General features: G+C 39.9%; 5 protein-coding genes and 1 long non-coding RNA gene across 7 annotated transcripts in view; 4 read left to right on the top strand and 2 right to left on the bottom strand.

The window, feature by feature from the left end:
- The window catches only part of LOC146373583 (extracellular calcium-sensing receptor-like), a 4,531-nt gene extending 2,260 nt beyond the window's left edge, over positions 1–2,271 (top strand). The window contains exons 6-9 of the mRNA XM_084950090.1: positions 451–726; positions 828–1,055; positions 1,151–1,274; positions 1,361–2,271. Of these exons, the coding sequence (XP_084806216.1) occupies positions 451–726; positions 828–1,055; positions 1,151–1,274; positions 1,361–2,271 (1,539 nt within the window). The remainder of the gene's footprint in view (positions 1–450; positions 727–827; positions 1,056–1,150; positions 1,275–1,360) is intronic.
- A 12,419-nt stretch (positions 2,272–14,690) lies between these two features.
- On the top strand, positions 14,691–21,891 carry LOC146373582 (extracellular calcium-sensing receptor-like). Its single transcript, XM_084950089.1, has 9 exons — positions 14,691–14,800; positions 15,084–15,378; positions 15,539–15,625; positions 15,902–16,171; positions 18,106–18,312; positions 18,398–18,673; positions 20,448–20,675; positions 20,771–20,894; positions 20,981–21,891. Exons 1-9 carry the CDS (start codon positions 14,691–14,693, stop codon positions 21,889–21,891), a joined length of 2,508 nt encoding a protein of 835 aa, XP_084806215.1.
- An 8,066-nt stretch (positions 21,892–29,957) lies between these two features.
- LOC146373581 (uncharacterized) lies at positions 29,958–31,002 on the bottom strand. Of its 2 annotated transcripts, XR_014802151.1 has the most exons (4): positions 30,911–31,002; positions 30,701–30,818; positions 30,456–30,583; positions 29,958–30,342 (listed from the first exon to the last, which is right to left on the bottom strand). It is a non-coding gene; the product is annotated as an uncharacterized LOC146373581 (long non-coding RNA). The 2 variants fall into 2 exon arrangements; XR_014802150.1 differs by having other exon boundaries at positions 30,456–30,818.
- Positions 31,003–37,788: 6,786 nt separating this feature from the next.
- LOC146373580 (extracellular calcium-sensing receptor-like) lies at positions 37,789–41,826 on the top strand. The gene is made up of 9 exons (XM_084950088.1): positions 37,789–37,898; positions 38,175–38,469; positions 38,639–38,725; positions 38,958–39,227; positions 39,436–39,642; positions 39,728–40,003; positions 40,383–40,610; positions 40,706–40,829; positions 40,916–41,826. Exons 1-9 carry the CDS (start codon positions 37,789–37,791, stop codon positions 41,824–41,826), a joined length of 2,508 nt encoding a protein of 835 aa, XP_084806214.1.
- Positions 41,827–47,321: 5,495 nt separating this feature from the next.
- LOC146373579 (G2/M phase-specific E3 ubiquitin-protein ligase-like) lies at positions 47,322–48,927 on the bottom strand. The gene is made up of 5 exons (XM_084949948.1): positions 48,768–48,927; positions 48,357–48,535; positions 48,030–48,202; positions 47,661–47,875; positions 47,322–47,557 (listed from the first exon to the last, which is right to left on the bottom strand). Exons 1-5 carry the CDS (start codon positions 48,925–48,927, stop codon positions 47,322–47,324), a joined length of 963 nt encoding a protein of 320 aa, XP_084806074.1.
- Positions 48,928–63,470: 14,543 nt separating this feature from the next.
- On the top strand, positions 63,471–67,485 carry LOC146373578 (extracellular calcium-sensing receptor-like). Its single transcript, XM_084950087.1, has 9 exons — positions 63,471–63,580; positions 63,857–64,151; positions 64,321–64,407; positions 64,640–64,909; positions 65,118–65,324; positions 65,412–65,687; positions 66,042–66,269; positions 66,365–66,488; positions 66,575–67,485. The coding sequence occupies exons 1-9, from the start codon at positions 63,471–63,473 to the stop codon at positions 67,483–67,485; spliced, it is 2,508 nt and encodes an 835-aa protein (XP_084806213.1).
- Positions 67,486–71,535: the final 4,050 nt, after the last annotated feature.

Raw genomic sequence — 71,535 nt, 5'->3', positions numbered from 1 at the left:
AGGAGTAATCCGAAGCAAACACAGCAGCCATCCTGCCCAGCGCTACCATTCCAGCGCGGGCTCAGACCCGCCGTGTTCCCAGGAGGCAACAAGCATCGAAGGCGTTTGGAAAGGGAGGGGGGATGAGTGTGTGCATATCAGTGTATATGTATGTGTGTGCGTGTCCAGAGTTCAGCTGAGACAGTGTCCTTCGCCCTGCTAGGCTAAGTAAACAGTCTTCCAGCCAACCCAGGTGGCCTTGCATGGAATGGGAAGGAACAGACTAAACACAGTCGTTATCAGGGTGTTTTTGTTCGGCTCCAGCCTTGCGACTGCAGCTGGCTCCGAAAGGGTATCCGCATGAAGTGATGGTGCTTTTTACTTAAGTGCGAACAGCTCATAGTGATAGTGATAGTCACAACAAATATATATTTTCATCACGTGTAGCAAATAATTTTCAATATATTTCAGGTGAATCAGTTTTGGGAATTTACATTTCAGTGCAGATTTGCACCAGCTCCAGCAGGCTGGCTGGAAGGTGGGGGTGCAATATGCACTGGACAGGAAGATCTAGGAAATGTTGACACTGAGTACTTGGACATTTCCAACTTGAGGCCTGAGTATAATGTGTACAAAGCCGTTTATGCTCTTGCACATTCCCTTGATGATATGCTGCGGTGCAAGCCAGGAAGAGGGCCTTTTAGTGGGGACAGCTGTGCCACTTTACAGTCACTGGAGCCTTGGCAGGTGTGATATAATTTTACACACCACCTTTGAATAAATAATTTGTTTTATGATTACTTTTGGTGCAAAAAGTAATTTAATTATTCTATATCCTTTTTAAACAGCTTGTTTATTACATGGAAAAGGTAAACTTCACCACTCCATCTGGGGATCAAGTGTCATTTGATGAGAATGGTGATGTGGTACCAATTTATGATGTTATTAACTGGTTGTGGCTCCCTGATGGAAGCACTAAAGTTCAAAATGTAGGTGAGGTCAAAAGGTCAGCTTTCAAAGGTGAAGAACTCATACTTGATGAAGACAAAATCTTCTGGAACTTTGAATCCAAAAAGGTTAGATATGTTTTTATTTGACAAGTACCTTTTATGACATTTACAGTATATAGAATTGTAGCAGGCAATAAATATTTATTTTTTATGTCCAATAGCCACCTCGATCAGTATGCAGTGAGAGTTGTCCTCCTGGTACCCACATGGTGAGAAGGAAGAGAGAGCCCGAATGCTGTTTTGACTGCATCCCTTGTTCTGAGGGAAAGATCACTAACAAGAGCAGTAGGTGTTTATCTTTCTGTATGACATATATGATTTAATTTCTGTGAAATATAGTATGCATTTCACCATCAACCCCTCTTTGTCAGGCTCCTTGGAGTGCACCAGTTGTCCAGAGGATTTTTGGTCAAACCCACAGCGTGATCTATGCATTCCTAAGAAGACAGAGTTTCTTTCCTATCATGACCCTTTGGGTATTTGTTTGACGGCAACCTCTTTACTGGGAACATTTATATGTGCTGTTGTTCTGGGGATCTTTATCTACCATCGCACAACACCTATAGTACGTGCCAACAATTCAGAACTTAGTTTCCAGCTATTGTTGTCACTTAAGTTGTGTTTCCTGTGTTCACTTTTGTTCATTGGACGACCCAGGATGTGGACATGCCAACTCAGGCATGCAGCATTTGGGATCAGCTTTGTGCTTTGTGTCTCATGTATCCTGGTAAAAACCATGGTTGTTCTGGCTGTGTTCAAAGCCTCCAAGCCAGGAGGGGGAGCCAGTCTGAAGTGGTTTGGTGCTATGCAGCAGAGAGGAACAGTTCTGTTTCTTACATCTATACAGGCAGCCATCTGCACTACCTGGCTTGTCTCTTCCTCTCCAACTCCACATAAAAACACCCAATACCACAATGACAAGATAGTCTATGAGTGTGCAGTTGGGTCCACTGTTGGTTTTGCAGTGTTATTGGGCTATATTGGTGTGCTGGCTTTCCTCAGTTGTCTAATTGCATTCCTGGTGAGGAATCTCCCTGATAGTTTTAATGAGGCCAAGCTCATCACATTCAGCATGCTGATCTTCTGTGCTGTGTGGGTGGCCTTTGTTCCTGCTTATGTCAGCTCACCAGGAAATCTTGCAGATGCAGTAGAGGTATTTGCCATTCTTGCTTCAAGTTTTGGACTCTTGATCACACTGTTTGGACCCAAATGTTACATAATCTTGTTGAGACCAGAGATGAACACAAAGAAAGCTGTTATGGGTCGTGGCATTGTGTCATAAAATTTTCAGTTTATGTCAATATATATGTGTGTGTGTGTGTGTATTGTATATATTGCACAGTATAGACCAAATATTAAATAAAGAAGTAATTGAAAAATGTTAAATATTAAAGACAGTTATTCAGTCTTTTTTGCTGTTGTTCTTTTACAATGCAGTTTACATACAAAACAACCAGACTTTTCAAAGATAGGCATTAACTTTGTTACCTCCACTCTAAAACTAACCTATTAAGGAAGTTAAATCTAATTGAAATTATTTTAATAAACTAAGCTTTCAAGTTGGATTCATTTAGCAGTTTTACTCTATATTATTGTATATTTGGTCTGTCTTGAACTGATGGAGATCAAAACCATGCTGATCATTTCACGAAAACAACTCAGGCAGGACTCAAATACAGGTCTCAACTTTCAAACTTCAGTGCAGTTTGTTCTCAGTTCAAAATGTGCGACAATCAGAACTTAAGAGTAGTGACAATGCCAGGCTCCCAGACACACATAGCTCTCCAACACTTTCCTAGAGTGTCTTCCCAAACTTAACGTGCTCCTGTGACCAGCCAATTAAGAAGAGGCACTAACAAAGTCATCAGTGACAGATGAGTGGACATTCAGTGTTATGTAGAAACCAAAAGGCAGGAACCTATGAAAAGTCCAGACAATGCACAAAACTCAAAGTACACGGAATACACACTCGCACGCACACACACACACACACACACACACACACACACACGCACAGACAAAGAGATAAGGAGAGAGATGAGGCAGAGAGAGCTAGAAACAACTTCAAGAGGTTTGGTGAAATTGGGTTTCTTTGATTGCATGTGGAGGGGAATGTTCTCTGTGGAAAAACAAACCTTTTGACCCGGTTGATAGGCTGGTGCAGGAGTTCGATTATGATCGACTACACATTTATTTTGACCTCTGGTTCTCAGGAGTTCAGATTAGGTTGCTTTCCATAGATAGCAACACCTGTGGAAATGATACTGTGCTGAGGGCACCATTAGTTCACCCTCAAGCAGAGGGGAAGAGAGTAGTTTGGTAGCCAAAGGATGCCTCAAACAGTGACAGACCCGTGGCTGAGGATGTCATCGTGTTATGGCCATATTCCACCTTATTCCCCTCCAGGTGGATTGTATTCTACAGGCAATGCAGCAGAGTACGAATTCTAGCTCCTGTTTTATACGCTGTGTTTCTCTGTGGATGGAAACCAGAGGATAAACTAACCTGAGCTCATGTCCTGAACAGAACTCCTTCCATACTGGAGATGTACCTTGAGGGTCGATATTAGACACGACATCAGTGGGAATGCTATGAAGTCAGAAGACATGTTCAATGAGGAGCTGGGCTGTTTTGATGATGGACGGAAGCTTCAGGAGAGCAACAAAATGGGCTGCTTTGGAAAACCGGTTAATGGTGGTAAGTATAACTCATGTTTCAGGCTACATGAGACCAAGGTTAGCTTGAAGTGGGAAGAGGCCTCAACAAACCTTCTTGCAGGGTGTTGGAAGGTTTATTCTGTGAACAGGCAAGGACATATTCTCAGATTTCTGTCATTAAAGCGGGTCACCAGAACAGATTGTGAAGAAAAGATTTGGTATGAAAGACACAAAAATCTTGCTGTAAGTACCCAATGAATATTTTTCAAGAGGATGCAGGGCACGTGGAGCTGGTTGGGGTGTCCACCGCTTGGATCCGGTTCCTTCCTCTAAGCATCCTCTAAAGACATGATTTCCAATGTTAGAGAGCCAGTGATACAAGATGGAGGTAGGATGGTTTCATCTTCGGGTTTGTTATCCATGGAGGAGAACGGTCTGGACAAAGCATCTGGTTTAATGATCCAAGTCTGTAGATAATGGAGAAGATAGAGCAAGGAAAGAAAAGGGCCCACAAGGCTTGTCATGCATTCATCCTCTCGGGAGTTTGGTCCGTCCAATCCGTGTCCTCAAGCCATTCTCCACTCAGCCAATTCTTCCAGCACCATCTTGATGGTAAGAAACTCCAATCTCCAGTATCACAATTCATTTTTCCCAATGAGAGAAAATAAAATGGTAAATGGCCTCTATTTGTATAGCGCTTTACGAGTCCCTAAGGAACCCAAAGCGCTTTACACATCCAGCCATCCACCCATTCACACACACATTCACACACTGCTGATGGCAAGCTACATTGTAGCCACAGCCACCCTGGGGCGCACTGACAGAGGCGAGGCTGCCGGACACTGGCGCCACCGGGCCCTCTGACCACCACCAGTAGGCAACGGGCGAAGTGTCTTGCCCAAGGACACAACGACCGAGACTGACCAAGCCGGAGCTCGAACCGGCAACCTTCCGATTACAAGGCAAACTCCCAACTCTTGAACCACGATCGGGATACACAGGGAGCTCCCACTCTAGAATCAGATGCATCCACCTCCATGATAAACTCTTTGGTGTAGTTGGGTGATATAAGGAGGTGGGCAGAAGAAAAATCCTGTTTGAGATCACTGAAGGTTTCTTGGGCTGCTGAATTCCACTGAAACGGGACATTAAGTGAGATGAGACCGGTTACAGAATGATCCTGAATGCAACTCCGGTAGAAATTTGTGACTCTTAAGAATTTCTGGAGTGTTTTCTATCTGAAGGGACTGGCAAATCCATGACTGCCTTGAGCTTTACTAGTTCAGTTGACCTTTTCCTACAATTAAGTCAAGAAAAGAAACTGTGTCTCCGTGGAACACTTCAGCATCACTAATGGCATTTTACTTATGGAGAGTCTCTACAAATGCCAGACAGACACCTGCTCCCTGAATCGCACCCTGAAATACCTGACATTTACAGGTAAAAGAAGCCTATTACATGGTTACTCTAAAAAATATTTTTGTATAATGTTGTGTATTGTATTTTATATAATGTTTTATATTGTAAGCTTGGCAACAGCACATACTTTGTAAATATCACTGGGGATTGTTCTGACGAAATTTGGATACTGGAGCCTGACGCTCAGACAACAACAGGTAGATAGATAGTTGGTCTGAAAACACACACACACACACACACACACACACTTGCATAACTAACACAGTACACACTGTGCAAGAAGGTGTAGAGGAGGCAACTGAAGAGGTCATTGTGAGGGACCAAGCAGCCAAAGCAAAGAGGACACAGGCAAAAAAATATCTTCAAAAAAGGTTTTCTTTATTTTAACCCTCAAAAAGTCCAAAATTAACAAAATTCAAAAACATACTTAGCAGGCCCATAAAAGAGGTCAACTAAATATAACTCTACAAAAAGGAATTTCCAGAAACTTAAACAAAACAAAGTGAGACACAACTCAACTCACAAACTGACCTAATTGCAAAGACACATGAGGGTAGCTTTTATAATGATTTGGCCAAACCATTTACACACAATAGGGGGGAAAACAAAAACACACACTAATATTAACTAAGCACAGAATAACCTAACTAAACCTAAAACACCCCTGCTCCTGGTAAGCCCATGGTTGGTCCTGCTGAGCAGGCATTTTGTTCCCAGAGTCCTCAGCCACGCCTTTTGCCCAGACAGGAAACAGCCACCGCCCAAACCCAGGTAACTCAAAGAAAGAGAAACATAATTAATATAACAAAACATTTTAGAAAAACCACACAATGTTACTATGTGCGCGCCTCATAATACCAGTGTTAGGTTTAACCAAATGATTAATGAAGAAAACTGCAAAGCAAACTAATAAAGTAAAAAATGGACTAATTTACCCCTGTGTGGCTGATACCATCACAGTCCTGCTCCTAGCAAGTCAGCCACAAGGTAAACTAAGCTAATGTAGTGAATCCCTAAAGACACAGTGAATGAATACTGTGAATATAATTAGCAGGTGATTCAACAAAGAGTGTGCTTTGGTTAAAGTATGTGAAGATTGCACTAAAAAATTGAAATTTTGAACTGAATATAAAATCAGCTCAAAATTTCTTTACTTTTTGCAGATGATGTGGCACTGTTTGCTTAATCGGGGGGTGACCTCCAGCTTGCACTGGAGTGGTGTGAGAATCAGCACCCCCAAGTCAGAGACCATAGTTCTCAGCCGGAAAGGGTGGAATGCCAACTCCATCTGGGACAAATTACTACCCCAAGTGAAAGAATTTAATTTAATTCTCGGGGTGTTGTTCACGAGTCTGGGGAAAGTGGAACATGAGATTGACTGATGGATTTGGGCAACATATGCAGTGATGCAGACGCTGTACCACAGACTGGTACATATAGTGGGGGTCCTGGCTAATTTTTAACACACACGCACACACACCAAAACACACACACACACACAGACACACAACATGGATTAAGGATTGTCCGTTAACATCTGTTATTGTGAAAACTGTTCTCGGAACCATACTGAATTTAACCAAATAAATATTTTATATAGGGAGAGAGAGAGAGAGAGAGTATGCAAATTGCTAATGTAACACTTCTGGAGTCGTTACAGTATACTAGGACCAGTTAGGTTCGACTACTAGAGTAGTAATGAGTGTAGCGTGTAATAAAGACCACAGACCAGAAAATAAGTTTAAATTGCCGGCTTGTTATTTTGTGAAGACAGAGAATAGACAGTTAACACATATTACATAAAACATTCAACATCACACATTAAAGGAAAACAAGATATTTTCTTTCCCTTCTTTTAGTTCAGTATGTTCTGTTAGTTCATCCTATTTATCTCAAAACCTTTTATTTGGCTTTAGAAGGATGTTATTTTCAACCTAGGTTATTGTCTTATTTATTTCAAGTTCTAAGTTCAAGTTTATCCTTCAATCTATTTGAGTTAACACTGTGTTATTTTAAATCAAGTTCAATTCTTTTAAGCCCAAGATTTAATTTTATCTTGGTCTAGGTTCACCTTTAAATTTCAACCAGTTCTTATTTTGTTTTAACCCAACAAAATTATTTACATTTCCATTAACACCATTACAGCATTAAGATGTAAGGTTGACCAAAATAAATTACAAAAATATGTAAAAACTGAAAACAATTCAGCAAAAGGCGGAATAAATCCCTTAAACAAACAAATAAACAAAAGAAAGTTGTCTCTGTGTCCTTTAACTATTAATCCTGGAATTACTCCGAATGATTATCCAGTGCTTTGAAAGTCCGCTGTTCTTTTGCAGAAGTGTATGGATTACTCCTACCAGTTTTTTCAGCGAAAGAGCTCAACGTCCAGCAGGGGGCGTTTTCCCTTTTCCTGCTCGGTACAGTTCAATGGGTCCGTGGGTGGCTCGCCATCTTGTTTCTCGCTCAGCGGATCAAACTCCGATTCTAGCTCGGCATTTCCCGATCCAAACCTTAATGGCCTACCATAACAACAAAATAAAGTGCATAAACATTCAAAACTAACACACGGGTAGCCCTTAAATAACAGTAAAAGTCCATTTTTCCAGCTTATTTAGCCGTAAATGAGGTGACGCCAATATGGCGCGCTGAAACACCGTCAAAGGCCTTTGAACTGCAGCCTGTGTGTTGGTTAAGCACGAATCCACCGTTTTTAACATAAAACAACATAAATCTGCTACCTTGGCTCTCCATTTGCAAGATGGCGCCGGTGTGTGTGGCTGCTCGTCTGTCACTGCCAAGTTTGTTCCTGTTTATGTTATTTCTAATTTGTGTCATCCATGAAACAAAGTCTCTGCTGAGGTATGATCGCCAGACACTATTGGACCTCAAACCTGTGGTCCAAAATATTGTGTCCTTTGGAGCTGGTGGGCAGCAACCCCTGCCCCCATTTGCATCGGAAACCCCGGGTTACCTGTACTGGGTTCCCACGCTACCTTCCCGGCGAAAGCGTCATCGTCGCCGGGGTAAACGAAGCGGTCGCCTGGTGAAGCTAAAGGTTTACCTAAAGAATTATTCTGCTGTTTTCCGACCAGTGCATGGATTCATGCCAAGGCTGTTTGCGTCTCGGCGTTTTCTGGATCCTGTTGATGCCTCTTTGGTGCCTGTTGTCGGCTTTGATGATGATGCTCCTCGGCCTCGCTGCCCATGCCCTCCCAGGCTAAACCTCCGCTGTCAACATCATCGGAACCTGAGATCGCTGCGGCGGGTTTCTGGACCTCCTGAACCCCGAGCGCCAACTCCAGCTCCCGCTAGGATTGGCCTGGTGAACGCCAGATCACTTTTAAACAAAACTTTTATTCTTCGGGACTTCTTCAGTTCCCGTGATCTGGATTTTCTGTGTGTGACTGAGACGTGGCTGAGTGTTGGTGAGTCCAGTGTTCTATCTGAACTTTTACCTGTGGATTGTTGCTATTTTAACTCGCCACGGACGTCAGGCAGAGGTGGAGGCACAGTGACTGTTTACAAAAAGGATTTTAAATGTAAGCAGTGTTTTCTACAGCCTTCGTTCTCCAGCTTTGAACTTACCTCGTTTGAGGTGAGTCGTACAAATCCGATTTTCTGCGCTGTCATCTATCGCCCCCCGAAATACAATAAGAACTTTATAAACGACTTTTCTGATTTTTTAGCTGGGATTATGCCCAACTATGATAGTGTTCTTATTGTTGGAGATTTTAATATACATGTATGTTGTCCTGATAAGCCACTGGTAAAGGACTTTTTAAGCCTTATTGACTCTTTTAGCCTGGTACAGTCCGTACGTGGCCCTACACATGAGCACGGACACACACTGGACCTTGTTCTGTCATATGGTCTGCCTGTCACTGACTTGGAGATTTGTGACTGTGCACTCTCAGATCATATGCCTGTGTTATTCAACGTTGGTTTGACATATACCGCAGTTAAATCTGGCGCTGCTACTCGGTGCTGTCGGGTTATTAACCCCGCCACTGCTGCGCAGTTTTCTGCTGCTTTTAATCAGCTCGGCGGCCCTTCTGACTTTGTTTCCTCTGATACAGAACAGCTAAATTCCTGGTTTTATTCTTGCTGTCAAAAAATCATGGACTCTGTGGCTCCTTTAAAAATCAGGCAGCCTAAGGCTAAACCTGAGCCTTGGTTTAATGAGAGCAGTCGTGCTGTTAAGAGGGAATGTCGTCGAGCAGAACGGAGATGGAAAAAGGATAAACTGCATGTATCATTTCAAATTCTAAAAGACTGCTGGCATCGTTACCAGAACACTGTTAAGGAGGCAAAAAGGGAATATTTTGCAAATATTATTTCTTCCAACTGTCATAACCCACGTGTGTTGTTTAGGACCATTGACACTGTTCTTAATACTCCATTGAATGTCTGTTTGGAAGTTTCTCCTGAGATCTGCAATGATTTTCTGAACTTTTTTATTGAAAAGGTTGTCACCACCAGGGCTCGTATCACAGCTCCTGACTCTGACCCCTCTGTCTCTGTCCCTTGCGCTGCTGTTTTCACTCAGTTTGAGCTTGTGACCCTCTCCACTTTAGAGGATGTGGTTCGCCATATTAACCCCACAGGTTCCCCACGGGATCCTGTCCCTCCACAATTCTTTAAAGAAATTTTTTCTAGTATACAACAGTATGTCCTCGACATTATTAACAGCAGTCTGTCTTCTGGTATGGTTCCTGCAAATTTCAAACATGCAGTAGTACAGCCACTGCTTAAGAAACCTGGCCTTGATCACACAGTTTTAGCGAACTATAGGCCTATTTCCAAGCTGCCTTTAGTCTCCAAGGTTTTAGAGAAAATTGTTTTTAGTCAACTGAAAGATTTTCTAGATGAAAATGGAATCTTTGAGGTTTTTCAATCAGGTTTTAAAACCCTTCACAGCACAGAATCTGCATTATTAAGGGTTTTTAATGACATCCTTCTGGCATGTGATTCTGGTAACCATGTTGTTCTTGTCTTGCTTGACCTAACTGCTGCCTTTGACACCGTAGACCACAATATTCTAATTTCTCGATTACATGATGTAGTGGGTATTGGTGGCACTGCACTTAATTGGTTTAGGTCTTATTTGTCAGATAGAACTTTCTCTGTCAGCCTTCTCGGTTACGAATCGTCTTCTGCTCCTCTGTCATGCGGCGTCCCACAGGGCTCAATTTTAGGGCCACTGCTCTTTTCACTGTATCTACTGCCTCTGGGTTCTATCCTTAGAAGGCATGGGATCTCATTTCATTGTTATGCCGATGACTGCCAAATTTATTTGCCACTAAAACACAAGGATGGCATCTCCATAAAACCTCTCTTGACATGTCTAGATGACATTAAAGCTTGGTTGGCTCTAAACTTTTTAAATTTTAATGAAAAGAAAACAGAAGTGTTGGTGTTTGGACCCAGTGGTCCCTGTGATTCCTCCTCTGTTGTTTTAGGATCCCTGGAAGTCTATTTTAAATCTGTTGTTACTGACCTTGGTTTTAAGTTGGACAGTGATTTTAAATTGGACAACCAAATCAGAGCAGTGGTGAAGTCCAGTTTTTATCATTTAAGGCGACTGGCAAGAGTAAAATCTTTTCTTTCGAGGCAGCACCTTGAAACAGTGATCCATGCTTTTATTTCTTCCCGCCTGGACTACTGTAACTCACTTTATGTGGGGGTCAGTCAGTCATTGCTCTCACGTCTGCAGCTGGTTCAAAATGCAGCTGCACGACTCCTAACAGGAACTCGAAAAAGAGAGCATATAACCCCCGTGCTAGCCTCCCTGCACTGGCTGCCTGTGTCTTTTAGAGTTAATTTTAAAATTCTTATGTTTGTTTTTAAATGCCTTCACAGTCTTGCTCCGCCTTACCTCTCTGAGCTTCTTCATCCCCACACACCCTGTCGGTCTCTCAGGTCAGCTGACCAGCTGCTCCTGGAGGTACCGAGATCCAGGAGGAAGCTCAGAGGGGACAGGGCCTTCTCTATTGTGGCTCCAAAATTATGGAATAATTTGCCCATGCACGTTAGAGAGGCCCCTTCACTGTCCAGTTTTAAATCACGTCTTAAAACCCACTTTTATTCCTTGGCTTTTAACCTCAGTGAGACTTAGTTTTCTCTTTTAATTGAAGTAGTTATTTAATTAATGTTTTCACTCTTCTTTTATTTGTTTTTTATTTATATCTCATGTAATTTTATTTTACAGTTCCAATGTACAGCACTTTGTGTCAGCTGTGGTTGTTTTAAAGTGCTTTATAAATAAAGATGATGATGATGATGATGATGAAATGAGCAATATAATACAACAAAACATTTCTTGCATGAAATAAAATACAATTTCTGAACTCACCAAGTCCCGTTCGGTTATGTTCAGAACGTCACGAAGGCAAGGACAGGTCGGAAAAACAAAAATATATTCTCCAGAGTACAAAAATGGCTTTAGGTAGATTTCTGGCTTGTTTTTACTATTTTTCCACTCATTTAGGCAGCAGCTCTGCAAGGACGGTCTGCATTTCTCCCTCTCCAGCATCAAAAAGAAGGAACAACCCGATTGGGTGTGGCTATCACAGGAGTCACGCTGCAGCGTGCCCTTTCACAATAAGAGTCTGAACACATATTTTAGCCATTTTTCCTGAATTAACATAAAACACCATGAATTAGCAAGTTTTTTACCCTTTTGACATGTTTTTAAAACACAAATGAAATCCTATACCATGAATTATATCCAGTGTTGGGGAGTAACGGAATACATGTACCGCCGTTACGTATTTAAAATACAAAATATGAGTAACTGTATTCCGTTACAGTTACCGTTTAAAAAGGTGGTATTCAGAATACAGTTACTTTGTTGAAATAAATGGATTACACTGCGGTACTTTCCTGTTTCATTTTGTCGCGGGTCAGGACTGTTTGGGTTTTGTTTGACAGCTACGTTCTGTTGTTCCAGGCGGCAGCATTACGGTTGCCATGGTTACAGGGCGACGCTCTCTCTCTCTCTCTCTGCGACTATGTGTTTCCTGGGTGAGAGAGCGCCTTTTCGTTGTTGTTGTTGTTGTGCTAAGCTAACAGGCAGAATGCTACAAGCATAGCTCTAAAGAATGTAGCATCATGGGCAGTGTAGTCCGTGTGTAGTCCGTGTTGCAGGGAGAATGGACTGCCATACACGTTATGGGTCTGTGAGCGCGAGGAGGGAGGAAAAAGGGGAGTGGAAAGGTATGAGTTGTCATCGAGGAAAAACGGGAGCTGGAAGTATGTAAATATAATAATAACCACTTCAGCCAAGAAGAGTGCCTGACGAGCCCAGTTGTAAGTAAGCTATTAAGACTCGACTGTACACTGTGTTCGTGTTTTCCTCCGAAAACAATAAGTTCCGTTGGAGCAGTCTTTCAACGCCTCTCTCTGTCTCTCGCAAGAAAAGTTGACCCACACAACAAAGTAAAGCTATTTTTCGGCTACGAGCCGACAGGGACCCCGCCGTATTAGTCAGAGGTCCCTTTACTACAGTTCGGAGTCGCGGACCTTCAGTAATAGTAATAAATCACACAGCAATAGTACATTCACGTTGTTGTAAAAAGCATGATAATATATTAAGTAATCCAAAGTATTCAGAATACGTTACTGTCATTGAGTAACGTAACGGAATACGTTACAGAATACATTTTGGGGCATGTATTCTGTATTCTGTAATGGAATACATTTTAAAAGTAACCTTCCCAACACTGATTATATCATTGCTGATGTTTTTAATGAATTTTCTAACCATTATGATCTATTTATTGACTATTTTTCACCTGTAATATTTTTCTTATGACTGTTTTTACTAACAGGCTTTTATTTATTGTTAGCTATGTTAACCAGGGTTACACCAACAAACAGTCATTATAATTCATCATACATTGTGAATAGCAGACAAATCAACAATACACCTCTTCCAATTAATGGCTAATTAATATTATGCTGAACACAGTCCAAAAGATTCAATAAGCCGCCTCAGTGTCTACTGTCAGTCTACTGTTTACTATCATAGCAAAGTGGCTAACAAACGTAAACAGAAGTTTTCCCAATCCTTACTAATGAATGTTACCTTGTTTCAGGATACATAATACCTGCCATTATGCAAAAACACATCTGCTTACCTGTATCTTTTGCAGGTAAGCAGATGCGTCTTGGCACATCGGCACATTTGCACATTCTCCTCCTCTTGTCCATCTTCCATCAGTAATTTTGCACTGCAGTATAATCACCCAACCCCACAACATAAACTAATAGACCGACACCTTGTATAGGGCTTTTTTTCTGGGATTTCACACAACCCAGGAAAAATAATTAATACATAATGGGCTTGGATTGACAATATTATGAATGAAATGTGCACTATTTGGAAGCAGCCCGCCCCCTCCCCTTTCGACAAGTTATGTGTGAGACTTCAGCACAGCAGCAAGCAGGCACCGAGGGCCCTCGTGCTCAGATAGAATTTAGAAAACATGTCGGTGCAAATTATAAGTCTATATCATAATGTCTTCAGTTTTTGTGTTTGTTGTAGGGCTGTCAACGTGATTAATATTTTTAATGCAATTAACCCATCTAGAGCACAGAATGGACAAACTTTGGAAAAACTGCACGAAATGCATTGACAGAGACATTTCAAGGATTTTGAGTCATTCTGCACTCCAAATAGATTAATTGAGTTAAAACTTTTAATCACGTTAAACATGATGACAGCATGATGACAGCATTTACATTGACAGCCCTAGTTTGTTGGTTTGTTCTTATTTTGTTTTATTTTGTGAGCTGCTTATTAGATGCCGCTCCACTCAGCCATCCTTTCCCTCTCCTCCCTGTGTGGCAAGCAGCAGGAGCACCTCGCAAACATGGGCAAAAATGGGCAAGAGAAAACCAATTGGTGCCAATGCAATGCCCAAAATGCCATTGCCATGATGCCGCCCCCACCACAATGCCGCTCTGGGCAACCGCCCATTTCCCCCATATAAAAAAACGCTACTTCTCAGGACAATCTTCCACATCCATTACGTTTTCGAGTCGCCTCTTGCCCTTTGTAGCTTGGTGTCCTGCCCATGCTCATGCCCCTTTGTTTTTGTTTTGTTGTCATCCCCTCAACAATTTTGTTTTCTATTCTCTTTCAACTCAAATATGGACTGAAGCTCTTTAATATGATGTTGTTGAGACATTCCACATAAACTTTGCTGTACATGAATTATGATCTGTTATTTTTGCTATTCTTCTTTTGTGTCACTTGATATGCACACAGAAACAACTGTTACTCTGACAATTCTTCAGTGAGTTATTACTGATGACTAATTTACTCACAGTGTTCCCTGAGTTTGCCTGGATACAAAGCAATCTCAAATGAAAAGTATACACCTCCTTCTTCCCTGATGGGTGGTGTGCAAGATTAAACAACACAGCAAGTCAATAAAAGGGAATGGCAAACAATAAAACCTAATGACTGATCTCAAATATTCAGAAAGCTGCCATGTGCTCATCTTTGCATAACAATTTAGTTGTGGTTGTTTTGCTGTGTTCCTGTGTTTCTTCGACTCGATCCACTCCTCAGTTTTCTTTGTCCTGTCAGCTGCAGGGACACTTTCATCTAAATGAGATGCACAAAACTGGAGATGTGGTTCTGGGTGGACTGTTTCAAGTCCATTTCTTTTCAAGTGTTCCTGATCTGTCTTTTACCTCGCAGCCACAACAGCCTACTTGCCATGGGTAACTATGACAGGGAAATGGCATGAGAAAAATAGAATGAGAAAACTGTTAAACTTATTTCCAGTATAAATATGTATTTTATATCTAAAATAACTACACAATGGATCTTCATTTTTTTTCAATAATATTTAATTGTTATTCAGTTTCCTTAATTGATTAAAATGTCATTACTTTTGAAACATTTTCAAACTGCACTCATTTTCTTATTTTTCAAAAATCTGCATTGTACATATATATTTTATTGTCAGATATTTTATTGCATATATATTGTTTCTTGTCTTAGTGTGTATGTCCTAGGATTTAAGCTTGCACAGACCATGGCCTTTGCTATTGATGAGATCAACAGAAACTCAAACCTGCTACCAAATGTGACTCTGGGATACACTCTTTATGATAACTGCCTTGAACTTGGAATTGGATTCCGTGGAGCATTGTCATTAGCCAGTGGTCAAGAGGATCAAATTGTAGTAGATGATACATGTGTTGGAAATCCTCCAGTCATAGGGGTTGTGGGTGATTCATCTTCTACAAATTCTATTGCAATCTCCAACGTCTTAGGCTTGTACAGAGTACCTATGGTAAGTTTTCTGCTTGACCATGTAACAGTTTTCATGGATTAATTTGATTTAATTGAAAATGTAAAACCATTTTATGAAAAAAAATAATGCAGTCATGATGACAAAGTTAAGATATCTCTACGTGGATACCTCCCCAATATACAGTCTGTATATTTCACAGGTGAGTTATTTTGCCACATGTTCCTGCCTGAGTGACCGTCAAAAGTATCCATCCTTCTTTAGAACGATCCCAAGTGATGCTTTCCAGGTGAAAATTTGTCATCAAAATTAAAATGGAAACGCAAAAGTATGTTTCAATATCTGTGTAAAAGAAGAAAACACAAGGATATGAAAATATTAGAAATAATAATATAATTAGTTTTGAGAATTACACTCTATTTAATATCTGTATTATCTCAGAGATTAAGGCTAAATTGCAATTATATTTAAATGCTGTATTGTGGATGATGAAAAAAAAATATAACACGCTGAAAGTTTTTCTTTTCTTTTCAGTGCACTTACACGTTAATCTGTATTCACTTAGGTACGTGCAATGATCCAGATTCTAAAACATTTCGGCTGGACTTGGGCAGGTCTGCTCGTCAGTGATGATGATTATGGACTTCATGCAGCCAGATCCTTTCAGTCTGAGCTGAGTGTGTCTGGTGAAGGTTGCCTGGCCTACACTGAGGTTTTACCCTGGGACAAAGACACAGATGAACTCAGGAGGATTGTTGATTTGATGAAAACCTCTACAGCTCGAGTTGTCATTGTCTTTGAACATCCTAGTCGCATGACACACCTTATGGATGAGGTTTCCCTTTAAAATACTTTAAATAATTACTAGATAAGATAAGATAAGATAAGATAAAACTTTATTAATCCCTCGGGTGGGTTCCTCTGGGAAATTCTGTTTCCAAAAGCACAGCACCGACAGAAGTTACAGTTACAGAATATTATATATATATATATACACACACACACACACATATATAAATACAGAGACATATATAAATAAAATATACAAAGGGGATAAATAGAATAAATAGGAATAAAAATAAAAATACAAGTGAATTGCACATTTCAAGTATTGAGGTCTATTGCACCATTGACTATTAACAAAAGTATTGCACAAAAGGTATTGCACAAAAGGTATTGCACAGTGAGGTGAAGAGGCACTACAGCTTAGTTGTTCCCCCCTCCTTTGTCCTCCTGTTTCCCCTCCCTCTCCACTCCAGTTACAGAGGTCTTCATAATTATATTGTTTACAACACGTATTACATATCATTGTGAGTACAGAAATGAGTACAGAAATTTAATAATTCAGAATTCATTTTAAAGATCATAAACTGTTTATGTTTATGTTCATAAACCGATGCCATATCTCACCTGCTCCACACATCCCTGAGTCACCTGGACACTGGCAGAGGATGCTGTTCGTGGACTACAGTTCAGCATTCAACACAATAATTCCCTCCAAGCTTTTCACCAAGTTGACGGATCTAGGACTCAGCTCATCACTGTGTCAGTGGATCCTCAACTTCCTCACTGACAGACCCCAATGAGTGAGGGTGGGAAAACAAGTCTCCCCCTCCATCTCACTCAGCACTGGAGTGCCTCAGGGCTGTGTTTTAAGCCCCCTGCTGTACTCACTGTACACTTATGACTGTGTAGCCACATCAGACACCACCTCCATTGTCAAGTTTGCTGACGACACTGTTGTTGTGGGCCTGATCTCCGACAACATCGAGACGGCCTACCTGAAGGAGATTAGGAACCTGGAGACCTGGTGCCAGGAGAATAACCTCCTCCTAAACGTCAGCAAGACTAAGGAGCTGATCGTGGACTTCACTACAAAGCAGGCGAGGAATTACAAGCCCCTCATCATCAGTGGCACGCCAGTGGAGAGAGTGGACAGTTTCCGATACCTGGGTGTCCACATCACTCAGGACCTGTCATGGTCCTGTCACATCAACACCCTGGTTAAGAAAGCCCGTCAGCATCTCTTCTTCCTCAGAAGACTTAGAGACTTCCATCTGCCACTGAAGGTGCTCAAGAACTTTTACTCTTGCACCATCGAGAGCATCCTGACGGGAAACATCTGCACCTGGTTTGGGAACAGCACCAAGCAGGACAGACTCTGCAAAGAGTGGTGCGCTCGGCCGAACGCATCATTCAATCAGAGCTCCCTGACCTGCTGTCCATCTACACCAAGCGGTGCAAGACCAAAGCTAGGAAGATTATGATGGACCTCTCCCATCCCAACAATGGACTCTTCTCACTGTTGAGGTCTGGGAAGCGCTTCCGCTCCCTTAAGGCCAAAACAGAGAGAATGACGAGGAGGAGCTTCTTCCCCCAGGCTATTCGGGCCCTGAACCAGGTGTAGGACTGGCCTCTCCCACACACATCACATCACTATAAGACTACACTCTCACACACATCACATCACCACACGCACTCTGGTTTTTCTTCATGCACACTTCCTATAATTTATAATCTCTTTCTGCTATTTGCACAGTTTTACTGTAAATTTCTAAGTTAAATCTGTAAATTTTGTAATAACCTGTAAATTGTAAATACTGTAAAACCACTGTTATTTAATGGTCGGGCATTGCACAGCTACAGGCACTTCACCTCATGTCATACTGTGTATGGTTGTGTATGTGACAAATAAAATTTGAATTTGTTTCAGTAAAGAAGTTGGAATTACAATATTATTTCATAGATTTGGTCTGATCTAATTCACAGGTAGTAAGGCAAAATGTGACAGGCCTACAGTGGATAGCCAGCGAGGCCTGGACAGAATCTGCTGTGCTCCAAACACCTCACTTTATGCCATACCTGGGTGGTACACTGGGTATCACCATTCGTCGAGGAGAAATACCAGGGCTCAGGGAATTCCTGTTGCAAATACGTCCTGATCTACATCACAACAGTAGCTACGGAAATAGCTTGGTGAGACTTAAACACTTTTACTGTGGTAGTCACAACAATTATATATTTTCATAATGTGTAACAAACATTTTTCAAAATATTTCAGGTGAATCAGTTTTGGGAATTCACATTTCAGTGCAGGTTTGCTCCAGCTCCAGCAGGCTGGCTGGAAGGTGGAGGTGCACTATGCACTGGACAGGAAGATCTAGGAAATGTCGACACTGAGTACTTGGATATTTCCAACCTGAGGCCTGAGTATAATGTGTACAAAGCTGTATATGCACTGGCATATTCCCTTGATGATATGCTACGGTGCAAGCCAGGAAGAGGGCCCTTCAGTGGGAACAGCTGTGCCACTTTACAGTCACTGGAGCCTTGGCAGGTGTGGTATAATTTTACACTCCATCTCTGAACACATTGTGTTTTGGTTTTTTTGTTTTGTTTTTTGTTTTTTTTGTTGTTGTTGTTTTTTTTTTTTGGGGGGGGGGGGGGGTTGATTTCTTCTCCTGTTCCGTTTGGTTCTTTAGCCATCAGAATTATTGTCTGAGGGACAGATTTACTTTATCAAGTGGATCGTCACAACCTTGCCGTATTGGTCCATTTGATTGCCCTCTGTTATTATTATTTATTTTATTTTATTTTATTTTAAGTTTTTGCAGATGGGACAGACATGACTTTGGGATAGGAAAGGAAGTGAGAAAGAAAGGGACGGAAAGAAAAACACAGGGGAAGAGGGATAGTGAGAGAAGACAATTAAAAAATAAAAATAAAAAACCACTGGATCACCTGTTGAGTGAGAACAAAAAGAAAAAGAAAACAAGGAAAAGGAGAGTAACACAATAAACATGACACCACAGCAATAACCTAGATAACTGTAACTATCACTAAATACTAATACGAAGCACAATGTGCTTTGAGGTAGCAGCAGCCAAGAAAGATATAGTTTATGTCTGTGAGCACCTGTGTGTACACCCATGTGCACACCTGTATGCGTGAGCACGCTTGTATTCAAAAGGTTTCTTCATGTAACAATCTGGTTAGCAGATGCCCGCCCCTCCCTGAGCCTGGTTCTGCCGGAGGTTTCTTCCTGTTAAAAGGGAGTTTTTCTTTCCCACTGTTGCTAAAGTGCTTGCTCATAGGGAATCATTTGATTGCTGGGTTTTTCTCTGTATTTATTATTGTAGGGTCTACCTTGAGGCGACTGTTATTGTGATTTGGCGCTGTATAAATAAAATTGAATTGAATTGAAATAGAGGGTGTGGGGAGCCATAGCCTCGTCCCCCAGGGCATAAAGCAGGCATGGAGGAGATCCATGCCCCAGACATTCAGAGGCCCCCAGAGCATGAGAGCCCAAGGAGGACTATCAGAAGGGCCACCGTGTCAGGCCCCACCAAGCAGCCACCGGGAGTGAACCGGCACACATCTGAGCGCCCAGCCCCGGAAACCCAGAACCACCAACTTACTGACGTCTGTGGGCATCACCCACCGGCAGGGAGTGTGGTGGGGGGGAGTTGGCTCCCACAACTGGGAGGGCCCAAGATGGTCACAGAGAGGTCGAGTCTAAGACTCGACCTGACATATTGACACAGACAAATAGGCACACACAGACACAAACTTTCCCACCCTTATACACACATGTACTATCACTCACCCAACATGGAAACAGACATAAATGGACACTGTACACACACTTACACTCCCCAAAAATACTCTATACCCCAGGTCCAGGTACCACCACCCCCAGAGGGGTGATGGTACCTCCTCCCAGCCCCCACCCCGATGGTAACCAGAGAATAGGGGGTGAAGACCCCATGCCTGCCTCTGCCGACTGATATGTAGTGTTGCTGTGTGCTGTTCTAAAGTGCATTTGAAACATGGGAGGGGCATACCCTCCATTGTTTTAAATGCACATTGGGCTTCTTGGGCTCTCGTGTTCTGGGGGCCACTGGATGTCTGGGGCCTTGATCCCACAGAATTTCTGAAAGGGGATTTGCCATACTTGTGAGTAAAAGGAGTTAATGTATTTAAGCCATGGAGGTCATTAACTTCTATGCAGGACCTTTAGTAATGTGCCTTGGTTGATTGTGACTTAGATATAAATGACTTTATATATGTAGGCACCATAGATTAATTTATTATACATTCCTTTCAAACAGCTTGTTTATTACATGGAAAGAGTGAACTTCACCACTCCATTTGGCGATCAAGTGTCATTTGACAAGAATGGTGATGTAGTACCAATTTATGATGTTATTAACTGGTTGTGGCTCCCTGATGGAAGCACTAAAGTTCAGAATGTGGGTGATGTTAAAAGGACAGCTTTCAAAGGTGAAGAACTCATACTTGATGAAGACAAAATCTTCTGGAACTTTGAATCCAAAATGGTTAGATATGTTTTTATTTGACAACTACCTTTTATGACATTTACAGTATATAGAATTGTAGCAGGCAATAAATATTTATTTTTTATGTCCAATAGCCACCTCGATCAGTATGCAGCGAGAATTGTCCTCCTGGTACCCACATGGTGAGAAGGAAGGCGGAGCCCGAATGCTGTTTTGACTGCATCCCTTGTTCTGAGGGAAAGATCACTAACAAAAGCAGTGGGTGTTTATCTTTCTGTATGACATAATTGATTTAATTTATGTGAAATATAGTATGCATTTCACCATCAACCCCTCTTTGTTAGGCTCATTGGAGTGTACCAGTTGTCCAGAGGATTTTTGGTCAAACCCACAGCGTGATCTATGCATTCCTAAGAAGACAGAGTTTCTCTCCTATCATGACCCTTTGGGTATTTGTTTAACAGCAACCTCCTTACTGGGAACATTTATATGTGTTGTTGTTCTGGGGATCTTTATCTACCATCGCACAACACCTATAGTACGTGCCAACAATTCAGAACTTAGTTTCCAGCTATTGTTGTCACTTAAGTTGTGTTTCCTGTGTTCACTGCTGTTCATTGGACGGCCCAGGATGTGGACATGCCAACTCAGGCATGCAGCATTTGGGATCAGCTTTGTGCTTTGTGTCTCATGCATCCTGGTAAAAACCATGGTTGTTCTGGCTGTGTTCAAAGCCTCCAAGCCAGGAGGGGGAGCCAGTCTGAAGTGGTTTGGTGCTATGCAGCAGAGAGGAACAGTTCTGTTTCTTACATCTATTCAGGCAGCCATCTGCACTACCTGGCTTGTTTCTTCCTCTCCAACTCCACATAAAAACACCCAATACCACAATGACAAGATAGTGTATGAGTGTGCAGTTGGGTCCACTGTTGGTTTTGCAGTGTTATTGGGCTATATTGGTGTGCTGGCTGTCCTCAGTTTTTTAATTGCATTCCTGGTGAGGAATCTCCCTGATAGTTTTAATGAGGCCAAGCTCATCACATTCAGCATGCTGATCTTCTGTGCTGTGTGGGTGGCCTTTGTTCCTGCTTATATCAGCTCACCAGGAAATCTTGCAGATGCAGTGGAGGTATTTGCCATTCTTGCTTCAGGTTTTGGACTCTTGATCACACTGTTTGGCCCCAAATGTTACATAATCCTGTTGAGACCAGAGATGAACACAAAGAAAGCTGTCATGGGCCGTGGGATTGTGTCATAAAATTTTTAGTTTATGTCAAAAGGATTTTTTTTTTGCACAGTTTAGGCCAAAAATTAAATAAACAAATACAATTAACAAATGCTAGATATTAAAGACAGTTATTTAGTCGTTTTTTTTTTCTGTTCTTTTAAAATGCAGTTTAAATACAAAACAACCAGACTTTTCAAAGAGAAGCATTGACTTTGTTACACTCCACTGTAAAATTAACCTAATAACCTCCTAAAACCCAAACTCTTTCATGGCATGCATTTTTAATTTCTCTTTGCTATTTGGGCTGATTGGGACCTGATGAATGTAAAACCAAAGAATTGCCAGATATATTATTTTTTGACCTGATGTTTGTGTCTAAGAAAAATGAGATCCACATATGACGACATTTGTTTTAAATTTCAATAGAACAGTGGAAGTATAACGTCCTTACATGTGGAAATCAAGCCCTTGTAGAGCAAAATTTAGTATTTTGGTCTAGCCAACCCAAAATGTGATGTCCACGTATGTGGACGCTAGGTCCTAGGAGGTTAAGGAAGTTAAATGTAATTGAAATTATTTTAATAAACTAAGCTTTCAAGTTGGATTCATTTAGCAGTTTTACTCTATATTCTTGTATATTTGGTCTGTCTTGAACTGATGGAGATCAAAACCATGCTGATCATTTCACGAAAACAACTCAGGCAGGACTCAAATACAGGTCTCAACTTTCAAACTTCAGTGCAGATTATTTTCAGTTTAAAATGTGCGACAATCAGAACTTAAGAGTAGTGACAATGCCAGGCTCTCAGACACACAAAGCTCTCCAACAGTTTTCTTAGAAGGTCTCTCCAAACATACTCTAAAAAGATTCTCATCCAGAGAGTTTATCTCCAAACCAGATTCAGAATACTAGCATACTTATTTAATCCCTAAGGAAATTATGTGGGCTAGAGTTTCCCCAAGACGGTAACAGTAACAGTTTAAACAATTTAAACAATATAATATGTTACAGATTTTTACAAATTTAAGAAATAGCACTAATATATACAAATCACTCAATTATAAATATCAAGAGTTAACAGAGGTGATTTTAAATAAATATCGAGAATATTGACAAGGATATTACAGAGTAGAAAAGAGCATGCACAAAAAGGGTGTAACTATTGCAGTGTTTACAGTATATTAGATGGAGGAGTTGTACAGGGAGATGGCCACGGGCAGGAATGATTTCCTGCATTGTTCAGTGGTGCTCTTTGGTAATCTCAGTCTCTCACTCAATGTGCTCCTGTGACTAGCCAGCATGTCATGGAGTGGGTGGGAGGTATCATCCAGCATTTTCTTTACCTTGGAAAACAGCCACCTCTCAGACACTACTAGGGCTGGGGGCAATATGGCCTAAAATCCATATTGCGATATATTATTTTCTTCTGTGTACCGTATTTTCTGCAGAATAAGGTGCAGTCAAAATCCTTGAATTTTCTCAAAAATCGACAGTGTGTCGTATAATCTGGCGTGCCTTATGTATGAATTCTGGTTGTGCTTACTGACCTCGAACCAATTTTATGTGGTACACACCATTCAAAAAGCTGTCAAAAAATGTTTTAGTATGACTTTGGTAAACTACAAAGTTGCACCGCTTGATGGATTGTCTGAGCATTACGGCTACCATAGTGAGGAGCCTAATCTGGGTCCAAAACTCTGTCCGCTTCAGGTCCCAAAGTCAAACAAACACTGCAGCATCACTGAGAGTTAAAAACTGTCTAAATTCTTTAATCTTTAATAAAACGGTCAGCGTTGCTGCTTTACCAGGTATAACAATAAAGTTTAACATCCAGGCATTCATGAAAACAGAATTTTTTTAATTTAACGGAGTTAGAAGTTAGCAGGAAGTTAGCTCGCTAGTTTCCACCTAAACATGATATGCCATGTTCTGACTGAGAGATTTCTGAAAAAATTAAAACGTACAACTCTGCTATCACTTCCAACATAAATGAATACAGAAAACTAAACAGCAGTGACTTTTTTAGGGTTACTGAAGTTGGGTTAGCTTGTATATAATGATGTGCTACGTGATCGATAGCAACACAGCTATGTTAGCATAACATAAACAGTGAAGCTGGAGGATGAACGCTAACTTTTTTCCACTCTATAAAAATTAATGGGAGAACAAATGCAATCGCATGGCAGGATGCTGTAAATGGACCAAACTTCAGTAAGGAGAACAACTGAAATAATCCACTTTAGTCATTAATATACTGCAACAACATGGGAATAAAGCAGCTGTGAGAGAATTCAACATTAACCCTTTAAAGCCGGTTGGAGCGGGCACGCTCTGTTTTGCGTAATTATTTTTAAATCCCGGTAGCACTGCAACCACGTAAGCTAGCGCAATAGTTTTTTTGCATATGAAACCAGAGGAGTTGTACTTACATCTTATGCCATCAGCTTGTCCTAGGTCACGGTTTCCTTCTACATATAGCTTTGCAAAAATTGCATAAAAAGCACTTGCAGCAACAAAAACATAATATTCCAGAAACACACTTTGCCGATCCGATCAGCTGTTCATAACACTTCCTACATTGGAATAGACGTCAGCGCTGTCGCTACCCGATCCGTACCAGAAACCCGATCGGTACCCGGCATGCGCAAATCTTACGTCACTTCTTCTCTTTGCCAACATTGCGACATTCAATATATTTGAATGACACGGTTAGCGCCCAGTTAGCTCTTAGCATTTCTCAACAGCTCTGCCTCCTTTTCGACTACCAGGACATTTAAACAATGGATAATCCGTATCCGCAACAAATTTTTGCTTTTCTCCTCAACAGAGAGCGTCCCCCGATTGAACAACAACGCCGTAAAATAAGAAGAATGGTGCCTAATGACAAAGTTAATAATACAGACTTTGTAATATGTCACGTGAAGATTCATCAGCCAGATGAAGTGTTTACTGGCAATTGACAGTGATAGCGGACATCATCATCACTATTCCAATCAATCCTCTCCACACAGACAAGCATAAACACACTCGACTATCACTAAATCAAATTTAACACACGTTTGTAATGACGCTAATTCAGTTTACAATAGGGTTCATTCGCTCAGTCAGCAGGTGGCAGTATCCTCGTACACTGCGGAGTAAACTGCCATTAAACGAACAGAAGAAGAAGAAGAAAACCCCTGCACATGCGCAGTACGGATCGGGTAGACCCGATTTGTACGGTCCAACTTTGCACATGCGCAGTCAGGATCGGGGAGTCCTGAGCCGTAACTCTCTTTTTATTTTTCGTTTTTGTCTACATTATATTGAAATGTTTCATTATTAGAAACATTTTAAGAGATACTTATTATTGTTAACATCTTAACAGATACTCTGACCCGTAACTATCGTAAAACGCTTCGACCGGAAGTAGACACCTTTCGCGCATGCGGGGTACCGATCGGGTTTCCGGTACGGATCGGGTAGTGACACCCGCGAACTATCGCATGTCCGCCATTACCTGCCAGAAACCGGAAGTGACGTCATTTTTGCGGAAATGTAGTTTTTTACCTTCAGGGCCTATACAAGCATATACTGGTGTTTTTAAAGGTTATGTTTGACTTTATGACTTTCTGTGTCGTTTCTGGGATGCTTAGAAGTCAAATTGCACTGCTGGAAATAGTTTATTTTGATGCATATGCTGTTTTTTTTGCAAATTTGCATTATAATATTTATTTTCGTTTTTCTTGCAGTATATAAAAATTCGTGTATTTAAAAAATAAAACTATGAAGACACTCAAAATCATTTAGACTTTGTTTTATTTTATTTATTTTCTTTTTTTTTTGTTTTATCTGAGCACATACGTGTGTGTATTTACATATATATTCGTATTTGTAAATGCAAGTATGTGTACTTGTGTATATATTGTTTATTTCTGTATATGTCTGAAATAAAGATACAATACAATACAATACAATACAAAATAAATTTCCTGTGGTGGGAAACTATTTTGTGCAACTTTTTTGTATTTACAGTTTTGAGGGATAAGCCTCTTAAATTTCTTTAACTAGAAATATATGTTAAAAACAAAAAACGATTTTCAATTTTTCTGTAGTTTATTGCACTTTTTTGCAATTTATGTAATTACTATGCACTTAATGCATACATATTATTAAAATTTGGGCTATAATGGTTGTATTGATGTATAGCAACTTGAAATGCTCCCAAAAATGGCACTACAGTATGTAAAAATATAATATAAGCTCTGGCGGACTTGGTTCTATGGTAGGTCTTAAAGGGTTAATGAATGAATGGTACAGAGTGGAGTAAGCGCAGTTTTTGGCTTTCCCCATATTCCAAAATGTACTTCGTCTCTTTGCTATTACTGTCACCCAGCATAATTTGCAGATATTTCTTGCAGCCACTGTGATACTTTCAACCAAAACAGGAGCAGCTTAATGACACCATCATCATGTGCTATCGCGGTAGAGCGGTATAGTCAAAATCTCTACCGTTGGCCAAATTCATATCGGTTCTACCGTATACCATTTATACCGCCCACCCCTAGACACTACCCTAAGGAAGCTCCATTCCCACAACATTACTGGCCTTGTGGATCAGTTTATTTAGTCAGTTGGCATCTGTGACTCTCAACCTGCTTTCCCAGCATGCAACAGCATATAGGATAGCACTGGCCACAACAGAATCATAGAAAAGTCTGAGCATTGTCCGACAGATGTTGAAGGACCTCATCCGCCTCAGAATATAGAGACGATTCTGGCCGGTAAAGTGCAGTCAATCACAATCAGTCACTCGTCAGCGACTCTGTCTTTCTCCAACAGATCTGAGCATAAAGACAAGCAGGCAAGTTTTGTTCACAGATAAGTCAAAATGCATACAGTACAGGGCCCAGGCTTACTAATGGTGACAGTGGCAATGATCCACCAAAGACTTATGCTCAGCCGTTCGCTTAAGACGAGGCACTAGCAAGTTATCAGTCTCAGGTGAGTGAACATCCATTGGTGTGTAGAAACCACAAGGCAGGAACCTATAAAAAGTCCAGATAAACCCCAGCACACTGTACAAGCACACACACACACACACAGATAAGGAGAGAGATGAAGCAGAGAGAGCTTGAATCAACTTCAGGAGGTTTGGTGAAACTGGGTTTCTTTGATTCCATGTGGAGGGGAATGTTCTTTGTGGAGAAACAAACCATTTGACCTGGTTGATAGGCTGGTGGAGGAGTTCCATGAAGATCAGCTACATGTTTATTTTGATCTCTGGTTCTCAGGAGTTCAGATCAGGTTGCTTTCTATAGATAGCGACACCTGTGGAGCTGATACTGTGCTGAGGGCATCATTACTTCACCCTCAAGCAGAGGGGAAGAGAGTAGTTTGGTAGTCAAGGGATGCCTCAAACAGTGACAGATCCGTAGCTGAGGATGTCATCGAGTTATGGCCATATTCCACCTTATTCCCCTCCAGGTGGATTGTATTCTGGAGGCAATGCAGCAGAGTGTGAATTCTAGCTCCTGTTTCACACGCTCTATTTCTCTGTGGATGGAATCTAGGATAAACTAACCTGAGCTCAAGTCCTGAACAGAACTCCTTCCATGAATATTCCAATGAATAACTTTCAAGAGGATGCAAGGCACTTAGAGCTGGTTGGGGTGTCCACCACTCGGATCCTTCCACTAAGCATCCTCTAAGGATTCAGTTTCCAATGTTGTGATACAAGATGGAGGTAGGATGGTTTCATCTTCCGGTTGGTTATCTGTGGAGGAGAACTGTCTGGATAAAGCATCTGGTTTAACATTCCATGATCTGATTCTGTAGATAATGGAGAATATAAAGAAAGGAAAGAAAAGGGCCCACAAGACTTGTCATGCATTAATCCTAGAGATGGCACGATACCACTTTTTTATGTCCGATACCGATACCGATATCATAAATTTGGATATCTGCCGATACCGATATGAATCCGATATAGTGTGTTTTTTAATCAATAAAACTGTTTTTTAAATATCTTGCTGCTTTTTGTATAAGTTCATACTCAAGTTAAAAAACAACAACACTAAAGCTATTCTGTTATACCTGTATGTAAAAAAAACCAAAACACTGCACCCAAAATATTTCATAGATCAGCAACACTGATCAATCTAATAAAGTTAAACCTACTCCATCCTCCCTATTCTGGTATTTTAAAGAGTACTTAGCAGAAATATTAAGCAACCTAACTAATAGGGTTGCAAGCTCCCAGCAAAAGAAAATAGGGAACCAGCCTCTTCCTCATGATGCTTAATCAATGTAATCAACTTTAATTTGATGCAGGGTGAAAAAAATTGACAGAAATAAATTATTTTTCAAGAATAATTAAATAGATTCAACATCTTTCTTCAACAGAATTGCAGAATTCACAGATGGTACTTTCCCAAAGGAAAAAGTACTACAGCTTACTAGGGTATATTAGACTTAACAGTTACTATACACAGTAATGGACTTCTATACATTTTACATCAGATTAAAACTTTGGGTGTAAGATTCAGATAATTATTAAATAATTAAAAGCTAGATATTTTAAATGAGAATAAGAAAGAAAAGTATGTCTTTGTGCCCCCTTTTCCCTGTTAATGCCCTATCGGCCCCCCTGGCTAAACTTTGCTAGATCCGCCCCTGCACAGTTACCAGCCGTCAGCTGCGTAGAAAAAGATCCTGGTCTAGAAAGTAATATTAAATAAATTCTAACAACAGCTTATCAAGCTTAATAGTGCTGCTGTTGTTCAGCCGCTGGTTTCCTCTTTCTGGTGCAAAGTGGGCCAAAAACAAAGAAGAGAGACGGACTCGCGACAGAAAAGCCGATCAGCTGATCATTAAGCAGTTTCACGATTGAAGTAGCAGCAGGAGAGAGAGAGAAGAGGCAGTTGCTCTATATATCGGTTGTTAAGCTTAACGCGGGAATGCTTTATTCCATAACATTCAGAGATGAACTTACACACTTGCTTTACTTCTCTCTGACATAACTTCCTCGGAGATGAAATGTTTGCTAGCAGGCTACAAATACACACAGCCGCTCTATCACGTGACCACACTGCTCCGACGTGCTACGGTTATGAGCCGAGTTACGCCGTGTCGCAAGTTTTGTGAGGTGCTTTTTTGATATTTAATGGATCGGATTACATTTTTTATTTCTCTCCGATATCCGATCCAGTAATTTAGGTCAGTATCGGACCGATACCAATACGTAATATCGGATCGATCCATCTCTAATTAATCCTCTCGGGAGTTTGCTGGCAAGCAAGAGTTTTATGGTCCGTCCAATCCGTGTCCTCAAGCCAGTCTCCACTCAGCCAGTTTCCATTCTTCCAGCACCATCTTGATGGCTGGAAGAATGGAGAGCAGCCCTGTAGCAGCGTTCTGCTGTACGGATCACTCTCTGAAGAGCTTTTTTATCCTTGACACAGCTGTTCCCAGCTGTGATGTTCTGTGTGAGGATGCTATCCACAGTGCCTGTATAGAAAGTTCTGAGGATCCCTGGAGAGACCCTGAACTTCCTCAGTTGTTGGAGATGATACAGGTGCTGCCTAGCCTTTTTTGGCTTGAACCGGAATGTGGGCAGACCATGTCAGGTCTGAGGAGATGTGGACACTTGAAGGCCTGGACCCCTCCTAGGCTTAAGAAAGGTGGTGGTGTTGCTGCCTTTGTTAAGTCAAAATTTGATGCCACAATAGTTCTATCGGAATCGATTTGCAAGCAAATGGAATTTTTGGCTCTGAATGTGAATATTGCAAAGGGACTTTATATACACAGTAAAAAACCAAGTGTCAATTTTACACTTACAGAGTCGATTTTAACTCTGCTTCAGATAACATTTGGTCCCACTCAAAATTAGAGTTAAATTTACTCTATGGCCAGTGTTAACTTTTCAGTGTTAATTGTACTCAATTTAGTGTCAAAATTAACAACAAAATGTGTAAAAAAATTTAACACTGAGGGTTATTCACACTGTTCAGAGTAATTTGATTACACTTTATAGAGCTATTTTTACTCCAAATTTAGTTTAATAATAACACTGATGTGTAATAATATATCATTTTTATTTCTCTGTAGTGTGATTTTTTCATATTCATCTTATGATGCTATATTACTAAATAACTGTGATCTATCCTACATTATGGAAATAACAACAAAGTAACAGCATTTATTATGTTTCTCATTTCAGTGTCATTTAATTAACGTAACAAACCTTTACAATTCACAGTTCTATGATGCTCACTAGAGAAAGCAATATGACATTTCCCCAATGTCGTAGTTGTTTGCAGAAAAGTAAAACAGTTGGTCAGGGATGAACTGTATGATGTACCAAAGACATAATGGGCCCTAAAGAGTTCATCAATCACAATGAAGGTGTGAATGCTGCTTCTTGTGGATCCCTGAGTAAGAAGGTAGGGCTGACTGCTTCGGGTGATGTTGTCTAGATGCTGCTGTACACTGGTTCCAGCCTACAACAACACATTAAACAACAGTATTAAGTGACTATCGTCTGACAGTAGATTAGCTCAACTCACTGTCCATGAAAATAGAGGTGATGGAAAGTATATTTTAAACAACATACCTTTGGGAATTTGATGAGGTTATTGACAGCTTGAGATGCAGACATCTTTCCTGGTCTCTTTCGCCCTTGTGCAGATGGTGGTAGCAGATGTAGCAGCAGCAAGATAGTAGACAAGTCACTGTCCCAGCCTACAGACGAATAAACAAAGAATTATTCCAAAAATACATTGAATTGACAGAATTACCTATATAACCAACAATAGCAAATAAAAACAGTCACAATCATACCATTCTCAACTTCAGTACCTGACTCAGCATTGCACATTAACTCCTTTACAACCTTTGCTTTGAGATTGATGGGCCACCTCTCCAAGAATTTGCTCGCAGTGACCTCACAAAACAGGAGTCGGAAATCTTGTTCTATCTGTAATGCAAAAATACAGAACATAGAGAGGTGTTTGATTGAATCCTGCCTACAAATTACATCCGTATCATTTAAATGATAAGTGAACTTACTTTTGGGAGATTTGCAAACTGAGACACTTCTTTCCTCTACAGCTTTTCTTTGAATGGTCTTCAACCGCCATGCAATGTATCCTGAACCGCTCTCTGGATCGTATTAATGTTTCTATGTAATTAAATAAACGAAGAAGGACTATGTTATCAACACTTCTGAGGGCAATTATGTATTTAATGTTGAAAAGTTCCCTTTACTTACATATCCATGTTGTGAATATGGGTCTTCCAGATATGGAGACAGAGCAACAATGCCCTGCGCATACATCACTCTTACGCTTTTAGGGGGAGATGTCCTAATGTATAAATTCAATAATTGGCATTAAACATCACAATTAAAAATAATACAATGTTAAAAATGTTTCTTTATATCTTACATTTTTGATTCTTACCCATGTTACTCTGTCATCTCAGCCTCAAGTATGTTTCTCATCCGTCTTCTGGTTGCATCTCTCAGAGATTTGGTTTTTCCATACTCTTAAACCTTTCTATAAAATAGAAACATTACTTAATATTACTTAACATGTCATTAACATTGCTATCAGTTAATTTACACAAAATACATATTTCTTACTAAATAATGAGCAAAACTCTAAAGTAGTGTATGCCTTTGGCATTTGCTTAAAATAATATAAACCAGTAAAGTTAACTTTATGGTAATGTTACCCACTTTTTCTGAAAGTACGTTCGCTTATGTAAGCTAATTAGCGATTATTATCTTACTGATAAACGGTAATTTAGTTGTTCAAACTGTGCGATTTGACATGTGACAATGATATTATTTAGACAGCATTTAGAAGAAATACATAGTTAAAATGTTTTAGGTTCATGTTAACGCAGTGAGAAGATAACGAACATCTGAACTTTTAGCAACTGCTAGCATGTAGCTACTGGAATGTCGTTAAACCTATGGGTAAATGCTGCTAACATGTCCTCACTCAACATCAGTGAAACTATAAAGAGCTATTTAGTTTAAAAATACCTTTTAAACAATGTTACCAGTATGGGAATGTTAACTTCACTTACCTGACTGTGGCAGCTCTTCGGAGAAAATTCCATGTGCATCAGAGCTCTGAGACCCCACACGCCTGCGGACTGGTACTAATCAACACTGTGTGGAGTTAAGTCTTCACTGCGTGACTAACAAACTTTACACTGACTTTTAACTCTGATGTTAGAGCTGGTTTACTCCTCATAGAGTTGTAAATACTCTATCTAGGTTAAAATAGGTTTACTCTGAAATATTGACACTCCATTTTTTACTGTGTAACAGTTGTTTGTTGCTATAGACCTCCTTCTGCTTCTACAGAAGCTCTGCATTCTTTAAATTTTCTCCTGTCCAGACTAAATTATAGTGAGCTTGTTTTAGCTGGTGACTTTAACTGGGATTGGCTCAAACCTGTTTCAGATTATTTGAAATCTTTCTGTGATTCTATCAATCTTACCCAGCTGGTCAATTTACCTACTCGGTCGAATCTCAAAAGCCCTGAAAAGTCTACCTTGATTGACTTGATTTTGACAAATATTCCTCATAAATTTTCATCCTTGAGTGTCTTTTGTAATGACTTAAGTGACCACTGTGTTGTTGCTGTTATCAGAAACACTAAGGTGCCCAAGTCACAACATCATATTATTTTTAAAAGGACTGTTAAACATTTTAATGAACAAACATTTTATCATTTTTATCTAAGTATGACTGGAAGAAAAAAGGATTGATCCCTAATGTAGAGTTAGAATCGACATATTTTAGGGATGGTTTTATGCAAATTGTGAATAAACATGCTCCATTAACCCTTTAACGCCGGTCGGAGCGGGCACGCTCTGTTTTACGCAACTATTTTTAAATCCCGGTAACACTGCAACCACGTAAGCTAGCGCAATAATTTTTTTTGCATATGAAACCGGAGGAGTTGTACTTACATCTTATACCATCAGCTTGTCCTAGGTCACGGTTTCCTTCCACATATAGCTTTGCAAACCTGCATAAAAAGCACTTGCAGCAATAAAAGCATAATATTCCAGAAACATGCTTTGCCGATCTGATCAGCTGTTTGTAACACTTCCTACGTCCATCAGTGCGAACTATCGCATGTCCGCCATGTCCTGCCAGAAACCGGAAGTGACGTCATTTTGCGGAAATGTAGTTTTTTACCATCAGGGCCTTATGAGCCTATACTGGTGTTTTTAAAAGTTATGTTTGACTTTATGACTTTCTGTGTCGTTTCTGGGATGCTTAGGACTCATATTGCACTGCTGGAAATAGTTTATTTTGATGCATATGCTGTTTTTTTGCAAATTTGCATTATAATATTTATTTTCGTTTTCCTTACAGTATATAAAAATTGGTGTATTTCAAAAATAAAACTATGAAGACACTTAAAATAAATTTCCTGTTGTTGTAAACTATTTTTTGCAACTTTTTTGTATTTAAAGTTTTGAGGAATAAACCTCTTAAATTTCTCCAGGTAGAAATATATGTAAAAAAACAAAACAAAAACGATTTTCAATTTTTTTTTAGTTTATTGCACTTTTTTGCAATTTATGTAGTTACTATGGACTTAATGCATGCATATTATTAAAATATGGGCTATAACAGTTGTATTGATTTATAGCAACTTGAAATGCTCCCAAAAATGGCACTACAGCATGTAAAAGTATAAAGTAAGCTCTGGCGGCCTTGGTTCTATGGTAGGTCTTAAAGGGTTAAAGGGTAGAATAGCAGATAAGAACCTCAAATAACTGTATTTTAATACTCATAAAAACATTATACCTTTACTTTTAAAAATGACCAAAAAACGGAATGGCCCGTATAATTAACTTTAAATGCATAAACATATTTTACTTAAGCAATTTATCAGGGACAAGCAAAAAGTTCAATCAGATAATAGCAACTGTGTAATAAAAATTATTTTAAAATTAAACATTTTGAAAAAAGTAAAAATTCTAAAAACCTTTTGCTAATGCTACTTCCAGTTTTGATGAGGTTTTAGTCGAGGATAGAGGGACCACATCAGCTGTAGATGAATTCTTCTAGCCATACAGGATGAAATCCTTTTGAGGAGGTAGAAAGGTCCCAAGACTTCCTCCAAGTTCCAGTCCTGCATATCAGCAATGAGCAGAGCAAATCTAAAAAATCTGCCAAGAGACTGTGGCTGTTTTCAAGGAATTCAATATTAAGAGGCACTACCAGATGAAATATGCTATCTACGACAAGCTAACTGGGAAAGGACATGGTGAAAAATTGAAGCAACTCGAAGCTGTTTTAACACAGCAGCACTTTTTCCACAAGTGCCCATGAGTCACATGAAAATGCCACAAAGGCAAGCTGATTGCCAAGCACTGCAAACCTTTTTCTGATAGTGAATTCATTAAAGACTGCATGATGAAAATGGTGGAGAACATTTGTCCTGAGAAGAAACAAGAGTTTGCCAATGTTTGCCTGGCTCGTAACCGGTGATGGGAATAACGGCGTAACAAGTAACGGCGTTACTTTTTTCAGTAACAAGTAATCTAACTAATTACTATTCCTATCATTACAACGCCGTTGCCGTTACTAACAAGAAAATGCGGTGCAGTCGCGTTACTATTTTTCAACAGTCGGTTGAGGCTGTCTTCAGCTTACTGCACCTTATATCAGTTGCACGGATGTAGCTGTAAGTAATCTGGGCGCTACAGCTTTAAGCAGCTGCACGCGCTCCCGTGGACGGCAATCATTTTCTAGCAGATGATCACTTTTTGGCACAACATCTGGAGCTAAGGGGGCAAAACAATCGCATGAGTGCTGCTGTTTGACTGAGGAAGAATAAAGTAGTCGTGGTAAGCCAATCACATGACCACTTTAAGATTACAAAACAACAAGGTGATATATACCAGCTTTTAAATTGTGCTGATAGGCCACATAAAATCACAGTCATGATAAACAATATATATGCTGAGTTTTTTCCTGAATAGTTTCGCCACGTTTACTGTCTAAGGACAGTGCTGGCAAGCACTCTCTGCTTATGACCAAAAAATTTAAAAAATAAAACAAAAAACAGCCTGTTCGTGTTGGTGGAAAAATGCACCATGTCGACCAATCAAAAAATGATATGGCAACATGACATTTGGTCGTTTAGGAAGAGGGGGAAGTTTTAGGAGTGACGGCAAGAGAGAGAGAGAGACAGCAGAAAAAGAGAGAGCGAGTTTTAAGATGTGAGAGATTTGTGACATTTAGCATCTTTGGAGTGTGTAGTTAATGAGGCGTCTCCAGGTAAAAAACAGGAGTGATACACCTGCTACTGTCAGACCTGCAGGTATCAGGCTGTGATGTTCTCCTTTATAGTGGAGAGAAATTATTTTTTTGGAGTGGCACAAATAATTTGTGTGGCATCTTATTTAATGCAGAACACCTGATTGTTATATAAATAGTTTGAAATGGTTATTTAAAAAAAAGGGTAAAAGGTAAATGGCTGCAAATAACTTTGTTGTTTGCAAAACTTGTGCATATGGTTTTAAAATTGACAATTTATATTTGCATTTAAAGATATGAAATATGATTCAATAAACATGTTTGTGGTTGTTACAGTAAAAAATACAACGTTTTCTACTCGGGTTTTATTTTTTTTCTCTGATTTTAGATTAATTGTGTTAATACAGTATGTCAAAATGAAAACATAACTGTAAATTCAGAAATGTGAGGTTGTGCTGAAAAGGGTGATACCAAACAAGGCAAAGTAAATAGTATTTAAAGGTGAAATGTAGAGGAAACATCAAAAGTAGTCTAAAATGGCCAATTATACCCTGGAACCCAGAGGGTTAAACATTTTTTTAAAAGTAACGCAATAGTTACTTTTCAAGTAATTAATTACTTTTAGAATCTTTTAACTCAGTTACTAACTCACTTACTTTTTTGAAGAAGTAACTAGTAACTATAATTAATTACTTTTTCAAAGTAACTTGCCCAACACTGCTCGTAACACTGTGGTACAAAGAACTGAAGAAGTTTCATGTAATATTAAGAGACAGTTGGATGCAAAAGGAGTGGCTTTTGACTTTTTTTTCGATAGCTTGTGACAAAAGCACAGATGCATCTGAAAATGAACGTGAGTGAAGAGCCACTTGACCTCCAGAGCCTTAAGGACCAAAAAAGAGGAACAGATTTATTTGCTGCTGTTTGTTCCGCTGTAGATGACATGAAACTACCATGGAATAAAGTCACTGGTATTATTACGGATGGCGCACCTGCCATGGCTGGTGAGAGAAATGGATTAACAACCCTAGTCTGTAAGTAAAAAAAAAAACATGATGGTAAAAAAAAGTGGTCAAAATGATGGTCAAAAAAACAAAACAAAACAACTAAAGAACGAGTGATGTACGGATTTATATGGCCCACAATGTTTTGCACTTTTGAAAAAGTTAACTCTTAATGTTTTTTTCCTGTTCACATGTTTTGAATTTAGATGTTTAATTTTTCTTCATTTTGTGTTTTTCGAATACATTATTTTGGTAAAAACATTTAATAATAAATAATTCATAATAAAAAAATTATAATAAAATTTGTGTGTGAAAAAAGGAAAAAAATATAAAGTCATTCATTTGCATTTAATGTTAATGATTCAAAATATTTCAGGCTGAATGGTTGGCCCCCACACATTCTCACCTTCCCAAATCTGGCCCTCTTTGCAAAAAGTTTGGACACCCCTGCATTAAACTCTGTCAGGGGACTGTGTTAAATTACACCCACAAAGGCTGGATTTTAGGCCTTTTGCTTCATGTGTGGATGAAACTAAGCTGAGGGATCATGACACTGGGAAGGTCTGTACCAGCATACTGGAGGGTCTATCTGTTACCTGAACCTCTGATTGAACAATGAGGTTTTCATCCAGGCTGTGGAACTGAACAAGCTCTTTATCCTCTCAAGGATGTTTGAGAAAGTGGGCAAGTGGGGACAGAATATCTTGGTCTGTCCAGGCTGGTGGATGTTCTCCACTATGATGGCCTCAGGATTTCATCTTTACTTTTTGCAGATGATGTGTTACTGTTTGCTTAATCAGGTGGGGACTTCCAACTTGCATTGGAGTGGTTTGCGGCCAAGTGTGAGAATCAGCACCCCCAAGTCAGAGACCATAGTTCTCAGCCGGAAAAGGTGGAATGCCAACTCCATCTGGGACAAATTACTACCCCAATTGAAGGGATTTAAATATCTTAGGGTCTTGTTCACGAGTTTGGGGAAAGTGGAGCATGAGATTCACTGACGGATTTGGGAAACATGTGCAATGATACAGGCACTGTACAGTCTGAGCTAAGTTTTTAATTTACAGGTCAATTTAGATTACAACTTAGATTTAGATTACAACTATTCAACTGTGGCCACGAACTCTGGGTAGTGTTCAAATAAGTAAGTTGTTGTCCCTCTCTTTTAAATCAAATATGGACTGAAACTCTTTAATATGATGTTGTTGTACATTCCACGTTAACTTTACTGTACATGAATAATGTTATGTTATTTTTACTATTCTTCTTTTGTGTCACTTGATATGCACACAGAAACACCTGTTACTCTGACAATTCTTCAGTGAGTTATTACTGATGACTAATTTACTCACAGAGTGTTCCTTGAGTTTGCCTGGATACAAAGCAATCTCAAATGAAAAGTATACTCCGCCTTCTTCCCTGATGGGTGGTGTGCAAGATTAAACAACACAGTAAGTCAATAAAAGGGAATGGCAAACAATAAAACCTAATGACTGATCTCAACAATTCAGAAAGCTGTCATGTGCTCATCTTTGCGAAACAATTTAGTCGTGGTTGTTTTGCTGTGTTCCTGTGTTTTTTCGACTCTATCCACTCCTCAGTTTTCTTTGTCCTGTCAGCTGCAGGGACAGTTTCATCTAAATGAGATGCACAAAACTGGAGATGTGGTTCTGGGTGGACTGTTTCAAGTCCATTTCTTTTCAAGTGTTCCTGATCTGTCTTTTACCTCGCAGCCACAACAGCCTACTTGCCATGGGTAACAAGGACAGGGAAAAAGCAGGAAAAAAATAGAATAAAAAAACTGTCAAACTTAGTGCCAGTATAAATATGTATTTTGTATCTGAAATAACTACACAATGCATCTTCTTTTTCATTTTTTTCCCTTTGATATATGTCTTTAATTGTTATTCAGTATCCTTAATTGTTTATAATATTTCTACTTTTGCAACATTTTCAAAAGGCACTCGTTTCCTTATAATTTAAAACCTGTGTTGTATTATATATATTAGTAATTACATTTTTCTTGTCTTAGTATGTATGTCCTAGGGTTTAAGTCCGCACAGACCATGGCGTTTGCTATTGATGAGATCAACAGAAACTCAAACCTGCTACCAAATGTGACTCTGGGATACACTCTTTATGATAACTGCCTTGAACTTGGAATTGGATTCCGTGGAGCATTGTCATTAGCCAGTGGTCAAGAGGATCAAATTGTAGTAGATGATACATGTGTTGGAAATCCTCCAGTCGTAGGGATTGTGGGTGATTATACCTCTACAAATTCTATTGCAATCTCCAACGTCCTAGGTTTGTACAGAGTACCTATGGTAAGTTTTCTGCTTGACCATGTAACAGTTTTATTGGATTACGTTGATTTAATTAAAAATGTTAACCCATTTCATGAAAAAAACTAATACTAATAATGCAGTCATGATGACAAAGTTAAGATATCTCTACATGGATAGCTCTCGAATATACAGTCTGTATCTTTCACAGGTGAGTTATTATGCCACGTGTTCCTGCCTGAGTGACCGTCAAAAGTATCCATCCTTCTTTAGAACGATCCCAAGTGATGCTTTCCAGGTGAAAATTTGTCATCAAAATTAAAATGGAAACGCAAAAGTATGTTTCAATATCTGTGTAAAAGAAGAACAAAGAAAGATATGAAAATATTAGAAATAATAATATACTTAGTTTTGAGAATTGTGCTCTATTTCGTTTCTGTATTGTGTCAAAGAATAAAGCTAAATTGCAATTATATTTAAAGTTTTTTCTTCTTTTTAATGCCCTTACACTTTAATCTGTATTCACTTAGGTACGTGCAATGATCCAGATTCTAAAGCATTTCGGCTGGACTTGGGCAGGTCTGCTTGTCACTGATGATGATTATGGGCTTCATGCAGCCAGATCCTTTCAGTCTGAGCTGAGTGTGTCTGGTGAAGGTTGCCTGGCCTACACTGAGGTTTTACCCTGGGACAAAGACACAGATGAACTCCGGAGGATTGTTGATGTGATGAAAACCTCTACAGCTCGAGTTGTCATTGTCTTTGAACATCCTAGTCGCATAATACACCTTATAGATGAGGTTTCACTTTAAAACACTTTAATGATTAGTAGTTACAGAGGTCTTCATAATTATATTGTGTAAAACATGTATTACGTATCATTGTCAGTACAGAAATGAGTACAAAAATGTAATAATTCAGAATTAATTTTAAAGATCAAAAACTGTTTCAGTAAAGAAGTTGGAGGTTCAATATTACTTCATAGATTTGGTCTAATTTAATTCACAGGTAGTAAGGCAAAATGTGACAGGTCTACAGTGGATAGCCAGCGTGGCCTTGACAGAATCTGTTGTGCTCCAAACACCTCACTTTATGCCATACCTGGGTGGTATACTTGGTATCACCATTCGTCAAGGAGAGATACCAGGGCTCAGGGATTTTCTGTTGCAAATACATCCTGATCTACATCACAACAGTAGCTACGGAAATAGCTTGGTGAGACTTGAACATTTTTACTTTGTCTGTCACAACAATTATATATTTTCATAATGTGTAATAAACATTTTTCAAAATATTTCAGGTGAATCAGTTTTGGGAATTTACATTTCAGTGCAGATTTGCTCCAGCTCCAGCAGGCTGGCTGGAAGGTGGAGGTGCACTATGCACTGGACAGGAAGATCTAGGAAATGTGGACAATGAGTACTTGGACATTTCCAACCTACGAACTGAGTATAATGTGTACAAAGCTGTTTATGCACTGGCATATTCCCTTGATGATATGCTGCGGTGCAAGCCAGGAAGAGGGCCTTTCAGTGGGAACAGCTGTGCCTCTTTGCAGTCACTGGAGCCTTGGCAGGTGTGTTATCATTGTACACTCCACCTTTGAACACATTGTTTTTGCATGCTTTCAGAATTTCTGAAAAGGGATTTGCCATACTTGTGAGCAAAATAAGTTATTTATGTCATGGAGGTCATTAACTTCTATACAGGATTCTTAGTAATGAGCCTTGGTTGATTGAGACTTAGATAAAAATGACTTTATATATGTAGGTACCATAGATATAATATTATATTTGATTACTGAACTGAAAAATTGCCACTGTTTGCACTGTAAAGTTACTGGAGCCATGGCAGATATGATATCATTTTATACTCCATCTATGAATAAATCATTCGTTCTGTAATTATTTTCGGAGCAAAAAGTAATTTACTTATTATACATTCCTTTTAAACAGCTTGTTTATTACATGGAAAGAGTGAACTTCACCACTCCATTTGGCGATCAAGTGTCATTTGACGAGAATGGTGATGTAGTACCAATTTACGATGTTACTAACGTGTTGTGGCTCCCTGATGGAAGCACTAAAATTCAGAAAGTGGGTGAGGTTAAAAGGACAGCTTTCAAAGGTGAAGAGCTCATACTTGATGAAGGCAAAATCTTCTGGAACTTTGAATCCAAACAGGTTAGATATGTTTTTATTTGACAACTACCTTTTATGACATTTACAGTATATAGAACTGTAGCAGGCAATAAATATTTATTTTTTATGTCCAATAGCCACCTCGATCAGTATGCAGTGAGAGTTGTCCTCCTGGTACCCACATGGTGAGAAGGAAGAGAGAGCCCGAATGCTGTTTTGACTGCATCCCTTGTTCTGAGGGAAAGATCACTAACAAGAGCAGTAGGTCTTTGTCTTTCTGTATGACATATTTGATTTAATTTCTGTGAAATATAGTATGCATTTCACCATCAACCCCTTTTTGTCAGACTCCTTGGAGTGCACCAGTTGTCCAGAGGATTTTTGGTCAAACCCACAGCGTGACCACTGTGTTCTTAAGAAGACAGAGTTTCTCTCCTATCATGACCCTTTGGGTATTTGTTTGACAACAACCTCCTTACTGGGAACATTTATATGTGTTGTTGTTCTGGCGATCTTTATCTACCATCGCATAACACCTATAGTGCGTGCCAACAATTCAGAACTTAGTTTCCAGCTATTGTTGTCACTTAAGTTGTGTTTCCTGTGTTCACTTTTGTTCATTGGACGACCCAGGATGTGGACATGCCAACTCAGGCATGCAGCATTTGGGATCAGCTTTGTGCTGTGTGTCTCATGCATCCTGGTAAAAACCATGGTTGTTCTGGCTGTGTTCAAAGCCTCCAAGCCAGGAGGGGGAGCCAGTATGAAGTGGTTTGGTGCTATGCAGCAGAGAGGAACAGTTCTGTTTCTTACATCTATTCAGGCAGCCATCTGCACTACCTGGCTTGTCTCTTCCTCTCCAACTCCACATAAAAACACCCAATACCACAATGACAAGATAGTGTATGAGTGTACAGTTGGGTCCACTGTTGGTTTTGCAGTGTTATTGGGCTATATTGGTGTGCTGGCTGTCCTCAGTTTTTTAATTGCATTCCTGGTGAGGAATCTCCCTGATAGTTTTAATGAGGCCAAGTTCATCACATTCAGCATGCTGATCTTCTGTGCTGTGTGGGTGGCATTTGTTCCTGCTTATATCAGCTCACCAGGAAATCTTGCAGATGCAGTGGAGGTATTTGCCATTCTTGCTTCAAGTTTTGGACTCTTGATCACACTCTTTGGACCCAAATGTTACATAATCCTGTTGAGACCAGAGATGAACACAAAGAAAGCTGTTATGGGTCGTGGCATTGTGTCATAAAATTTTCAGTTTATGTCAAAAGGATTTTTTTTTTTTTGCACAGTTTAGGTCAAAAATTAAATAAAAAAATACAATTAACAAATGCTAAATATTAAAGACAGTTATTTAGTCGTTTTTTGGTTGCTGTTCTTTTAAAATGCAGTTTAAATACAAAACAACCTGACTTTTCAAAGAGAAGCATTGACTTTGTTACCCTCCACTGTAAAATTAACCTATTAACCTCCTAAGACCCAAACTCTTTCATGGCATGCATTTTTAATTTCTCTTTGCTATTTGGGCCGATTGTACGGTGGCTGGGAAGTGCAAACCACAAGAAATTAAAAATCTGCAACAAATTAAAAAACCGCAACAAATTAAAAAACCGCAACAAATTAAAAAACCGCAACAAATTAAAAAAACACAACAAATTAAAAAACCGCAACAAATTTAAAAAACGCAACAAATTAAAAACCCGCAACAAATTAAAAAAACGCAACAAATTAAAAAAACGCAACAAATTAAAAATCCACAACAAATTAAGAAACCGCAACAAATTAAAAAACCGCAACAAATTAAATATAGTTAATATGGCAGTCTTACCAAAATTTCTCTATGTTTTCCAAATGGTTCCTGTTTTTATTACCAAATCAAGTTTCAACGATTTAGACAGATTAATAGCAACATTTATTTGTTAAAATTCAAATCCTAGAATAGAAAAAACATATTTGGAAGTACCAAAAGAGGCTGGTCGGCTAGGGTTGCCAAATTTTATCTTTTACTACTGGGCGGCTAATATCACCAAATTATTGCACTGGAAATATGTTTATGAAAATAGCGAGGGTGAGGCTTGGGTAAAAATGGAACTGATGTCTAATCCACTTCCCCTCCTAACCGCATCCCTAGCTCTAAATCAAAAACAGAAAATAACAAATCCAGTTGTAAGAACATCTATTAAAATATGGCTTCAATTCAGAAGGCACTTCTGTTTGCAACAGGTTAGTAATTTTTTTCCCTGTTACTTTTAACCCTTTTTTGCCATCCATTTCAGATAAAGCATTCCAAATTTGGCATAATAATAGTTTGAAGTTTTTTTACAATTTATTTTCAGGAGAAACTTTTAACACCTTTGACGCTCTGATGAGAGATTAAAATATACCAACCTCACATATGTTTAGATACCTGCAAATACGAAGTTTTGCAAAAACATTGTTTCCTTCTTTCCCCTACCTACCTCCTAAAAATCAAGTGGATACCATTTTGGAAATGGATCCTTTTGGCAAAAGGAGAATCTCCGTCATATACAAACTGATACAGAGCTTAAAGCCTATTACTTGGGAAAAAACTAAAAATAATTTGGAAAAAGACATTGGGGTGGATTTATCTGATGATGAGTGGAGATCTTGTTTGAATCGTATACATACTTCCTCCCTTTGCATTCGCCATGGTTTAATTCAGTTTAAAATTCTTCATCGTCTTCATTATACAAGAGAGAGGCTTTCAAAATTTTTCCCAGAAGCCGATCCTGCCTGTCCCAGGTGTGGACATAATCCAGCAAATGAGGGTCACATGATGTGGTCTTCTCCGAACCTGGATAATTACTGGGGAAATATATTTAAAGCATTATCTCATATCAGTGCGCAGAATTTAGTGCTTGAGTTCCGCATTGGCATTTTTGGAGTTATGCCATCTCAATACAAAATTAGTAAATCTCAGGAAAATGCCATAGCATTTGCTACATTGCTTGCCCGTAGACTTATTCTATTCCACTGGAAGTCTGATAAGGCTCCTTCATACATACAATGGTTAAAGGACGTGCTTTTCTTTTTACCACTGGAAAAACTTAGATACAGAGTTCTCTCATCACAACAAAAATTCTCTGCGACTTGGAACCCATTTATTGACTATATAAAAACGTATTTTCCAGATGTGTGACATACATTTTTTGTTTGTTTTGTTCTGTTTCTCTTTACATGAGCCTCGGGTGGGGAGGGAGGGGGGTTTGTTTTTTTGTTTGTTTGTTTTGTTTTGTTTTGTTTTGTTTTGTTTTGTATAATGGCAACGTTTTCATTATGTATTGTGACCATGATTTGTGAAAAAAAAATTATTTTAAATAGAAGTTTCAAAAAAAAATCTACAACAAATTAAGAAACCGCAACAAATTAAAAAACTGCAACAAATTAAAAAACCGCAACAAATTAAAAATCCACTACAAATAAAAAATCCACAAAAAATTAAAAAACCACAACAAATTAAAAATCCGCAACAAATTAAAAAACCGCAACAAATTAAAAATCCACAACAAATTAAAAAACCGCAACAAATTAAAAATCCACAACAAATTAAAAAAACGCAACAAATTAAAAATCCTTGACGGAAAGGGATTGTCTGAAATACCGGAAGTGGCACAACGATTAAGCTTACTCCATATTTGTAGCTCAGAAAAGTGATTCGGGATGTCAACAAACGTCGAGAAACTCACTCCTCGCAGCGCTTCCTTATTACCCTGACAGTGCTCGCTGCACTACATAGAGAACCGGAAAATGTTTTGCCTGTTTTGTGGCATTAGCTTCAGCCTCTTCACCCCTTTTTGTGCTTCCTGTGGACGGTCTCTGGAGCTTTTGCGGGACACAGACCACGCAGAAGGGTCAGACAACCTACAGTACTGCATTAAATATTTCAACGAAGGTCACTCATATAGTGTAATTGTCTTTAGTCTTAAAAGTAAACTCAATAATGCTGGACTTTACCGAAGAAAACATTTTCACTCCAGAACAACGATCATTAACGCAATCAGAGCGGAGCTTCAAGGACCTGGGCGATTGTTTGGGTATCGAACAATGTGGCAGGTACTTAAACAAAAGCATCATCTTAAAGTGAAGAGGGATGATGTGATGAAAATACTCCGGGAGCTTAATCCTCATGGATGCCAGATGAGAACACGCAGCAGATTCATTAGGAGAACCTATCATTCGCTGGGACCCAACTACATGTGGCATGCTGATGGTTATGACAAGCTCAAACCATTCGGTTTGGCCATTTCAGGGTGCATTGATGGATTTTCACGCAAGGTTTTGTGGCTAGAATGTGGACCAACCAATAATAATCCAGTGGTCATAGCTTACTATTACTTGTCATGTGTTGGGAGCCTTGGTGTTGTACGGATGAGACTGAGAACTGACTGTGGGACAGAAAATGGCATTATGGCTGCAGTTCAGTGCGCACTACGTCACCATCATGATGACCACTTCAGCGGAGAGTCCAGTCACATGTTTGGTTCATCAACGAATAACCAGCGAATTGAGTCCTGGTGGTCCATATATCGAAAAGGAAGGTAAATATAACATTTCATTTTGACTGATATTTAAAGGTGTAACAAATTTGAATGTTGTGCAAAAGTTGATTTATTGTCAGTCTGCCCAGTAATCCCAGTAATTTCAGTAATTCAACTTAAAAAGTAAAACCGATATTAAATACTCATTACATGCCAAACTAGACATTTTTAGCCCATTTAGTAATTATGATGATTATGATTTGGAACTTAAGAAAAACCCAACTTCAAAACCAGAATATTGTGAAAAGGTTAAATATTTTAGACTTAAAGTGCCACTCTACTATGAGCTAATTAATTCAAATCGTCTGCAATCGGTTCCTGAGCCTCTAAATGGTCTTTCTAATTCAGGAGGACTCACAGGATGGACATGACTGCTGTCCTGACAGCTGTGGGAAAAAAAACATAATTGACACCCTCCATAAAGAACGCCTTAAAAGAAGTTGGATGTTCCCAGAGACTATCAAAGCACATTAATAGAAAGTTTTGTCTAATGTAAGGGTGGATGAAAGGGGTGTCGCATAGTGTAGTGGCTAAGACCTCAAGGCTGCTACTGAAGCATCCTGGTCTTCCATAACACCTCAACAGATCCACAGACTGATAGCATCCATGCCACGCTGCATGGAGGCAGTAATTTATGCAAAAAGGACCCAAACAAATAGAACATACAAATTATTAGAGACTTTGAATTTGGGTTTTTCATAAGTTCTACGTCTTTATCATTAACATTATAACAAATACTTCAAATACCTCACTTTGTATGTAATGAGTCAATATCGCTAAGTTCACATTTAATTTGAATTACTAAAATAAATTAACTTTTGCACATTACTCAAATGTTTTAGAGTTTTGCCTGTATGCAATCCCTTTCGATAGAAAACATTTAAACTGACTGGGGTCTATATATGATTCAGTTAAAATGAACTGTAAAGTGTCATGCGATGACGTGTTGTGAAACGATGCCATGTAAACAAACTAAACTATTTCTAAGCAATTTTTATTTAACAATTTCTGTAGGGCTCAGTTTTGGTTGGAGCTGTTTGCGGATCTTCGAGACGCTGGACACTTCAATGGAAGTCACGAGCATCAGTGCCTTTAGAGATTTTGCTTCACTGACATTGTTCAGAAGGATCTTGATGAATGTGTGAAGCTGTGGAACACTCATCGGATTCGTCCCTCAAGAACAGCTTCATGTCCAGGAAGTGTGCCAAATGAACTGTACTACCTACCCCACAGGTAATGGATAATAATGATCAAATAATTACTTTATGTGTAAACCTATATTAATGCAGTTGTCTTCCATTGACCACAGATACGGCTCCAGGGACTGTGGATTCCTGATTCAACAATCTGAACTGGATGCTTTTCCTGAGTCTAGGCTGTCAGTAGTAGTAGTTGTATGTGGGGACTCAAACATACAGGAGTATCTCAATTTTGTAATGGAGCAAAATCATTTTCAAAAGTCAGTCTGCTGAGAGTCTTCCACTGAACTTTACATGAAGTTATTAGAAATTGCACATTTCTAAAAAAAACAAAAAAAAAAAACTGGCTTTTTGTCGTTTTTACCAAAACCTATAGCATATGCTGTGTTTTTGGACTAGGCTACATGAGTTGGCTGAAGATGCCAAAAGTTTAAGTTTGTGTTTGTAAAAGCATATTCTTACTGCAATGCCTTGCTAATTCTGGTCCTTGTTTAGCTGATGGAAGTTGAGATACAGTCCTGAACATTTAGATAAATAATAAATCAAATCAAAATCAAATCTTGCACTGTATTGTGTGTTTATTACAACTTTTAAGAGTAGAACACAGTACACTTTTAAATGCCTTTACTTTTAGTAGCACTGTCAAACCTTTGAACAAATCAAGTCAAGCCATTGCATTTATCTCCTTTGAACAGATGTACCTACATTTTAGAATAAAAAAACATGCTCAAATACATAACTGATTTCTGGATAAGTCCCGTAGCAAAAAAACTACAGAATTTACAATGTAATGCCAAGAAGAAGCAGCTGTAAGTGACTGGGTTATCTAATAAAACTACAATAAACCTGGTAAACAATAATGGATTTGTGCTGTACCACCAGCATGTCCCACCTTCTCCTATTCATAACATCTTTAAAAAAAACATCTTGAATTAAAAACTTGAGAAACAAATCAACAGCAGGTTTGAACTACAAGGCCAGACATCTTAGAAACATCCAAATCCTTTGGAGTTTTGAATTCCAAAATCCATGTTGGATTTAAACACGGAATATAAGGTTATCATTGGTAGTTTCAATAAGTTTAAGCATGTATTTGCCATCGGGAATAAAGAGTCATCCAGGAACTGTAGCCTTGGTAGTGCATCTAATCCAGAAGGTGGCAGTGATGTTAGCCCAGTTGCAAACATCAGAACATCGCCCACCGACACAGCAGTTTGTGATTCTGCAAAAAATAAAAATAAATTAAAAAAATTATATATGGATATGTATATGTGAATTCAACACATTGTCTTGTAATGAGTACTAAAAGGAATACTGGTATAAACCTTCACAGTCAAGCAGATAGTCTGACCAGTAGCCCACAGTTTGACTTTCCAGACGTTTCCTGTTACTTCCAGATGGGCTGAAGTCAGGTTTGAAAAGTCTCTCAAGTTCAAGAGCTGTGAGTTTCTTTTCCATGTGACACAGGACCGGGGAAAGCAAAGTAGGGTGTTGCTGGAGTGCACTCAGGAAATTAAGTGCTGAAAGACCCTCTTTAAATCTAAAGAATGAGGAGAACTTTGTGTCATTTACCAGTTCATAATACATGCACAAACTATGGACAAACTTTGAACTTTGGAAACCTTGGAGAATGTAAAACATTTCAGTCGGAAATTATGCACAACACCGTCATAACAATAATTCTATAGTCTCACCTGTCAATTACAGATGAGTTTCGAGGAATTATATACCACCGGAGATAGTCAGACACAATGTCTTTCTTTTCCTCAACTGTGGAAACATGCCTTAGACAACCAGCCACCTGTAGCATAGTACTGTGTTTTATGACACAGTCACGCAGGACATCCACTGAACCAGCACTGTCGATCTGAAAAACCCATAAAAATGGACATACACAATGTAAGCTTACGCGTCTGATTTTCATTCCTGTTTTTTCCCTACACAAAGAAAGAATATTTTAATTTCATACAGCTGAAGAAGCTATAGTTCTATCCTGCATTCAAATCCTGCGCTCTCCTCACCTCTTGTAAAGCTTTCCCTATGTCGTCATCTGTGACTGAGGCAACTGTTGCTTTTACTGAAGTCTGGCCTGCAAGATAATGTACAAGATCTTCTGACAAGAAATGGGACCCTGGACCACCATGCACAACTGACACGGCTATCATCTTTCCTGCTAGGTAGTATTCATCCTCCCTTACAGCTGTGAATGAATACAGTAAATGATAAACTCTCTCACACACACACCTCTCTCTATCGATCAAATCTGATCAATGTCAGATCGATCGATCAGATAGACAGACAGACTAATGCTGTGTTGAAATAATCCAAAAAATTATTATGAGTTGCTTCTGATAATAATTAAAAACAAATTGATTTACAAGTCCAAAAAAAGTCTTTAAATTAAGTTTATCAAACATCTGACCGCTGCATACCCTTTGCACTGTAGACGAGGAATCGATGTCCTTCTGGTCCATCAAAAATGGGAGGATCTTTCATGTGTTTCATTAGCAGACTCAAAAACTCTCGTTTTGGGCCACCTGCATCAAGTCCTTCTTCTAGAATGCCAGAATCATCAGTAAATTTAACCAGCATGTCATTGGTTTCAGAGTATGACAACTGCCTGAAACCCCTGACTGCTCCATCCCAGACATTTGCTCTTGAGATGTTGAATCTGCTGACACTTCCATGATGAATAGCACTGGATAAGTTTGCAATGATGTCAAGTAGAGTAATGTTAACGTCTTCCCTTTAATCACAAAAATGAAAGACAGAATGCAAGACTATACAATTTAGCGTTGTTACTGGAAGTAGTATTTGATATTTTACAGTGCTTTGTAATCAATCGGTGAAGCAACTTCAACCAGCTCTTCATCCTCGTGCTCAATGCAGGGGGCACACAGGTCTGCATATCTACTGTTGAGAAATTATAATTCCAACATTAGAATAACTTCTATTCACCCTTTAATTATCTTTACCCATTTCACAAACCCAAACATGTACTGTAGTTACAGGTTTAAAATTACGTATAAGACACAATTTTATTTACCTATAGGGATTCATGACTGGATTTGTTTCGTTTTGGTGATCAAGATCCTCTGTATCAGATATTACAATCTGAAAAAGAACAACAACAAAAATTGCATACTGTACATAAACATACATAACATTGTATTATTTCAACAATAGCAAAAAACCTCATGCTGACATAAATTGCCCAAATACCTGACATGGCTGTATGGTAGATGAAGGTCCTGGAGCATGTCTGAAACAGAATACAAGTATTGGAATTAAAATGTCCAGATAAGTAGCTCATACAGTTTAATATTATTTATGATACCAACATTATAAAAAGGCTATGAAACCAATAAATATTTATATTAGGGCAGGGCAATAAAATAACAACAATATGTATTGCAGTATACTTTTTTCTATTTTCTATTTCCTCTTTGTAGTCTGCCAATCGGAATGGCCTTCTGTCCCAGGCACATTTATCACCTCTGTGCAGTCGGGATACAAAAGGACATATGGTCCCTCCACCAAGTCCTTGTTGAATGTTCTCATTTTTTCTACAGCCTGCTTCAGGAGGTCAGGGGCTGTAATTTCGGGGCTAATAAATAAGGTCAGTGTTTTCCCTCTTAGCGGTTTTAAGTCCGTTTGTTGTGACACCATTATTCCTATATTGATCTAGAAACAAATAATAAAAGCCAGATCACTTTAAGAATAATTGCCAAATCCTTGTTTATAAAGTTACCTGTGATGGCTTACCTTGACAGGTTTACTCTGTTGCTTAAGTTTTAATTTTGCTCCACAGCTGAAGGCCTGACGCTCTTTGGATTTTGATTTTTTGTACTCCATGAACTGCTTGTATGACGGACATGTTTGTTCTGGTTGAATGAAAAACGTTTAACATCAAAACGGGGTTATAAGCACTCTCCATTACTAAACGTAGACGAGAATACAGTATAAGCAAACATAAAAAGAAACCGGAGCCAAAATGGTAAATAAACGTGCTATTTAACTGAAATAGCATAGACTGTCTGAAGAGAACAAAAAGTGAGTAATATATAAAAATTACTTTGTTCAGAATTTTCTGTTTGTTTTGATGTCTGAACTGAATGAACTGAATCATTTCTTCAACAGATTTGATTCAGCCATGAGGCAGTCTGCAACATCGGCTGCAGACTCACCCACCCCCACTGTTGCTGTTCCACCTCTGACACCTCAGACACTTCACACCTCCTCTATTCACCCTGCTCACTCCTCCCCACCCCCAACAACAGCATCCAATACACAATCAACACAAGGCTCCAGCCTGTCTCTCTCAACCACCCAGGTTAGGAGGGAACTGAGGAGGATTAATGGCAAGAAGGCAGCGGGCCCAGATGGCATCAGCTCAAGGGTCGTCAGGTCTTGCGCGGACCAACTGTGTGGGGTGATCAAGCACCTCTTCAACCTGAGTCTAAGGCTGGGAAGAGTCCCACAGCTCTGGAAAACCTCCTGTGTTGTTCCAGTGCCAAAGACTTCACGCCCCAAGGACCTCAACAGCTACAGGCCGGTGGCTCTGACATCCCACCTGATGAAGACCCTGGAGCGGCTGGTCCTGGCTCAGCTTCGGCGCCTTGTGAGCTCATCACTGGACCCACTTCAGTTTGCCTACCAGCCTGGCATTGGAGCGGATGATGCCGTCATTCACCTCCTACATCGTTCCCTCGCTCACCTGGAGACCGCTGGAAGCACTGAGAATCATGTTCTTCGATTTCTCCAGTGCCTTCAACACCATTCTGCCCACGGTCCTGAAGGACAAGCTGGAGAACTCTGGAGTGGACCATCACCTGACTACCTGGATTTTGGACTACCTCACCGACCGACCACAGTATGTGAGAACTCAGGGCTGTGTGTCGGACAGGGTCGTCTGCAGTACCGGGGCCCCACAGGGAACGGTTCTGGCTCCGTTCCTCTTCACCATCTACACTGCAGACTTCTCCCACAACTCCACCCAGTGCTTCCTGCAGAAGTTCTCCGATGACTCTGCAATAGTCGGCCTCATCACTGATGGGGACGACAAGGAGTACAGAGGACTGACTCAAGACTTTGTGGACTGGTGCCAGCTGAACTACCTCCAGATCAATGCCAGTAAAACCAAGGAGTTGGTGGTAGACTTCCGCAGGCACAAGCATCCTCCACTGCAACCACTGAACATCCAAGGTATGAACATTGAGGCTGTGGACAGCTACAGGTACCTTGGTGTTCATCTGAACAACAAACTGGACTGGACTCATAACTCAGACGCCCTCTACAGGAAAGGGCAGAGCAGGCTGTACCTGCTGTGGAGGCTCAGGTCGTTTGGAGTGGAGGGCCCACTCCTGAAGACCTTCTATGACTCTGTGGTGGCCTCAGTCATCTTCTATGGTGTGGTCTGCTGGGGCGGCAGCATCTCTGCTGGGGACAGGAAGAGACTGAACAGGCTGATCCGAAGGGCCAGCTCTGTTCTGGGATGCCCTCTGGACCCAGTGGAGGTGGTGAGTGACAGGAGAATGGTGGCTAAGCTGTCATCCCTGTTGGACAACATCTCCCACCCCATGCATGAGACTCTGACAGCACTGAGCAGCTCCTTCAGTGGGAGACTGCGGCACCCACGGTGTGGGACGGAGAGATTTCACAGGTCTTTCCTCCCCACTGCTGTCAGACTCCACAATAAAGACTTTTGCAGCTGATCAAACACACAAACCCACACATGTGCAATAAGACTGCTATATGTGCAATTCTTGTGCAATTCTTCTTCTGACGAAGTTGTATTTTTGTATTTTCCTACTCAGTTGTATTTTTGTATTTTCCTACTCAGTTGTATATAGTATTTGTATTTCTATTTTATTCTATTGTATATAGTATTTTATTCTATTGTATTTTATTGCATTCCAGTGTTTTCTAATTTCTGCTACATAACTTTGCACTTTTGCTGTAACAAAACAAATTTCCCACCTGTGGGACTAATAAAAGTCATCTTATCTTATCTTATCGTATGTCCCTGGGGAGTCTGATCCTTCAGCCTGGTCTGTGTCCCGCAAAAGCTCCAGAGACCGTCCACAGGAAGCACAAAAAGGGGTGAAGAGGCTGAAGCTAACGCCACAAAACGGGCAAAACATTTTCCGGTTCTCTATGTAGTGCAGCGAGCACCATCAGGGTAATAAGGAAGTGCTGTGAGGAGTGAGTTTCTCGACGTTTGTTGACATCCCGAATCACTTTTCTGAGCTATAAATATGGAGTAAGCCTAATCGTTGTGCCACTTCCAGTATTTCAGACAATCCCTTTCCGTCAAGGATTTTTAATTTGTTGTGGATTTTTAATTTGTTGCGTTTTTTTAATTTGTTGTGGATTTTTAATTTGTTGCGGTTTTTTAATTTGTTGTGGATTTTTAATTTGTTGCGTTTTTTTTCATTTGTTGTGGATTTTTAATTTGTTGCGTTTTTTTTTATCTGTTGCGTTTTTTTAATTTGTTGCGTTTTTTTAATTTGTTGTGGATTTTTAATTTGTTGCGGATTTTTAATTTCTTGCGCTTTGCACTTCCCAGACACCGTTGTTCTCCAGACACTACTAGGGCTGGGGCAATATGGCCTAAAATCCATATTGCGATATATTATTTTCTTCTGTGTACCGTATTTTCTGCAGAATAAGGTGCAGTCAAAATCCTTGAATTTTCTCAAAAATCGACAGTGTGTCGTATAATCTGGCGTGCCTTATGTATGAATTCTGGTTGTGCTTACTGACCTCGAACCGATTTTATGTGGTACACACCATTCAAAAAGCTATCAAAAAATGTTTTAGTATGACTTTGGTAAACTACAAAGTTGCACCGCTTGATGGATTGTCTGAGCATTACGGCTACCATAGTCAGGAGCCTAATCTGGGTCCAAAACTCTGTCCGCTTCAGGTCCCAAAGTCAAACAAACACTGCAGCAGAGTTAAAAACTGTCTAAATTCTTTAATCTTTAATAAAACGGTCAGCGTTGCTGCTTTGCCAGGTATAACAATAAAGTTTAACATCCAGGCATTCATGAAAACAGAATTTTTTTAATTTAACGGAGTTAGAAGTTAGCAGGAAGTTAGCTTGCTAGTTTCCACCTAAACATGATATGCCATGTTCTGACCGAGAGATTTCTGAAAAAATTAAAACATACAACTCTGCTATCACTTCCAACATAAATGAATACAGAAAACTAAACAGCAGTGACCTTTTTAGGGTTACTGAAGTTGGGTTAGCTGGTATATAATGATGTGCTATGTCAGGGGTCACTAACAGGCGGACCGGGGTCCGAGTCCGGACCCAGTCGCCATCCTATATGGACCCGGACCTATAGTTAACAAAATATTAAATTATATTTAATTTTGACGGGGCGATTCAATTTTAAGCGGTAACGTTACATTGTATTAGACCAGGGAACATACAAACCAATTGTGTGCGAGTTAAGCCACCCACGTGACACTACTTAGCCAATCACATCTGCGCATTCAAGGCGATCGCAACGCTGAGTGCAGACACAGACAGACAGAGGAAAGAGACGGTGAGAGGCGAATGACAAGCGAGACGATTAACGATACAGTGAGACAAGACGTGAGTGGGAGTCACAAGAGGTAAAACAACTATGGCGCTTTCAAAAAAGAGAAAAGTAGACACCGAAAATAGAACTTTCAAGACTGAATGGACCGACGCATATATGTTCATTCTTCCGGCCGCAAGCAGCAAACCAGTGTGTCTCATATGTTCAGAAACCGTGGCACTGATTAAAAGTGGCAATGTCAAACGCCACTATGAGACAAAGCACAAAGCTTTTGAACAATCATACCCACCCAAGTCTGAACTCAGGTTCCAGAAAATTAGCAGTCTCAGAGCCCAATATGATCAATCCACAAGGATCTTAACCAGTTCTTTCACTGCCCAACAACGTGCTCATGAATGTTCCCTCAGAGTTGCTTGGATTTTAGGTCAACACAAAAAGCCCTTGATGCAGGTGTTGTCAAAGAGTGCATGAGTGCAGTAGCAGAAACATTACTTGAGGGTAAACAAAAAGAAGAGCTTTGTGACAAAATAAAGCAAATACCTATGTCAGCATCAACAGCCACAAAGAGAAGTGAAATATTAGCTCAGGATGTGCTATCCCAGCTGGAAGAAGCTATTCATAAGACACCATATGTAGGCTTGGCTGTAGATGAGTCCACTGATGTGTCTGACAATGCTCAGCTGTTAGTTTATGTAAGGTTCTTCAACAATGATAAGAAAGAGTTGTGTGAAGACCTGCTAGGTGTAACTTCCCTTCACAGCACTACAAGAGGAGAGGATATTTACCTGGCCATTAAGGAAATGTTAACAAAGCGAGGAATAGAGCCAAACCAAGTGGTTTCAATAACCACAGATGGAGCCCCTGCTATGATAGGGAGAGAGAAAGGAGCTGTAGCAAGAATGAAAGAGGACAATCCCGAGCTAATCTCTTACCATTGCATTATTCATCAGTCTGTCTTATGCTCCACCCTGTCAGAGGAGTATGCTGAGGTGATGAAAACAATGATGAAAATGATAAATTTTCTCAGGGCATCTTCTTCTTGTCAGCATCGCATGCTCAGGGAATTTCTCAGAGAAGTTGATGCACACGCTGATGATCTTCTGCTTCACAACAATGTGAGATGGCTTAGCAAAGGCAGGGCATTGGAGCGATTTTGGTCCATCAGAAGTGAAGTAGCAGCTTTCTTGGAAGAGCTGGAAAGTCAAAAAGCAACAAACTTTTCTCTCTTTTTAAATGATGGGAAAAACATGGATATTGTGGCCTTTTTGGTTGATATCACTTCACACCTGAATGAACTGAATTTGAAGCTGCAGGGGAAGGACAATTCAATTTGTGAACTGATGACAGCTGTCCGCTGCTTTCAGAGGAAACTTGAAGTGTTCAAAGAAGACCTGCAAGGAGACTATGCACACTTCCCAACAGTGAAGGAACAGGTTCAGGGACAGAGAGATGTGTCCTCTTTTGTTGACTTTGTTGATAAGCTGATTGAAAACTTCAGCAAACGTTTTGATAGCTTCAGCAGCTCACCATGTTCATAAAGAACCCATTTGCCATCACTGATGTCAGAGGGTTCTCAAAGGAAGTCACACAGCACTTCAAGTGGGCAAATGCTGGGCCTCTTCAAATGCAACTGATTGATCTCCAAGCAGATGTGGCCCTGAAAGAGCAGTTTGGAAGAACTGAACCTGCCACTTTCTGGCCCCAAATGGTCTCTGAGACAGCTTTCCCAAATCTGAGGAAAGTAGCCCTGTACATCTTGACCATGTTTGGCTCCACATACAGCTGTGAGGCAGCTTTCTCCACAATGAACATAATAAAAACTAAATATCATTCCAGGCTCACCAATGAGCACCTACACATGTGTATGAGAATGGCCCTGACACCATTCCAGCCCAGATTTAAAATCCTAGTAGAGCAAACTAAAGCTCAATTCTCTCACTGAACAACAGAAAGTGGGGAAGTGGAATATAAGGGGGTGAAAGAAAGAGAAACTGTAAAATTGTTAAAATGTTTTGATGTTATCTGTTGAAAATGTATTGAGACTGTTAAGTCGAGATGTAAAATGTAAAGAAAAAGGGAAACTTTTTTTTCTGAAATTAAGCACTTTGTTTTAAGATGCACAATTTAGCCATTTTATTTATTTTCTCTAATTCATTTTAAACAGCAGCCCTATATCTAATGTAGGCCTACTGTGTGTTTCAGTGTTAACAATAAATTTTGTTGAAATGTTTTTTAACTTGTATTTTCATTGATTTGACAGTCTATTGTTCATACGTTCAGATATAAATTTAAAAAAAAAGGTTGCTTCTCTATCACAATCATAACGTAAGTTAGACATTATGATGTCCCGGACCTCTGCTTGAGAAGATTTTCTCCAACTGGACCTCCTAAAATTTTAGTTTAATACCCCTGTGCTACGTGATCGATAGCAACACAGCTATGTTAGCATAACATAAACAGTGAAGCTGGAGGATGAACGCTAACTTTTTTCCACTCTATAAAAATTAATGGGAGAACAAATGCAATCGCATGGCAGGATGCTGTAAATGGACCAAACTTCAGTCCGGAGAACAACTGAAATAATCCACTTTAGTCATTAATATACTGCAACAACATGGGAATAAAGCAGCTTTGAGAGAATTCAACATTAATGAATGAATGGTACGGAGTGGAGTAAGCGCAGTTTTTGGCTTTCCCCATATTCCAAAATGTACTTCGTCTCTTTGCTATTACTGTCACCCAGCATAATTTGCAGATATTGCTTGCAGCCACTGTGATGCTTTCAACCAAAACAGGAGCAGCTTAATGACACCATCATCATGCGCTATCGCGGTAGAGCGGTATAGTCAAAATCTCTACCGTTGGCCAAATTCCGTATACCATTTATACCGCCCACCCCTAGACACTACCCTAAGGAAGCTCCATTCCCACAACATTACTGGCCTTGTGGATCAGTTTATTTAGTCAGTTGGCATCTGTGACTCTCAACCTGCTTTCCCAGCATGCAACAGCATATAGGATAGCACTGGCCACAACAGAATCATAGAAAAGTCTGAGCATTGTCCGACAGATGTTGAAGGACCTCATCCGCCTCAGAATATAGAGACGATTCTGGCCGGTAAAGTGCAGTCAATCACAATCAGTCACTCGTCAGCGACTCTGTCTTTCTCCAACAGATCTGAGCATAAAGACAAGCAGGCAAGTTTTGTTCACAGATAAGTCAAAATGCATACAGTACAGGGCCCAGGCTTACTAATGGTGACAGTGGCAATGATCCACCAAAGACTTATGCTCAGCCGTTCGCTTAAGACGAGGCACTAGCAAGTTATCAGTCTCAGGTGAGTGAACATCCATTGGTGTGTAGAAACCACAAGGCAGGAACCTATAAAAAGTCCAGATAAACCCCAGCACACTGTACAAGCACACACACACACACACAGATAAGGAGAGAGATGAAGCAGAGAGAGTTTGAATCAACTTCAGGAGGTTTGGTGAAACTGGGTTTCTTTGATTCCATGTGGAGGGGAATGTTCTTTGTGGAAAAACAAACCCTTTGACCTGGTTGATAGGCTGGTGCAGGAGTTCCATGAAGATCAGCTACATGTTTATTTTGATCTCTGGTTCTCAGGAGTTCAGATCAGGTTGCTTTCTATAGATAGCGACACCTGTGGAGCTGATACTGTGCTGAGGGCATCATTACTTCACCCTCAAGCAGAGGGGAAGAGAGTAGTTTGGTAGTCAAGGGATGCCTCAAACAGTGACAGATCCGTGGCTGAGGATGTCATCGAGTTATGGCCATATTCCACCTTATTCCCCTCCAGGTGGATTGTATTCTGGAGGCAATGCAGCAGAGTGTGAATTCTAGCTCCTGTTTCACACGCTCTATTTCTCTGTGGATGGAATCTAGGATAAACTAACCTGAGCTCAAGTCCTGAACAGAACTCCTTCCATGAATATTCCAATGAATAATTTTCAAGAGGATGCAAGGCACTTAGAGCTGGTTGGGGTGTCCACCACTCGGATCCAGATCCTTCCACTAAGCATCCTCTAAGGATTCAGTTTCCAATGTTGTGATACAAGATGGAGGTAGGATGGTTTCATCTTCGGGTTGGTTATCTGTGGAGGAGAACTGTCTGGATAAAGCATCTGGTTTAACATTCCATGATCTGATTCTGTAGATAATGGAGAATATAAAGAAAGGAAAGAAAAGGGCCCACAAGGCTTGTCATGCATTAATCCTCTCGGGAGTTTGCTGGCAAGCAAGAGTTTTATGGTCCGTCCAATCCGTGTCCTCAAGCCAGTCTCCACTCAGCCAGTTTCCATTCTTCCAGCACCATCTTGATGGCTGGAAGAATGGAGAGCAGCCCTGTAGCAGCGTTCTGCTGTACGGATCACTCTCTGAAGAGCTTTTTTATCCTTGACACAGCTGTTCCCAGCTGTGATGTTCTGTGTGAGGATGCTATCCACAGTGCCTGTATAGAAAGTTCTGAGGATCCCTGGAGAGACCCTGAACTTCCTCAGTTGTTGGAGATGATACAGGTGCTGCCTAGCCTTTTTTGGCTTGAACCGGAATGTGGGCAGACCATGTCAGGTCTGAGGAGATGTGGACACTTGAAGGCCTGGACCCCTCCTAGGCTTAAGAAAGGTGGTGGTGTTGCTGCATTTGTTAAGTCAAAATTTGATGCCACAATAGTTCTATCGGAATCGATTTGCAAGAAAATGGAATTTTTGGCTCTGAATGTGAATATTGCAAAGGGACTTTATATAACAGTTGTTTGTTGCTATAGACCTCCTTCTGCTTCTACAGAAGCTCTGCATTCTTTAAATTTTCTCCTGTCCAGACTAAATTATAGTGAGCTTGTTCTAGCTGGTGACTTTAACTGGGATTGGCTCAAACCTGTTTCAGATTATTTGAAATCTTTCTGTGATTCTATCAATCTTACCCAGCTGGTCAATTTACCTACTCGGCCGAATCTCAAAAGCCCTGAAAAGTCTACCTTGATTGACTTGATTATGACAAATGTTCCTCATAAATTTTCATCCTTGAGTGTCTTTTGTAATGACTTAAGTGACCACTGTGTTGTTGCTGTTATCAGAAACACTAAGGTGCCCAAGTCACAACATCATATTATTTTTAAAAGGACTCTTAAACATTTTAATGAACAAACATTTTATCATTTTTATCTAAGTATGACTGGAAGAAAAAAGGAGATGTAGAGTTAGAATCGACATATTTTAGGGATGGTTTTATGCAAATTGTGAATAAACATGCTCCATTAACCCTTTAAAGCCGGTCGGAGCGGGCACGCTCTGTTTTGCACAGCTATTTTTAAATCCCGGTAACACTGCAACCACGTAAGCTAGCGCAATAATTTTTTTTGCATATGAAACCGGAGGAGTTGTACTTACATCTTATACCATCAGCTTGTCCTAGGTCACGGTTTCCTTCCACATATAGCTTTGCAAACCTGCATAAAAAGCACTTGCAGCAATAAAAGCATAATATTCCAGAAACACGCTTTGCCGATCTGATCAGGTGTTTGTAACACTTCCTACGTCCATCAGCGCGAACTATCGCATGTCCGCCATGTCCTGCCAGAAACCGGAAGTGACGTCATTTTGTGGAAATGTAGTTTTTTACCATCAGGGCCTTATGAGCCTATACTGGTGTTTTTAAAAGTTATGTTTGACTTTATGACTTTCTGTGTCGTTTCTGGGATGCTTAGGACTCATATTGCACTGCTGGAAATAGTTTATTTTGATGCATATGCTGTTTTTTTGCAAATTTGCATTATAATATTTATTTTCGTTTTTCCTGCAGTATATAAAAATTGGTGTATTTCAAAAATAAAACTATGAAGACACTTAAAATAAATTTCCTGTTGTTGTAAACTATTTTTTGCAACTTTTTTGTATTTAAAGTTTTGAGGAATAAACCTCTTAAATTTCTCCAGGTAGAAATATATGTAAAAAAACAAAACAAAAACGATTTTCAATTTTTTTTTAGTTTATTGCACTTTTTTGCAATTTATGTAGTTACTATGGACTTAATGTATACATATTATTAAAATATGGGCTATAACAGTGTATAGCAACTTAAAATGCTCCCAAAAATGGCACTACAGCATGTAAAAGTATAAAGTAAGCTCTGGCGGCCTTGGTTCTATGGTAGGTCTTAAAGGGTTAAAGGGTAGAATAGCAGATAAGAACCTCAAATAACTGTATTTTAATACTCATAAAAACATTATACCTTTACTTTTAAAAATGACCAAAAAACAGAATGGCCCGTATAATTAACTTTAAATGCATAAACATATTTTACTTAAGCAATTTATCAGGGACAAACAAAAAGTTCAATCAGATAATAGCAACTGTACAATCAAATTATTTCAAAATTAAACATTTTGAAAAAAGTAAAAATTCTAAAAACCTTTTGCTAATGCTACTTCCAGTTTTGATGAGGTTTTAGTCGAGGATAGAGGGAACACATCAGCTGTAGATGAATTCTTCTAGCCATACAGGATGAAATCCTTTTGATGAGGTAGAAAGGTCCCAAGACTTCCTCCAAGTTCCAGTCCTGCATGTCAGCAATGAGCAGAGCAAATCTAAAAAATCTGCCAAGAGACTGTGGCTGTTTTCAAGGAATTCAATATTAAGAGGCACTACCAGACGAAATATGCTATCTACGACAAGCTAACTGGGAAAGGACATGGTGAAAAATTGAAGCAACTCGAAGCTGTTTTAACACAGCAGCACTTTTTCCACAAATGCCCATGAGTCACATGAAAATGCCACAAAGGCAAGCTGATTGCCAAGCACTGCAAACCTTTTTCTGATAGTGAATTCATTAAAGACTGCGTGATGAAAATGGTGGAGAACATTTGTCCTGAGAAGAAGCAAGAGTTTCCCAATGTTTGCCTGGCTCGTAACCGGTGATGGGAATAACAGCGTAACAAGTAACGGCGTTACTTTTTTCAGTAACGAGTAATCTAACTAATTACTATTCCTATCATTACAACGCCATTGCGGTTACTAACAAGAAAATGCGGTGCAGTCGCGTTACTATTTTTCAACAAACAGTCGGTTGAAGCTGTCTTCAGCTTACTGCACCTTATATCAGTTGCACGGATGTAGCTGTAAGTAATCTGGGCGCTACAGCTTTAAGCAGCTGCGCGCACTCCCGTGGACGGCAATCATTTTCTAGCAGATGATCACTTTTTGGCACAACATCTGGAGCTAAGGGGGCAAAACAATCGCATGAGTGCTGCTGTTTGACTGAGGAAGAATAAAGTAGTCGCGGTAAGCCAATCACATGACCACTTTAAGATTACAAAACAACAAGGTGATATATACCAGCTTTTAAATTGTGCTGATAGGCCACATAAAATCACAGTCATGATAAACAATATATATGCTGAGTTTTTTCCTGAATAGTTTCGCCACGTTTACTGTCTAAGGACAGTGCTGGCAAGCACTCTCTGCTTATGACCAAAAAATTTAAAAAATAAAACAAAAAACAGCCTGTTCGTGTTGGTGGAAAAATGCACCATGTCGACCAATCAAAAAATGATATGGCAACATGACATTTGGTCGTTTAGGAAGAGGGGGAAGTTTTAGGAGTGACGGCAAGAGAGAGAGAGAGACAGCAGAAAAAGAGAGAGTGAGTTTTGAGATGTGAGAGATTTGTGACATTTAGCATCTTTGGAGTGTGTAGTTGATGTGTTGTCTTGTGTAGTTAGTGTGTAGTATTGTGGATAGTTTTGTGTTGTGTGTTGGAACAATGAGGCTACTTGACCTCCAGAGCCTTAAGGACCAAAAAAGAGGAACAGATTTATTTGCTGCTGTTTGTTCCGCTGTAGATGACATGAAACTACCATGGAATAAAGTCACTGGTATTATTACGGATGGCGCACCTGCCATGGCTGGTGAGAGAAATGGATTAACAACCCTAATCTGTAACAAAGTCAAAAAGAAAAAACATGATGGTAAAAAAAAGTGGTCAAAATGATGGTCAATAAAACAAAAAAAGACAACTAAAGAACGAGTGATGTACAGATTTATATGGCCCACAATGTTTTGCACTTTTGAAAAAGTTAACTCTTAATGTTTTTTTCCTGTTCGAATGTTTTGAATTTAGATGTTTAATTTTTCTTCATTTTGTGTTTTTCGAATACATTATTTTGGTAAAAACATTTAATAATAAATAATTCATAATAAAAATATTATAATAAAATTTGTGTGTAAAAAAAGGAAAAAAATATAAGGTCATTCATTTGCACTTAATGTTAATGATTCAAAATATTTCAGGCTGAATGGTTGGCCCCCACACATTCTCACCTTCCCAAATCTGGCCCTCTTTGCAAAAAGTTTGGACACCCCTGCATTAAACTCTGTCATGGGACTGTGTTAAATTACACCCACAAAGGCTGGATTTTAGGCCTTTTGCTTCATGTGTGGATGAAACTAAGCTGAGGGATCATGACACTGGGAAATTCTGTACCAGAATACTGGAGGGTCTATCTGTTAGCTGAACCTCTGATTCAGGAGGAGCAATGAGGTTTTCATCCAGGCTGTCGAACTGGATAAGTCTTTATCTCAAGGATGTTTGAGAAAGTGGGCAAGCGTGGACAGAATATCTTGGTCTGTCCAGGCTGGTGGATGTTCTCCACTATGATGGCCTCAGGATTTCATCTTTACTTTTTGCAGATGATGTGTTACTGTTTGCTAAATCAGGTGGGGACTTCCAACTTGCATTGGAGTGGTTTGCGGCCAAGTGTGAAAATCAGCGCCCCCAAGTCACAGACCATAGTTCTCAGCCGGAAAAGGTGGAATGCCAACTCCATCTGGGACAAATTACTACCCCAATTGAAGGAATTTAAATGTCTTAGGGTCTTGTTCACGAGTTTGGGGAAAGTGGAGCATGAGATTCACTGACGGATTTGGGAAACATGTGCAATGATACAGGCACTGTACAGTCTGAGCTAAGTTTTTAATTTACAGGTCAATTTAGATTACAACTTAGATTTAGATTACAACTATTCAACTGTGGCCACGAACTCTGGGTAGTGTTCAAATAAGTAAGTTGTTGTCCCTCTCTTTTAAATCAAATATGGACTGAAACTCTTTAATATGATGTTGTTGTACATTCCACGTTAACTTTTCTGTACATGAATAATGTTATGTTATTTTTGCTATTCTTCTTTTGTGTCACTTGATATGCACACAGAAACACCTGTTACTCTGACAATTCTTCAGTGAGTTATTACTGATGACTAATTTACTCACAGAGTGTTCCTTGAGTTTGCCTGGATACAAAGCAATCTCAAATGAAAAGTATACTCCGCCTTCTTCCCTGATGGGTGGTGTGCAAGATTAAACAACACAGTAAGTCAATAAAAGGGAATGGCAAACAATAAAACCTAATGACTGATCTCAACAATTCAGAAAGCTGTCATGTGCTCATCTTTGCGAAACAATTTAGTCGTGGTTGTTTTGCTGTGTTCCTGTGTTTTTTCGACTCTATCCACTCCTCAGTTTTCTTTGTCCTGTCAGCTGCAGGGACACTTTCATCTAAATGAGATGCACAAAACTGGAGATGTGGTTCTGGGTGGACTGTTTCAAGTCCATTTCTTTTCAAGTGTTCCTGATCTGTCTTTTACCTCGCTGCCACAAAAGCCTACTTGCCATGGGTAACAAAGACATGGAAAAAGCAGGAAAAAAATAGAATAAAAAAACTGTCAAACTTAGTGCCAGTATAAATATGTATTTTGTATCTGAAATAACTACACAATGCATCTTCTTTTTCATTTTTTTTCCTTTGATATATGTCTTTAATTGTTATTCAGTTTCCCTGATTGCGTATAATATTTCTACTTTTGCAACATTTTCAAAAGGCACTCGTTTCCTTATAATTTAAAACCTGTGTTGTATTATATATATTAGTAATTAAATTTTTCTTGTCTTAGTATGTATGTTCTAGGTTTTAAGTCCGCACAGACCATGGCGTTTGCTATTGATGAGATCAACAGAAACTCAAACCTGCTACCAAATGTGACTCTGGGATATACTCTGTATGATAACTGCCTTGAACTTGGAATTGGATTCCGTGGAGCATTGTCATTAGCCAGTGGTCAAGAGGATCAAATTGTAGTAGATGATACATGTGTTGGAAATCCTCCAGTCGTAGGGATTGTGGGTGATCCGTCCTCTACAAATTCTATTGCAATCTCCAACGTCTTAGGCTTGTACAGAGTACCTATGGTAAGTTTTCTGCTTGACCACGTAACAGTTTTCTTGGATTACGTTGATTTAATTAAAAATGTAAAACCATTTTATGAAAAAAACTAATACTAATAATGCAGTCATGATGACAAAGTTAAGATATCTCTACATGGATAGCTCTCGAATATACAGTCTGTATCTTTCACAGGTGAGTTATTATGCCACATGTTCCTGCCTGAGTGACCGTCAAAAGTATCCATCCTTCTTTAGAACGATCCCAAGTGATGCTTTCCAGGTGAAAATATGTCATCAAAATTAAAATGGAAATGCAAAAGTATGTTTCAATATCTGTGTAAAAGAAGAACACAGACAGATATGAAAATATTAGAAATAATAATATAATTAGTTTTGAGAATTATGCTCTATTTCGTTTCTGTATTGTGTCAAAGAATAAAGATAAATTGCAATTATATTTAAAGTTTTTTCTTCTTTTTAATGCACTTACACTTTAATCTGTATTCACTTAGGTACGTGCAATGATCCAGATTCTAAAGCATTTCGGCTGGACTTGGGCAGGTCTGCTTGTCACTGATGATGATTATGGGCTTCATGCAGCCAGATCCTTTCAGTCTGAGCTGAGTGTGTCTGGTGAAGGTTGCCTGGCCTACACTGAGGTTTTACCCTGGGACAAAGACACAGAAGAACTCAGGAGGATTGTTGATGTGATGAAAACCTCTACAGCTCGAGTTGTCATTGTCTTTGAACATCCTAGTCGCATGATACACCTTATGGATGAGGTTTCGCTTTAAAACACTTTAATGATTACTTGTTACAGAGGTCTTCATAATTATATTGTGTAAAACACGTATTACGTATCATTGTCAGTACAGAAATGAGTACAAAAATGTAATGATTCAGAATTAATTTTAAAGATCAAAAACTGTTTCAGTAAAGAAGTTGGAGGTTCAATATTACTTCATAGATTTGGTCTAATTAAATTCACAGGTAGTAAGGCAAAATGTGACAGGTCTACAGTGGATAGCCAGCGAGGCCTGGACAGAATCTGCTGTGCTCCAAACACCTCACTATATGCCATACCTGGGTGGTACACTGGGTATCACCATTCGTCAAGGAGAAATACCAGGGCTCAGGGAATTCCTGTTGCAAATATGTCCTGATCTACATCACAACAGTAGCTACGGAAATAGCTTGGTGAGACTTAAACACTTTTACCGTGTGTGTGTCACAACAACTATATATTTTCATAATGTGTAACAAATATTTTTCAAAATATTTCAGGTGAATCAGTTTTGGGAATTTACATTTCAGTGCAGATTTGCTCCAGCTCCAGCAGGCTGGCTGGAAGGTGGAGGTGCACTATGCACTGGTCAGGAAGATCTAGGAAATGTGGGCACTGAGTACTTGGACATTTCCAACCTCAGGCCTGAGTATAATGTGTACAAAGCTGTTTATGCACTGGCATATTCCCTTGATGACATGCTGCGGTGCAAGCCAGGAAGAGGGCCTTTCAGTGGGAACAGCTGTGCCTCTTTGCAGTCACTGGAGCCTTGGCAGGTGTGTTATCATTGCATGCTTTCAGAATTTCTGAAAAGGGATTTGCCATACTTGTGAGCAAAAGTAGTTAAGTTATTTAAGTCATGGAGGTCATTAACTTCTGTACAGGATTATTAGTAATGTGCCTTGGTTGATTGAGACTTAGATAAAAATGACTTTATATATGTAGGTACCATAGATATAGATTTATATTTGATTACTGAACTGAAAAATTGCCACTGTTTGCACTGTAAAGTTACTGGAGCCATGGCAGATGTGATATCATTTTACACTCCATCTATGAATAAATCATTCGTTCTATAATTATTTTCGGAGCAAAAAGTAATTTACTTATTATACATTCCTTTTAAACAGCTTGTTTATTACATGGAAAGAGTGAACTTCACCACTCCATTTGGCGATCAAGTGTCATTTGACGAGAATGGTGATATAGTACCAATTTATGATGTTATTAACGCATTGTGGCTCCCTGATGGAAGTACTAAAATTCAGAATGTGGGTGAGGTTAAAAGGACAGCTTTCAAAGGTGAAGAACTCATACTTGATGAAGGCAAAATCTTCTGGAACTTTGAATCCAAAAAGGTTAGATATGTTTTTATTTGACAAGTACCTTTTATGACATTTACAGTATATAGAACTGTAGCAGGCAATAAATATTTATTTTTTATGTCCAATAGCCACCTCGATCAGTATGCAGTGAGAGCTGTCCTCCTGGTACCCACATGGTGAGAAGGAAGAGAGAGCCCGAATGCTGTTTTGACTGCATCCCTTGTTCTGAGGGAAAGATCACTAACAAGAGCAGTAGGTCTTTGTCTTTCTGTATGACATAATCGATTTAATTTCTGTGAAATATAGGATGCATTTCACCATCAATCCCTTTTTGTCAGACTCCTTGGAGTGCACCAGTTGTCCAGAGGATTTTTGGTCAAACCCACAGCGTGACCACTGTGTTCCTAAGAAGACAGAGTTTCTCTCCTATCATGACCCTTTGGGTATTTGTTTGACAGCAACCTCCTTACTGGGAACATTTATATGTGTTGTTGTTCTGGCGATTTTTATCTACCATCGCACAACACCTATAGTACGTGCCAACAATTCAGAACTTAGTTTCCAGCTATTGTTGTCACTTAAGTTGTGTTTTCTGTGTTCACTTTTGTTCATTGGACGACCCAGGATGTGGACATGCCAACTCAGGCATGCAGCATTTGGCATCAGCTTTGTGCTGTGTGTCTCATGCATCCTGGTAAAAACCATGGTTGTTCTGGCTGTGTTCAAAGCCTCCAAGCCAGGAGGGGGAGCCAGTATGAAGTGGTTTGGTGCTATGCAGCAGAGAGGAACAGTTCTGTTTCTTACATCCATTCAGGCAGCCATCTGTACTACCTGGCTTGTCTCTTCCTCTCCAACTCCACATAAAAACACCCAATACCACAATGACAAGATAGTGTATGAGTGTACAGTTGGGTCCACTGTTGGTTTTGCAGTGTTATTGGGCTATATTGGTGTGCTGGCTGTCCTCAGTTTTTTAATTGCATTCCTGGTGAGGAATCTCCCTGATAGTTTTAATGAGGCCAAGCTCATCACATTCAGCATGCTGATCTTCTGTGCTGTGTGGGTGGCCTTTGTTCCTGCTTATGTCAGCTCACCAGGAAATCTTGCAGATGCAGTGGAGGTATTTGCCATTCTTGCTTCAAGTTTTGGACTCTTGATCACACTCTTTGGACCCAAATGTTACATAATCCTGTTGAGACCAGAGATGAACACAAAGAAAGCTGTTATGGGTCGTGGAATTGTGTCATAAAATTTTCAGTTTATGTCAAAAGGATTTTTTTTTTTTTTTGCACAGTTTAGGTCAAAAATTAAATAATAATTTAAAAAAATACAATTAACAAATGCTAAATATTAAAGACAGTTATTTAGTCGTTTCTTGGTTGCTGTTCTTTTAAAATGCAGTTTAAATACAAAACAACCTGACTTTTCAAACAGAAGCATTGCCTTTTACACTCCACTCTAAAATTAACCTATTAACCTCCTAAGACCCAAACTCTTTCATGGCATGCATTTTTAATTTCTCTTTGCTATTTGGGCCGATTGTACGGTGGCTGGGAAGTGCAAAGCACAAGAAATTAAAAATCTGCAACAAATTAAAAAAACGCAACAAATTAAGAATCCACAACAAATTAAGAAACCGCAAAAAATTTAAAAAAACGCAATAAATTAAAAATCCACAACAAATTAAAAATCCACAACAATTCAAAAATCCACAACAAATTAAGAAACCGCAACAAATTAAAAATCCACAACAAATTAAAAAAACGCAACAAATTAAAAATCCACAACAAATTAAAAATCCACAACAAATTGAAAAACCGCAACAAATTAAGAATCCACAACAAATTAAGAAACCGCAACAAATTTAAAAAAAACGCAACAAATTAAAAATCCACAACAAATTAAAAATCCACAACAATTCAAAAATCCACAACAAATTAAGAAACCGCAACAAATTAAAAATCCACAACAAATTAAAAAAACGCAACAAATTAAAAATCCACAACAAATTAAAAATCCACAACAAATTGAAAAACCACAACAAATTAAAAATCCACAACAAATTAAGAAACCGCAACAAATTAAGAATCCACAACAAATTAAGAAACCGCAACAAATTTAAAAAAACGCAACAAATTAAAAATCCACAACAAATTAAAAATCCACAACAATTCAAAAATCCACAACAAATTAAGAAACCGCAACAAATTAAAAAACCGCAACAAATTAAAAAAACGCAACAAATTAAAAATCCACAACAAATTGAAAAACTGCAACAAATTAAAAATCCACAACAAATTAAAAATCCACAACAAATTAAGAAACCGCAACAAATTAAAAATCCACAACAAATAAAAAAAACGCAACAAATTAAAAAACCACAACAAATTAAAAAACCGCAACAAATTAAAAATCCACAACAAATTCAAAAAACGCAACAAATTAAAAATCCTTGACGGAAAGGGATTGTCTGAAATACCGGAAGTGGCACAACGATTAAGCTTACTCCATATTTGTAGCTCAGAAAAGTGATTCGGGATGTCAACAAACGTCGAGAAACTCACTCCTCGAAGCGCTTCCTTATTACCCTGACAGTGCTCGCTGCACTACATAGAGAACCGGAAAATGTTTTGCCTGTTTTGTGGCGTTAGCTTCAGCCTCTTCACCCCTTTTTGTGCTTCCTGTGGACGGTCTCTGGAGCTTTTGCGGGACACGGACCAGGCAGAAGGGTCAGACAACCTACAGTACTGCATTAAATATTTCAACGAAGGTCACTCATATAGTGTAATCGTCTTTAGTCTTAAAAGTAAACTCAATAATGCTGGACTTTACCGAAGAAAACATTTTCACTCCAGAACAATGATCATTAACGCAATCAGAGCGGAGCTTCAAGGACCTGGGCGATTGTTTGGGTATCGAACAATGTGGCAGGTACTTAAACAAAAGCATCATCTTAAAGTGAAGAGGGATGATGTGATGAAAATACTCTGGGAGCTTAATCCTCATGGATGCCAGATGAGAACACGCAGCAGATTCATTAGGAGAACCTATCATTCGCTGGGACCCAACTACATGTGGCATGCTGATGGTTATGACAAGCTCAAACCATTCGGTTTGGCCATTTCAGGGTGCATTGATGGATTTTCACGCAAGGTTTTGTGGCTAGAATGTGGACCAACCAATAATAATCCAGTGGTCATAGCTTACTATTACTTGTCATGTGTTGGGAGCCTTGGTGTTGTACCGATGAGACTGAGAACTGACTGTGGGACAGAAAACGGCATTATGGCTGCAGTTCAGTGCACACTACGTCACCATCATGATGACCACTTCAGCGGAGAGTCCAGTCACATGTTTGGTTCATCAACGAATAACCAGCGAATTGAGTCCTGGTGGTCCATATATCGAAAAGGAAGGTAAATATAACATTTCATTTTGACTGATATTTAAAGGTGTAACAAATTTGAATGTTGTGCAAAAGTTGATTTATTGTCAGTCTGCCCAGTAATCCCAGTAATTTCAGTAATTCAACTTAAAAAGTAAAACCGATATTAAATACTCATTATATGCCAAACTAGACATTTTTAGCCCATTTAGTAATTATGATGATTATGATTTGGAACTTAAGGGGATGGGAGACAGAGGAGAGAGAGAGAGAAGGGGGGGGGGGAGTCGAGAAACACCCCGGCGAAAGCACAGCGTGTCGCGTGGTGAGATGATAAGAGCGTGGATGGCGGGTACTAAGCGTGTTGGGGTTTGGTTACAGAGGCGGAGTCCGGGCGCGTGCTATACAACAACAACAACAAGGTGCCACGAGAAAGAAGAAGACGAAGAAGACAATGTCACGCACTAGGCCGTGGGAGCCAAAGAGCACTAAGGTCGGTACAGGTGGACCGCTTTCGCCGGCGGTGTCATCGTCGTCCTCCTCCTCCCGCTCACCATCGCCGTCACCATCACCATCACCAGCGCGTTTGGCGTACGCGGGGTGGGCTACGGTTGCTCCGTTGTTGCGACCGGCCACGTTTCGCTATCGAGGGCTAGGGGTCGAGGAAGACCAAGAAGAAGACCAGAGAAGAAGACGAAGACACAGAAGAAGAAGAAGCAGCAGACAAAGAAGACGAAGAAGACGTCGACTGCGGGCGGGGGGTTTCGGAGCTTTGGCGAGAGGACGCCGGCCGTGCTTCAGGTGGCGTTGATGATCTTGGGCGCGATCGCGGGCATGGCGATGTCGGTGAAACTCGCGACGCAGATGTAGCCGACGATTATGACGGCGATGACGATGAAGAAGAAAAAGACGAAGACTATGAAGACAAAGACTATGAAGAAGAAGAAGGCGACGAAGAAGAGGAGGAAGAAGACGACGACGACAACGATGACCTCGACCCGCGAGGACGATACCCCACTGAAGAGGCCGTGGCTGCGGTGCGAGACGAGGCCTCCTCGTTCATGGCCTACTTCCCGCCAGAGATAGAGGACTCGGTGATCGCCATGACCAACCTGGAAGCGGACAGGCGCAGTTCCGAGCCTACGTCGGGCTGCTCGTGCTCGCCGGCGTGTACAGGTCCCGGGGAGAGGCCTGCGAGAGCCTGTGGGACGCCGAGAGCGGCAGGTCTGTGTTCAGAGCCACGATGCCGCTCAAGACCTTTCGAGCCTACTCGAGCGCGCTGCGCTTCGATGACAGAGAGACCAGGCGAGGCGGCCGCGGCCGGCGATAGCTACAACAAACTGGCCCCCATCAGAGCCGTGTGGGACGAGTGGTGCGCGAGGTTGCCCGCCATGTACCGCCCGGGACCAGAGGTCACCGTCGACGAGAGACTGGTGCCGTTCAGAGGTACGTGGTGTGTGTGTGTGTGTGTGTGTTGCGTGCGGATGAGAGGAGGAAGAGGAGCGGGAACGACGAAAACACTAGCTTTCTGCTATTGTCGTTGTCGGGTTCTGCGTTTGTGCTTTTAAATGACTTTATCTTCCACGGTTGCACGTGTGACGAGAGACCGGTGTCGTTCAGAGGTACGTGGTGTGCGCGTGTGTTGCGTGCGGATGAGAGGAGGAAGAGGAGCGGGAACGACGACAACACTAGCTTTCTGCTATTGTCGTTGTCGGGTTCTGCGTTTGTGCTTTTACGTGACCTTATCTTCCACGCTTGCACGTGTGTTTTCTGTCAAACTCACGTCTCTCTCCCTCTCTCTCCCACTCTCCCTCGCCCTCTCGTCTGGTATTGTCGTTGTTGGGTTCTGCGTTTGTGCTTTTACGTGACTTTATCTTCCACACTTGCAAGTGTGTTCTCTCTCAAACTCACGTC

Source organism: Perissodus microlepis, chromosome 14, assembly GCF_051167445.1.
Source record: "Perissodus microlepis isolate ML-2025 ecotype Zambia chromosome 14, ASM5116744v1, whole genome shotgun sequence".
NCBI classification, from domain to species: Eukaryota; Metazoa; Chordata; class Actinopteri; order Cichliformes; family Cichlidae; genus Perissodus; species Perissodus microlepis.
This window is presented reverse-complemented; position numbering and strand designations above follow the sequence as displayed.

Bases quoted from the DNA above. Each gene is read 5' to 3' on its own strand.
- LOC146373582 (XM_084950089.1), top strand. From the start codon at position 14,691: ATGCACAAAACTGGAGATGTGGTTCTGGGTGGACTGTTTCAAGTCCAT. The intron at 18,674-20,447 runs GTGTGGTATAAT...CCTTTCAAACAG, and splicing joins AGTCACTGGAGCCTTGGCAG to CTTGTTTATTACATGGAAAG. The intron at 20,895-20,980 runs GTGGGTGTTTAT...CCTCTTTGTTAG, and splicing joins AAAGATCACTAACAAAAGCA to GCTCATTGGAGTGTACCAGT.
- LOC146373578 (XM_084950087.1), top strand. From the start codon at position 63,471: ATGCACAAAACTGGAGATGTGGTTCTGGGTGGACTGTTTCAAGTCCAT. The intron at 64,152-64,320 runs GTAAGTTTTCTG...TATCTTTCACAG, and splicing joins GCTTGTACAGAGTACCTATG to GTGAGTTATTATGCCACATG. The intron at 65,325-65,411 runs GTGAGACTTAAA...AAAATATTTCAG, and splicing joins GTAGCTACGGAAATAGCTTG to GTGAATCAGTTTTGGGAATT.
- LOC146373580 (XM_084950088.1), top strand. From the start codon at position 37,789: ATGCACAAAACTGGAGATGTGGTTCTGGGTGGACTGTTTCAAGTCCAT. The intron at 38,470-38,638 runs GTAAGTTTTCTG...TATCTTTCACAG, and splicing joins GTTTGTACAGAGTACCTATG to GTGAGTTATTATGCCACGTG. The intron at 40,830-40,915 runs GTAGGTCTTTGT...CCTTTTTGTCAG, and splicing joins AAAGATCACTAACAAGAGCA to ACTCCTTGGAGTGCACCAGT.
- LOC146373579 (XM_084949948.1), bottom strand. From the start codon at position 48,927: ATGCTGGTTAAATTTACTGATGATTCTGGCATTCTAGAAGAAGGACTT. The intron at 48,203-48,356 runs GTGAGGAGAGCG...TGGGTTTTTCAG, and splicing joins TAGGGAAAGCTTTACAAGAG to ATCGACAGTGCTGGTTCAGT. The intron at 47,558-47,660 runs GTTTATACCAGT...TATTTTTTGCAG, and splicing joins CTATCTGCTTGACTGTGAAG to AATCACAAACTGCTGTGTCG.